This window comes from Pituophis catenifer, unplaced genomic scaffold, assembly GCF_029215685.1.
Source record: "Pituophis catenifer annectens isolate HBS135680 unplaced genomic scaffold, rPitCat1.0.hap2 SCAF_12, whole genome shotgun sequence".
In the NCBI taxonomy this organism is placed as follows: domain Eukaryota; kingdom Metazoa; phylum Chordata; class Lepidosauria; order Squamata; family Colubridae; genus Pituophis; species Pituophis catenifer.
The window spans coordinates 9,581,606-9,653,694 of NW_027256892.1; positions in this window are offsets into that span (position 1 = coordinate 9,581,606).

Consider the following 72,089-nt stretch of genomic DNA (forward strand, 5'->3'; position numbering starts at 1 on the left):
ATAATCTTGAGGAATACCTCTGGTTCTTAACTTTTGATCCATTATCTTGAAGAGACTGAGTTTTGTAAAAGTAAAGTTATGATTAGTTGTGTTTGTTTTAATTTTAAGATCAAATCCAAGGGAGGGAGGGAGGGAGGGAGGGAGGGAGGGAGGGAGGGATGGAGGAAGGAAGGAAGGAAGGAAGGAAGGAAGGAAGGAAGGAAGGAAGGAAGGAAGGAAGGAAGGAAGGAAGGATCATTTTATTTTGTCCCAGTTACTGCTTAGTTTCCATTTTCTTCCATTTTCAACAACTGCACCTGCCTGAGTACAATGTCACACCCACCCATTGCAAAAATAATAGGTTATTTTATCTTATGCTGAAGAAATAATAATATTAATACTGATATTTGATAACGTATAATATAAATGCTCAATTATTATACTAAACTGGCCACATTGCTCTTTCTTAGCAAGCAAGTATTTGCATGTCAAAGTATATTATTATGAATTATAGCTTTCCTCAAGAATTCATTCCAACTAGTCTCTGATATGCATTTTCTCTCTGTGATGATAAGTATTGTGTCAAGGTTCTGAGTAATGAACACAACCAATCCAACAACTGTGAGACTTTTGGCTTTCTCAAATACCTGCTTTATTGAGTATATCATTTTGGCACATTTGAAATGTAAAACCAGATCTGGCTATTTCCAGCACTTTTAATGACAAGGAGCTCCCTCCCTCTTTGTCACAAGTCACATTGTCCAATTAGGTGTTCTGGCATCTCCTTGGTAACCTCTCCCAGCCTTCAGCCAGCACCTGTTGGGATGACCTTGGTTCCAATGGGATAGTAGGTTGTTGATGTCTGGTCTGATATTCCAGAGCTCCCTCCCCCTCCCCCCCCCAAAAGTGTGTCAAGCTGAGAAATGGAGAAAATGGCTGCGACCGGCACGATCCACTTTGAAGTTGACAGTCAGATCCCCCTAAAAAGTGGGAAGTATCTGGAAAACATCAAGTACACGCACACACATTAATAAGAACCCAGAGCCTTCTCCTGGGAAGGCTCCTTAGGCTTCTGAGGGTATTTCTCATGGAATTTTCTAATCAACTGGTCTGCCTTCATGTCTTTCACTTTCATCCATCTAGCCTCTTTGGGTATCAGTTCCATTGGACTAGGTCCGTGATGGCGAACCTATGGCACGCGTGCCACAGGTGGCACGCGGAGCCTTATCAGTGGGCACGCGAGCGTTGCCCTAGTTCAGCTCTAGCGTGTGCATTTTTGGGCCTTCCGGGCCCACCGGAAGTCAGGAAACAAGCTGTCTCCGGCCTCCAGAGGGCCTCCGGGGGATGGGGAAGGGCCGCTTTTCGCTCTTCCCAGGCTCCAGAGGCTTTCTAGGAGCCTGGGGAGGGTGAAAACAGCCTTCACCACCACCCAGAGGCCCTTTGGAGGCTGGAAACAGCAACGGCCTTTCCCGCCCCCTCCACTGGAGGCCCTCCAAAGGCCAGAAATGGACTGGAAGTCGGCAAACGGGCCACTCCAGAGGGCCTCCGGGAGGGTGGGGAAGGCCGTTTTCGCCCTCCCTAGGCTCCTAGAAAGGAGCCTGGGGAGGGTGAAAAACATGCCTACCGGGCCCACCGGGCCATCATCTGCCAAAAGCAGAGGGAACGCAGGGGGGTTGCTTGTCTGCACAGGGGCATATTGAATTATGGGTGTGGGCACGTGTGTGCGACCCCCCCCTGCGCTCCCACATTTGGCACACAATGGCAAAAAGGTTCACCATCAGTGGTGTAGGAGCTTATCAGTCATATAGATTCATGGACTAAAAATAAAAAACAATTTGTGGTTGTATATATGGTACAATCCATATATACAAACAACAAAGCTTTCAGGTTTTCAATCAATCAATCAATCAGAATAAAGCTGGAAGGGAGTTTGGAGTCCATCCCCCTCCTCAAGCAGGAGACCCTATACCAGGGAAGGCAAACTGGCGGCCCACGGGCCGGATGTGTCATGCGCAGGCCACGCCTATCCCAGCTCCGTGAAGGGGGAAAATATTGCAAGTTTTGACACCCGTGTCCTATACCCGTGATGGTGAACCTATGGCACACGTGCCTGAAGTGCATTCGGGGGTGCACCAGAAGCCAGAAGAGCAGCTACCCAGCGTGCATGCGTGGGAGTGCTGGAAACCGGAAGAGCAGTTTCCCAGTGCGCACGCACAAGAGCACCAGAAATGGGAAGAGCAGTTCCCCGGCGTGCATGCGCCCACCGGGAAGCTGGTCTTCCGGTTTCTGGTGCGCATGCACGCGCTGGAACCCAAAAGAGCAATGGGCGACGGCTGGCGTGCCTGGAGAGATGGCTCTGCATGCCAATTCTGGCATGCGTGCCATAGGTTCACCATCATGGGTATAGGGTTTCCTGCCTGTGCAGAGGGTTGGACTAGAAGGTCTCTAAGGTCCCTTCCAACTCTGTTATTCTATTCCTATTCCTATTCAATTTCAATTTTCAATTTAATTCAATTTATATGCCGCCCCTCTCCGAAGACTCATTCCTATTTCTATTCCTATTCCTATTCCTATTCCTATTCCTATTCCTATTCCTATTCCATTCCATTCCATTCCATTCCATTCCATTCCATTCCATTCCATTCCATTCCATTCCATTCTATTGTATTTATTCTGTTCTGTTCTCTTCTGTTCTCTTCTGTTCTCTTCTGTTCTCTTCTATTCTATTCTATTCTATTCTATTCTATTCTATTCTATTCTATTCTATTCTATTCTACCCTGCCCTGCCCTACCCTACCCTACCCTACCCTACCCTATTCTAGTTGGTAGGCTCAGAAAGGACAGTACTATTTGTTGCGGTGCTTATAGATGCCATGTGTTGGTATTTCCTGCAGCTAACCATTAAAACGAGGAAGTAATAAACCTTGAAAAATCTGCACGCAAATATGGTCAAATGTCTAAAATTAAAATTATGCTCTTATTCTATTCCATTCCATTCCATTCCATTCCTATTCCTATTCCTATTCCTATTCCTATTCCTATTCCTATTCCTATTCCTATTCCTATTCCTATTCCCGTGATGGCGAACCTATGGCACGTGTGCCACAGGTGGCACACAGAGCCATATTAGTGGGCACGCCAGCTCAGATCTGGGGCGCATGCGCGCACCGGCCAGCTGATTTTCGGGCCTTCTGGGCCCACCAGAAGTAGGGAAACAGGCTGTTTCCTGCCTCTGGAGGGCCTGGGGGTGGGGTGGGGAAGGCCTGTTTTTCTTTCTTACCTGGTTCCAGATCCTCTCTGTGTATCTGGGAAGGGCAAAAACAGCCTTTCCCACTCCATTGGAGGCCCTATGGAGGCTGAAAGGGCCCATTTTCTGACTCCCAGTGGGACAGGAAGTGACATTTTTTCCTATCCCCAGCCTCCAGAGACTCCTAGAGAGTCTCCTAGAGACTCCTAAAGAGGCTTCTAGAGACTCCTAGAGAGGTTCTGGAGGCTGGGGACAGCAAAAAATGTCACTTCCTATCTCACTGAGAGTTGGGAAATGGGCCCTTTCAGCCTCCATAGGGCCTCCAAGGGAGTGGGAAAGGCTGTTTTCGCCCTTCCCAGATACACAGAGAGGATCTGGTACCAGGTAAGAAAGAAAAACGGGCCTACCAGGCCATCATGTGCCAGGAGCAGGGGGGAGGGGGTTGCGCATGCATGCGCGTGGGCACGTGCGTGCGCGACCCTCCCCCACCCCCCCTTCTCCTGGCACGCGATGGCAAAAAGGTTAGCCATCACTGGACTAGATACTGCAGTTTGCCCTTGTACAACCTGGAATCCAGAATCCTTTTAACCTCATAATGTGTTTCCCCCTCCCCCGCCACTATTGGTTTGGGGGCTATTTGGGCTATTGGTCTCAATTCCGATTCTACTACTGGCTTGAGAAAACTGCTGTGAAACACTGGGTGTACTTTCCCCAATAGCTGTGGCAATTTTAACTCCACAGTCACCGTGGTGATTATCTTCACTATTGGGAAAGGTCCTATGAACTCTGGATCCAGTTTCCAGCAGGGAAGTTTTAGCTTCAAGTATTTTGTGGAGAAGTACACCTTTTTCCCACATGGAATGGTGTCTGGAGTGATTGCCTCTTGTCTGCTTGTGCTTTCTGTGTCTCAGCAGCCTGAGCTAACACCTGTTTTACGGTTCCCCATGCATTTTGCAGGAAGCCCACCCACTCTGTCAAACTCACTGAGGATGGGGGGTCCCAAGGGTACTCAGGCATGGGGACAAACTGTACGCCTGTGGCTACTTTGAAGGGGGTAAGCCCCATGCTGCTATGTATGGCATTATTATAGGCAACTTCAGGAGGTCTGCCCAATTAGACATAGCATCTCAAGTATTGCTCTATTATTGCATTAGCTCATTCCACAGTGTCATTAGTATTTGGATGAAATGCCAAACTAAGCCCTTGGGGGGGGGGACCCAATCAGTTTTATAAACTTCCAAAACTTAGCACTGAACTGGATTCCCCAGTCTGAGAATATTCTCCTCGGCACTGTAATCAGTAGACTTGCTTCAGGAACAGCTTAGCCAGCTTCTGGGCAGATGGGAGGCCCAGGTAGGCAATGAAGTGAGCCTGCTTGGAAAACAGGTCTATCACTGTCCAGATGACTGTGTTTCCCCCTGTTTTCAGGGAGTTCAACTATAAAGTTGATTGATATTTCTTCCCAGGGTTGGGTTGAATCTTTCACCTGCTGCAACAGACCAGGGCTCTTCCCTGGTCTTCATTGCTAAACACATGGCACAACTTTTTACACAGCTTTCTATGTCCTTTTTCATCCCTGGCCACCAGAATTGCCACTTCACTAAGTGCAGAGTTTTTAGAAACCTGAAGTGGCCAGCTTGCTTGGTATCGTGGCTCTGCTGTAGGACCTGGACCTGCAGGGTTTTAGGAACTGACAATTTGTCCCCTTTCCAAGCTAGTTCCTCTCTCAACATCAGCTCCCCCCACCCCCATGGTCTTTGAACCACGGATCTAACTGCAGCTCCCTCTTTAACTGCTGGCTTAGCTTGCCCCCCCCCCCCCCTAGGTCTGACAGTTTCCTCCTGGCCTGTTGCTTCGTAGTCACTTCTGCTGCCTTCTGGGTTATGGGAATAATGGCATTTTTTTAAAAAAAAAATTGATTTATATGCCGCCCTTCTCCGGAGACTCAGGGCGGCTTACAATGCGTTAAACAATAGCCTTCATTCTTTTGTATATTTTTATACAAAGTCAGCTTATTGCCCCCACAAACTGGGTCCTCATTCCACCTACCTTAGAAAGGATGGAAGGCTGAGTCAACCTTGAGCCTTGGAGAGATTCGAACCAGCAGAAATTGCAGGCAGCTGTGTTAATAACAGGGTGCACTAAACCACTGTACTATCAAGGCTCTTTATTTACTACTTCCTCCCGACTGCTACTGTACTTCAGCATGTGGAATAAGGCATCGGCCAAAAATTTCTTCCCTTCTGGTATGTACTTAAAGTTGAATTGATCAAAGTACTGTGCCCACCAAATCTGCTTCAGGGAGAGCTTCTGAGAAGTCCTAAGTAGCTCCAGATTCTTATGGTAAGTCCATAAGACAACTTCACCTTCTCTGGGTCCATTTCTACCCCCTTGCTTGATACTCAGTAGCCCAGGTAGTCCAAGCAAGATTTTTGGAATTCACATTTGGATACTTTGGCAAACAGATTGGCCATCAAAAGTTTTTTGAGCACCTGTCATACTAGTTTCACATGTTCTTCCATCATCTCGGTAAAGTTGAGAATGTCATTCAGGTACACTAGGACTCCCTTATACAGGTGATCATGCAGTACTTCATTGATCAGCTGCATGAACACTGCAGGAGCTCCCTGAAGGCTGAATGGCATTACTTTGAACTGGAAGCTCCCTAATGTGCAATTAAAGGCAGTCTTCCACTCATCACCATGTAGTATGCCTCCCTCAAGTCCAGCTTAGTGAAAATCTTCCCTTTGGCTTAGTGCCCTAACATGTCCTTCATAAGGGGGAGGGGGTACATGTTCTCCATGCACACTTTGTTTATTTCCCTGAAATCCACACATAACCTCATCGACTCATCCTTCTTCTCCTTGAACAGCACGGGGCCACCATGTGGGGCTTGGTTGAATGGATGGTTTTTGTCAATATAATTCCTAAACTCCTCCATCTCCCTTGGGGTCATGGAGTACATTTCAGCTTGGGGAGTTTTGCTCCGGGCAGGATCTCAATCAAAACTATAACAAACTCTTATTTAGGACTCTCTTAATCCATTCCCATAATAATAGTGAATTTAAACAAATTACAGTCCAAACATGAAGTCAACAGATCAAAACATAAAAGATTTCCATTAAAATCTTCACCTGCTGGGGACTTCGGCGGTGACGTCATTGCGAACGGGCAAGGAAACGGAGGCGTCATTTCTGAAGCCCAAAAATTCTCCATTAATTGCTCTTTAAGGGCATTCTCGAACTTGGAGGGATTGGGAAAAGAAAGAGGAATTCATGAAGACCCCTGGCGTTGCGCTAGCATCAGGGAGGACGAGCGATTAACCTCTTAAATTGGTGGAGAAGAAGTCAGCCTTTCCGGCAGACAGGAGGGATGGCGCCCACCTAGATTGAAGCAAAGAGTGGAAAGCAATTTAAAGTGATGGTCAAAAGATCCCCTACAACAAAGGCGGTAAGCAGAAGACGCGCAACTGAAGCGGCGGAGGAAAATTGGGAATACGACAGCGGCGGTACAAAGGAGAAAGGAAAGCAGATGAAATAAATACAGTGCAGAAGAGAGGGACCCATAGAATGACTAAGCAAATATAATGTGATGGAGAGGGAGCGCTTGAAGAAGGCGAAGGCAGATGAACTTGAGTGGAAGGAACAGGCTGGGGAATACGTGAGCATAGAAGCTCTGTTTGAACTTTGGATTTATAATGATATAACTTTAAACTTAAAAGGACCTGAAATCTGAATGCAGAGACTGAAATACTGGAACTTGAGCGGAAGGAATAAGCTGTGGAATTTGTGAGCATAGAAGATTTGCTTAGACTTTGGATTTATAAACCTAAAAAAAAATCCTGAAAATTGAATGCAGTGATTTTTTATATATATATATACCGCCCTACTCCCGAAGGACTCAGGGTGGTGAACAGCCAAGATAAAATACAGATAATACAAATATTAAAAATCCCTTAAAATTATTAAATATTTTGGCCGAAACACAGATTAAAACACCCAATTTATAAAGCCACAAATTAAAAAATTTAAAAAAATTAAAAGAGGGGAGTTAGGCCAGGCCAGCTTGCTGAAATAGAAAAGTTTTGGGAGCACGGCAAAACGTGTGCAGGTCCGGGATCTTCCGTATCTCTGGGGGGAGCTCGTTCCAGATGGTAGGTGCCCCCACAGAGAAGGCTCTCCCCCTGGGGGCCGCCAGTCGACACTGTTTGGCCGATGGCACCCTGAGGAGCCCCTCTCTATGGGAGCGTACTGGTCGGTGAGAGGCTGTTGGTTGATTGAAAGACCGGGACTACAGACAGACATAGATCATGACCTGACTTAAGAGGAAAGTGAATACTAGTCTTGGGGAAAAAAAGTTAATATTTAAAAGCTAATACGTTTAATATCTATAGAATTAGAATCATATATAAGCAATAATTTATATATAAATGCAAATTATATTGTGAAATTATAAAAGGTGATAAAAGAAAGATAAGGAACTGCTGTTAGAGAGATTGATTGGAATTTTGATATGAAATAGTGAATGAGCTGACTATACTCTTGAGATAGATAAATTGAGCGATTGAATAGATTGATAATTAGAAAATTAAGAAAACTAAAAACTGTGATTGATGAATTAAGTATAAGTAAACTGATTTGTATTGTGAATAGGAATTAACTGATTAAGTGGGGTAACTGGGAAATAATAGAAATAAGGCGTGTGAGGAATAGGTGATTGTGTGGGGGAAAAGGAAATTATTATTATTAAGAAATAATTTATTTATTTATTTATTTTTATTGAAAAAGTTTTACAAATACAAATTTTTCCCCCATTTCCCTCCCCCTTTCCCTCCCTAACCCTCCCCAGCCCTCCTCTCCTCCCATGACTTCCCCAAGGTGAAATCCGCCCACATTGTATTATGTCATACTTTACCACCCTTCTATACTCCCTCTGTGTACTGTACATTTTATTGATAATATTAAGCTATTGTACCCCCTACGTACTATACATTTCTACACAACATTCAGCTAAAAGCTATCTGGTACTTCCTGGTTTGGTATTTATTCTGCACATAATCTATCCATTTCTTCCACTCCCATGCATAGGTCTCTTGAGTCCGGTCTTTTAAGTATGCTGATATCTTCGCCATTTCTGCAAAACTGGCCACCTTCAAAGTCCTTTCTTGAATTGCAGGCATAACATCCCTTTTCCAATATTGACCAATCAATAACCTAGCTGCTGTCACCATATACAATATCAATTTTGTTTCACCCACTGAAAAGCCCTTAACTATACCCAGTAAAAACAATTGAGGAGAAAGTTGGATTTTTTTCTTCAGAACATTTTGCATAACCCACCAAATTTTTATCCAGAAAGCCTTTACTTTCTTGCAGGTCCACCATATATGATAATATGTAGCATCCAAACAATCACATCTCCAACATTTTGGTTGAACATTAGGATACATGCACGACAATTTCTTAGGATCTAAATGCCACTTATAAAACATTTTATAGAAATTTTCCCTCAAATTCTGTGACTGTATAAATTTAACATTCTGAACCCATATTTTTTCCATAACTGGTTCTGCAAAATTTTGCGCCCATTTTATCATACAGTCTTTAACCAATTCATTTTCTGAATTTCTTTCTAACAAAACATTATAAACCCTCTTAATATGCATTGGGCCTTTCTCTTTTATTTGTCTAGCCAATTCTTCTTCATGCAACATTAATCCAATTTTTTGATCTTCTCTCCATCTCAGTTGAAGTTGATTATACTGTAACCAAGTTAAATTAATCCCTTCTTCCAACAGTAAGTTTAATGTCTTTAATTGCCATCTGCCCCCATCACAAAGAAGTACTTCTTTATATAACCCCCCCCCCCCCGAGTGACTTTATATTTATATTCCGTATGATGTGATCAAGATCCAACCATAATGGTATTTTATAATCCCATTTGAACCGGTGCTTCTTCCATACTCTCATCAAGGAGTTTCTAAGCATATGGCTGTTAAATACTTTATCCACCTTATTCTCCTAAAATAGGTATGCATGCCAGCCAAATTCAAGGTCATGACTCTCTATATTCAATATTCCAGTCTTTGTTCTTCCAAACCAGTCACTTGCTTGTGTCAACGCTGCTGCTTCATAATACAGTCACAGGTTTGGAAGTTTAAGACCACCCCTTTCACGAACATCTTGCATAATGTTCAGTTTCACTCTTGGCTTTTTCTTGTTCCAAACAAACTTATTCACTCCTTTTTGCCATTCCGTCAACTGTTTATCACTTTTAAACACTGGAATCATTTGAAACAAAAATAAAAATCTAGATAGAACATTCATTTTAACTGCTGCTATTCTTCCAAGTAAAGACAGCTGCAGTTTTTTCCAAGTTTCCATATCCTTTTGTACCTTTCGCCACAACACCTCATAATTGTTTTGGAACAGTTTTATATTTGAATCTTCAACTTGGACTCCTAGATATCTCACCTTTGGTACTATTTCAAAGCCTGCCTTCCTTTCCAATGCCTTCTTTTGATCAATTGTCATATTTTTAACTATCATCTTAGTTTTTTTCTGATTCAGTCTGAATCCTGATACCATACCATATTCTTCTATAATGTCTTTCATCTGAATTATTGATTCCATTGGCCGTGTTAGGGTAACAACTAGATCATCTGCAAATGCCCTTGTTCTGTAATCCTCTTGCCTTATCACTATTCCCTTCAACGTGCTCGAGTCCCGTATTGTATTCAGCAAGACTTCTAGAGTTAAAATAAACAACAACGGGGTTGTTTATTAAGAAATAATTTAAAACTTTATGTTAAGGTGGGAAAATTTTACACGATTACTGAAAATGTCTACAACATCCACCATAACAAAAACAGAGAAAAAAACCTATAACAAGCATGACAAAAGCATGACTGCCTCCCCACTACAACAAAAAACAATAGATAGCATGGTAGGAAAAGAAAAAGAAAAATTGGAAATGTCACCAAATGTAATACAGAATATGTTTCAAATGATTCAGGAATCACTACTCAAAACGCAAGAAAAAATAGCGGAAAATCAGGAAGAAATGAGAACGTTCCATGCAGAGATTAGAAATGAAATAGGAGAAGTTAAGGAGGACATTAAGACCATGAATGATAAAATTGGGGGTATCCAACAATCTATAGTAGAGAATGAACAGAAAATTAGAAAAGCGGAAAAGAAAATAGATCATAGAATTAAAAGTAGAAGCAATGGAATAAAAATTTTTACAACCAAATAAAGAAATGTCAAATTCATTAGCCATGCTTGAAATGGAAAAGGCCTCATATTTTTTGCGCTTTCAGAACATACCAGAGGAAAAAGATGAGGATCTAGAAGGAAAAATGGTGGAGATCATCTCAGGAATGACCCAAAAAGACCAAAAGGAAATAAAAGGACAACTGGAGGAAACATATTGTGTACAAACAAATTATATAAGGAGGCATAGATTAGCGAGAGAAGTCCATGTTAAATTTTCAAAGAGATCTATTCGGGAGGAAGTCTACAGGAAATCCAGAGAAAAAAACAGTGACTTATAATGATAAAGAAATCATAATTTTAAAACAGATACCCCAAAGAATAAGAAACATACGGCAGCAATATCAGTTCTTAACATCATTATTGATTAAGTATAAAATAATGTATAGATGGTTGCCAATAGAGGGAATCTTAATTACGTGGGAAGATAAAAAATATAAAATAGACAATCTAGAGAAGGCAAGGGAATTTCATAGCACACATTTTAGGCTGGAAGGAGAGCAGGAAAGTAGGGAAGAAAGTGATAGTAGAAGTCAAGAAGAAGAGCAAACTGAAACAAGCCGAGAAAAAGAAACAAGAAAGAGGCAAGAAAAAGAAAGGGAGGAGAGAGAAGGTGCAAAGGCAAAGTCACGGATGGAAACAAGACACACAAAAAAACAGATACAGTAGGCAATGGATGAACCAATTAAACACTTTTCGGTAAACATTAATGGATTAAATGCTCCAAAAAAAAAAAAAAGAAAGAAATCAAACATTTACAAAACTACGAAAATTAGAAGCAGATGTGATATGTCTGCAAGAAGTACATATCCAAAAAGAGCATCAGAAAATTCTAGAAAACCCCAAACTAGGAAGACTATATACATCCCTGTCCCGAAAAAAGAAAAAAGGAGTGGCAATTTACATAAAAGAAAAAATTCAATCCAAATTAGTTTATGCCGATGATGAAGGTAGAGTGGTGATAGGAGAATTAGGAACAGGAAAGGAAAAAATGTTAATAGCAGTGATATATGCACCCAACCAAAAACAACAGGAATTTTTAAAAGATCTACATACAAAATTAGCAGAACTAGAATGTGAAAATATCTGTTTAATAGGGGACTACAATGGAATAGTAAATGTAAACAAAGATTACAAAACTGATAAAAAAAAAAAACAAAGGAAAAAGGATATACTTCCAAAAGAATTTTTTAATATGGCTGAAGAATTAAACTTGAGAGATGTCTGGAGGGAAATACATGAAGATGAGGCCCAGTACACTTTTTACTCCCACCCACACAACTCGTGGTCAAGACTGGACATGGCCTGGATGACCCCAAATATCCAAACAATGGTAGAATCAATGGAGATAGGCATAAACCAATGGGCAGATCATAGTCCACTACTCATAAATTGGAAAGGGGAAAAGAGATTCAGGAGATGGACGATGAATCAAAGAATATGTAAAGAAAAAGAATTTAATCTGAAGTTAGAAAAGGAAATTAAAATATTCTTTCAGATAAATAAAAAAGAGGAAACTTCCTTACAAAATACATGGGATACTTTAAAAGCATACATAAGGGGCCTGGTAATTGCATATACGGGGAAGAAAAATAAAGAAAAGAAACAACAATTAGACAAATTAGAGAAAGACCTAAAACAAATAGAACAAAAACTGCAGAAAAAATCCCAAAATAAAACAATAAAAGAAGAATGGAAAATAATTAAACATCAACTGAATCTGATAAACCAAAAGGAACTAGCCCAAAAAATAAAAATGGTGAAACAAAATTATTTTGAATATGCAAACAAGACAGGCAGGTGGTTAGCCTATAAACTGAAGAAAGAAAGGAATAAAAGAATGATACATCAATTGAGAGATGATAAAGGGGAAATCCAACATAAAAGAGAGGCCAAAAAAGAAATTATTAAGAAATTCTATGCAAATTTATATAAACAAAAAGAAGTAGAAGAAGAAAAGATAAAACAATATATAGGAAAATCCGACATGCCAAAAATTACAGAAGATCAAAGAGAAATGCTCAATAGGCCAATAACTAAATCAGAATTAGGCGATGTACTGAAAAAGCAAAAAAATAACAAAACACCGGGACTCGACGCGCTACCGGTGGAAATGTATAAAACAATGCAAGAAGTACTGGGAGAAAATATGTTGATGTTATACAATGAAGCCATGGAGAAAGCTAAAATTCCAAAGACATGGACAGAAGCAATAATCACAATCATACCAAAAGAAGATACAGATCTCCAGCAAATTCAAAACTATAGACCTATCTCATTACTGAACACCAATTACAAAATATTTGCAGCAATTCTGGCCGAGCGAATTAAATTAATACTAAATACATACATACATGCAGACCAAAATGGATTTTTGCCGGGACGCCAAATAAAAAACAACATGAGAATAATACTTAACACTCTAGAATATTATGAATCACATCCGGAAAAACAGGCTTCGTTGGTTTTCCTTGACGCCCAAAAAGCTTTCGATAACCAAAACTGGAAATTTATGATTAGACAACTACAAAATATGCAAATTGGGGAAAAATTTGGGAAAATTATAGAAGAAATTTATACTAACCAAACAGCAAGGATAATTATGAATGATGACATAACAGATAAATTTAATATAACAAAAGGAATCAGACAAGGCTGCCCACTCTCACCTTTACTGTACATACTATCATTGGAAATACTTCTGAAAAAAATTAGAGAAGATCAAGGAATTGAAGGTTTAAAAATTAATAAAGAAGAATACAAAGTCCAGGCCTTTGCTGATGACCTAGCGTTTATAACAGAAAACCCCATGGAATCTATACCAAATCTGTTTCAAAAAATAGAAGAATTTGGAGAAGTGGCCGGACTGAAAATTAATAAAAGCAAATCGAAATTAATTGTAAAAAACCTTACAAAAAACCAAGAAAAAGAATTAACAGATAGTATACAAATCCAAACAACGAAAACAATAAAATACTTAGGAATCTGGCTATCCACAAGAACTTCAGCAATAAAAGAAAATCATTATGACAAGCTAATAGAACAAACAAAGAAGGATTTAGAAAAATGGAAAAATTTACATGTCTCATTTTTAGGAAGAATTTCGGCCATTAAAATGACTATACTGCCTAAATTTCTATATCTGTTTCAGGTTACCCCAATAAAAATAGATAAAGTGTTCTTTGAAAATTTGAATAAAATGAAATTTCTCTCCACAGTTCATTAGTTCAAGTTGTTTTATGAAAAAAGACCAATTTAAATTGTCGAAGGCCTTCTGGGCATCAAGGGAGATTATGGCCATTTCTCTGTCTATCTTCTGATCATAGTATTCCAGAATATTTATAATCATTCTCAAATTATTCTTAATTTGTCCTTTAGGTATGAAACCGTTTTTGTCTGGGTGTATATAGTTATGTATTATTGTTTTGAGTCTCTGAGCTAGTATTGACATGAATAGCTTATAGTCCACGTTGAGTAATGAAATTGGTCTGTAATTTTTAATTTGCGTCGGATCTGATTCTTCTTTATGTATTAATGTAATAATAGTTTCTGTCCAAGATTTTGGGATTTCTGCTATCAATAATGCTTCGTTAAAAACTTCATAACCTGAAGTTATGAACCTGATTAAAAAAATTTACTCCCAACAAACAGCAAAAATCTCAGTAAACAGTGACATGACACAAATTTTTGATATTCAGAAAGGAGTACGACACGGATGTTCCATGTCACCGCTAATATTTATAATAGCATTGGAGGTATTATTAAACGAAATAAGGAATGAGGAAGAAATCAAAGGACTCAAGATCCGGGGAGAGGAGTACAAATTGCTCGCCTTTGCAGACGATGTAATTTTCAACCTGGAAAACCCAAGACGATCTGGACCCAGACTGATGTCGATGATAGAACAATACGGGGAAGTCGCGGGCCTCAAAATAAACAAACAAAAAACAAAAATAATGACGAAAAATATGACCCAGACTCAGAGATCGGAATTAGAAGAAGAATTAGGAATCCAATTAGTAAAGAAGATAAAATATTTAGGTATTTGGCTGATGGCAAAAGCAACCACGCTCAAAGAAGACAATTACACGAAATTACTAAAAGAAATTAAAAAAGACCTGGAAATCTGGAACAGGCTACAATTGTCATTGATGGGCAGAATCAGTTCAATTAAAATGAATATATTACCGAGAGTACTATATCTATACCAGGTAATACCATTACATCCAGGAAGGGACTTCTTCAAAAATCTAATAAAAAATCTAATAAATAAATAAAATAAAAATCTCAACAAAATTACAATGACCTACATAAGGCAGGGAAAGAAGGCTAGAATTAAGATTAAAGCGCTACAAGACACACGAGACAGAGGAGGCCTCGCAGTACCAGACTGGGAGCTATATTATAAAGCAGCCCGATTGACCTGGATCAAAGAATGGATGAGATTAGATGACAAAAGAACTTTATATCTAGAAGGCTTTGATCTCACACGAGGATGGCACGCATTCCTATGGAATGGACCAGACAAACAACACATGTACTTCCAAAGACACATAATTCGGGCCTCACTCTTCAAGATTTGGCAGGGAATTAAGAAAACTTATTATACTAAAATACCAAAATGGTGGTCCCCGATGGAGGCATTGATATTTCCAAATACTCTTGAAATCGAAAAAATGATGAGATACCAAGATTTACTGAATCATGAAGGAGAACTTACTCCAAGACATCAACTCCAAAATGGCGATATAAATATTGATTGGTGGCACTACACTCAAATAAAGTCAAGATACAATGCGGATAAAATCAAATATGGAATTGCAAAAGATCTCAACGAACTGGACAGAATTTTATTAGGAGCAGACCAGAAAATGATTACTAAAACATATAACTACCTTTTGAGAGACAAATTAATAGAAGAAATAGTTAAACATAACATGACAATGTGGGCCAGGGACATAGGACATAACATTCAATTGGCAGATTGGGAGAAATTATGGAAGCAGAACATTAAAATGACACGAGCCACATCTTACAAGGAGAACCTTATTAAAATGTTTTATAGATGGCACTTACCACCAGCCCGACTTGCCAAAATACACCCAAACACTTCGGCATTGTGTTGGAAATGTAAATCAAAAAAGGGGACATATTACCACACTTGGTGGAAATGTAGGAAAGCTCAACACTACTGGCAAGATATAAAAAATATTATTGAAGAAATAACGAACATTCAAATAGAAAATAGCCCAGAATTCTTTTTATTTGGCATGATAACGGCACAACATCTTAAGGAAACAAAATATCTTATCATACAAATCTTGACAGCAGCAAGACTACTGTTCGCTCAAAACTGGAAATTAGACCAACTCCCATCCAAAGACAAAATCGTTGCAAAGATAACAGAGTGTGCTGAAATGGACAGATTGACACTGGAACTCCAGGAAAAGGAAGAAAGCGAATACTATCTTGTATGGCACCAATGATATCAATGGCTGGAAAGGAAAATCAGCAAAAATGTAGAGGACAGAAATTAGGGTAAAGACTTGCATAAGGAGATGAACTCATAAGAAATGTAAATTTGTAGTGTAAAGTTATAACATTGGAATTAGACATTTATTTAGTTTATTAAACTATATAAGCTCAATGACATATATTCTGTTGATGACAAAAACGTATATGTAAAATGTTAGGTGGGTTTGTAGGTGGTGGGTTTTTTGTTTGTTTTTGTATTGTATTGTATTGTATTGTCTTTATATCTGTGTTTATATTTTAATAATAAAAAAAATTAAAAAAAAAGAAAATTTGAATAAAATGACATCTAAATTTATATGGCAAGGGAAAAAGCCATGAATAAAATTTAAGCTGCTTCAAGACACAACAGATAGAGGAGGAGCTGCACTCCCAGATTGGGAGACATATTATCAAGCAGCAGTACTGTCCTGGGTCAAAGACTGGATAGAATTAAAAAATCTTAGAACCTTAACAATTGAGGAACACGAACTTCAAATTGGCTGGCACTCCTTTATGTGGGACGAAAGATACAAAACACAATCATACTTCAAAGACACACAATAAGAAACTCATTATTACAAATTTGGCTCAAAATCAAAAAACAACACTATATGAAAATACAAAATTGGCTATCACCAGTAGAATCAATTAGACACTCAAATTTAACAGATAAGACAAAAATAATTAGATATAAAGATTTAATTGACTATCAAGGTAAACTGAAGACAAAACAACAAGTGGCGACACATAGAAAGGGAAATGGATTGGTGGACATACACCCAAATACAGTTTAAATATAGAGAACATATAAAAATATATGAAATTCATAAACAAAAACAAGAAATAGATAAAATTATACTAGATTCAGAAAATTAGCAGAATTTACAAATTTCTTTTATACTACAAAATGGAAGAAGAGACAGTCAAGGAAACGATGATTAAATGGGCTCAAAACATCAAACATACAATAAACTTGGATAAATGAGAAAAGTTTTGGCAAGTAAACATAAAATTAACAAGAGCAGTGGCGTACAAGGAAAACCAACTGAAAATGTTTTATAGGTGGCACATGTCTCCAACTAGACTGGCAAAAATACAACCTAAAAATAGTCCGATCTGCTGGAAGTGTAAGAAGACACAAGGAATCTTCTATCATTTATGGTGGACATGCCCGGCAGCAAAGAAATTTTGGTCTAATATTAAAAAATGGTTGGAACAAATAACAGAAACACAGATAGACAAAGAATCAGAAACGTTTTTATTAGGAATCTTTAATAAATCATATCCTAAAGATATTAAATATCTCACAATTCACATACTAACAGCTGGAAGAATAATATACGCAAAAAATTGGAAACAAGAAAAAACGCCAAACGAAACAGAATTAATAGAAAAAATTTTAGAATGCGCTGAAATGGATAGGTTAACCAAAGAGATACAAGAAAGAGAAGAAACAAATTACTATAAAATATGGAATAAATGGTATAATTGGTTAAAAACTAGAAATAAACAAAAAACCTAGAGGGAAAATATTACCGAAATAGAAAATGTTATTATATTAAGGAGAGGTGAAGAAATATATAACAAGCAGAATGTCACTTTGAAATAATGCTTAAGAAGGAAACAAAATTTCTTTTGTTTATATGTTGCATAAATGTTTGTTGTGTGTATGTTATGTTATGTTTTTTTTAATATTTATACTCTAATAAAAATTTATTTAAAAAAAAAATCTTCACCTGCTGGTGTGCTTGGAAATACTGCTAGTTTTTCCACACCCTCATTAAATGGAAAGTATTTGAATAAAATATAATAAAATCATTGATCTACAGTGAGGTAATATTAATATTAACACACAATTTTATAATTAATTTGCTGTCAGATGAAAGGGAAGTAAAAAAAAATTGGTGATTAAAGTAAGACTAACCCTTTGAAAACTACATTTGACATATATAACAGGAATCCTAGGATTTGACAGATGACTTTATGGCACATAGCACTGTCACGATGAAACATTTTAAACAGAGAAGATTTGATTTTAGAGAAGTTTAATGAATTAAAAACCACAGGGATGCAATTTTGAAGGGTTAGGCATATCTGGATGTTAGTGACATGGGAATTATTTCATAGGTGAAAGAGTGTACTTGAAAACTCTCAATTTACATGTGTTCTAGTTAAAGATTATCATCTTGATTTTATCTAAAGAGGTAGATGGACTCATGACTTATCCTCATCACTGGTTATCATGATCATTATCACTGCTAAGGACTTCTATCAAACACTTTTGAAAAACACAGAATACAAAATCTCTTCTGCCTCCTGACATTTTCCCAGAAGAAACATGTCTTGGAATCTACATTCCAATGAATTAGAAGTCTGTTTCATTTATCAAATAGGGGAACCAAAGTATATAAGAGTTCTGTGGGTTCATCTGGACCTATCTGGATCTTTGAATCAGGATCCATTTTGCCCTATAGTTTTTTACGGACAGTCATCAACAATTACAATCAGTGATGTTTCTGTCCTGTGTCCTGTCCTGAAATCTAACTGCAAACAGTCAAATTTCTTCTTTTGCAAAATTCTGAAAAGTAGCCCATCTTGAAGATTCAATTTCTCCATGGTAGAAGGTTGCTGTCTTCTCAATGCTTCTTGATTACATATCATCCAACTCCAGCCATGCATCAATCTCCAACTCTCAGTGTGTTTTTCAGCACTAAAATTGTTGATTATAGAGCCATGGTGGCACAGTGGTTAGAATGCAGTATTGCAAACTAACTCTGCATTCCGATTACCAGGAGTTCGATCCTGAACAGCTCAAGATTGACTCAGCCTTCCATCCTTCCAAAGTTGGTAAAATGAGGACCCAGATTGTTGGGGGCAATATGCTGACTCTGTAAATAACTTAGAGAGGGCTGTAAAGCACTATGAAGTGGTATATAAGTTTAAATACTATTGCTATATGATAGAAAAAATCCAGAACTGGCCCAGATTTTTAAAGCTAGGAGAAGCCATTCTGTCTCCTGAATTCAACCTCTGGCAGTGTAGGAATTAAAATTAAATCATTTACAGCAGATGATTGCCCAGCCTCTCCTGGAAGACACACAGTGAATGAGAGTCCTCTGCCTCTCTTGGTAATTGGTTCAAACGTTCATCTGCTTTTACTGCTATTAAGCTTTTTTCTAATATTCAGTTAAAATTTGTTTTCTCTTTGGATGAGTGGCTGGGTGAATGACAGTAGGTCATAATAACATCACTGCTTTCTTCATTCCTCAGTCTAACTCAGATGTTATATTCAATATAACTTCATTCATTCATTTAAATTTCTAAGAAAAAGTGTATTCATACAACATGCAGTGTAACTACTACCTTTCTATTGTTTATGTTACTTTTGAATGAATTCTTTTCTTCGGTACCTATATTTCAGTCATGAAAGTACCACCAGGTCTTGATTATATATTAAATCTGTTTGACTTTCTATAATAAAAATTCAGATTCATCTTCTTTGTTCTCCATTTCCTGACTGTTAATGTATAAATAACAAAAGCCATGCATTTTATGAGTCAGTGTTCCTTCTGATTTTTCAGTGTTTGTTTAACAGGCCCCATTACAGCCACACTGGCATTTCTTTCTACAGGGCACAACTTTTTATCTGAAGTCTTTACTTTTCCTCTCTTAGAGCCCACACAATTCATCATAAAACCCTCCAAATCAAGTTTGGGTCCAAAAATATTTTTATCAGCCTTTATAAGTGGCAAACTCTTTCTGTAGCAGATGTCCCTTATTTACATAATTGAGATCTCAGTCCCCAAAGCCAAATTTTTCTTTCTTTTTTTTTTTTATTGCAAAAGTTTTACAATTACATTTTCACCCCATTTCCCCCCCAACCCGCCCCTACCTCCCCAACTCCCCTAACCCTCCCAAACCCCCCTAACCCTCCCCAACCCCCCCTAACCCACCTCTCCCCCCCAGACTTCCACAGAGTATAATCCAATCAAAACCCCCTTTTTATAAAACTTGAACCCCTCCATCCCCCATATAATTTATCATCTTCACAAACTTCAAATATTTCTATCTTTATATAGTACTTTCAGTGAAAAGCTATTTGATACTTCCTAGTTTGATATTTGTTCTGCACATAATCTATCCACTTTTTCCACTCCCATTCCTAAGTCTCTTGTGAGCGATCTTTTAAATATGCTGAAATCTTCGCCATCTCTGCAAAACTGGCCATCTTCAAAGTCCATTCCTCAATAGTGGGCAAAGCTTCATTTTTCCAATATTTACCTATCAATAATCTCGCTGCTGTTATCATATACAATATCAACTTTGTTTCACCCAATGTAAAACCCTTAACTATACCCAACATTAGGGTACATGCACGACAATTTCTTAGGATCTAAATGCCATCTATAAAACATTTTATAAAAATTTTCCCTCAAATTCTGTAACTGTGTAAATTTAACATTCTGAACCCAAATTTTTTCCCATGTTTCCAACATCACTGGTTCTGCAAAATTTTGTGCCCACTTAATCATACAATCTTTAACCAATTCAGTTTCTGAATCCCTTTCTAACAAAACATTATAAAGCCTTTTAATATGCATTGGACCTTTCTCTTTTATATGTCTAACCAATTCTTCCTCATACAACATTATACCAATTTTTTGGTCCTCTTTCCATCTCAGTTGAAGTTGATTATACTGTAACCAAGTTAGATTAATCCCTTCATCCAACAGTGTCTCTAATGTCTTCAGTTGCCATCTGCCCGCATCTGCAAAAAGAACTTCTTTATATAAAAACCCCCCAAGTGACATTATATTTGTATTCCACATGATATGACCAAGATCCAGCCATAGCGGTATTTTGTAATCCCATTTGAATCGGTGCTTCTTCCAAACTCTCATCAGAGTCTCTAAGTATATGGCTTTTAAATACTTTATCCACTTTGTTTTCATAAAATAAGTAAGCATGCCATCCAAATTCAAGATCAAAACTTTCTATATTCAATATTCCAGTCTTTTTCCTTCTAAACCAATCACTTGCTTGAGTCAAAGCTGCTGCTTCATAATATAAGTGTAGGTTTGGAAGTTTAAGACCTCCCCTTTCTGGAACATCTTGCATAATTTTCAATTTCACTCTCGGTTTTTTCACTCTCACTTTCAGCCTGTAATGCTGAAGCCGAGCGCCATTTTTGAAGCCGCTTCCGCTCAATCACGTTTGCACTTTGAGTCAGAAAGTCACAGAAATAACAATACTTGCAGCTTAGAAGTTTAGAGGTTCAAGTTATTATCTTCCGATGATTATTGAAGTTAATTTCATTTAAATTGAAGGTTGCTGCAGCCGACTTGCTCTGCGCTGGGCAGAGTCATCCCACGCCGTCCGGAGTCTCAGCAAGTTGAAAGGGAGCCGCGCCTGTTTCCCCCCCCCAAGTAGCGATTTTCTGGGGGCTCACAGGGGCTCAACCTGCTCCTTGCCCACTCTCCTCCTCAAATCCTAAGGATTTGGGAGTTTTCAATCCGCTTCTTCAAATCGAAGCGGCTCTACAGGCGGCGGGGCTGGCGGTCCAAGGCAGGGACCGTCTTTCGTCAGAGACAGACAAACCGGAAGTCTGACAAACCGGAAGTCCCAAAGCCAAATTTTTCTTGTTGACACAATTTACATAGCCTGCCATTCAGTTATGATATTCCTTTTTTCGTCCTTTCAGTTTATTTATTTTTTCCTGTGGACTGTAGTGATAGATTAGAACATTGCTGGAGCCTTCAGTCTTTTTTTAAAAAAAAAAAAATCAATATCAATACATGAACAGTGAGGGATCTGGGTATCATTCATTTGAATACAAGTAGTAATGATAGTATTAATATTATTTGTTATTTAAATCATATTTTTGTAATTGTAATCATATTCTTATACATATTTGTATTAAGATATAAACCTTCATTATTTAATTGTTCAACATTTATTTATTTATTTTATTTATTTGTTCAACTTGTATGCCACCTTTCTCTGAAGACTCAAGGTGGCTTACAATGCATTTAAAAACCATATATAAAAACATTAAGAATTAAAACATTAAAAACAATTAAAACCCATTCACACCATTCATGGCTGGATCTCGCCAGATCGCAACAGTGAGATCAATGGCCCCAGCCTGCCGGAAAAGCCAGGTCTTCACCGCTTTTCAGAAGGCCAATAGGGTAGGAATGGTCCGGATCTCAGGAGGTAACTGGTTCTAGAGATCTGGGGCATCCACAGAGAAGGCCCTCCCCTGCGGGCCTGCCAGCCAGCATTGTTTAGTTGACGGGACCCAGATGAGACCAATTCTGTGGGATCTTACCGGTCGCTGGGAGCTATGTGGTAGAAGGCGGTCTCGAAGATAGCCTGGCCCTGAGTCGTGTAGGGCTTTAAAGGTAATAACCGACACCTTGAATTATGACCGGAGACCAATAGGGAGCAAGTGCAGCTTGCGGAGAATTGGTGTAATGTGGGTGTACCTAGGTGCACCCAGAACAGTTCGTGTGGCTGCGTTCTGGATCAACTGTCATCTCCAAACACTTTTCAAGGGTAGCCCCATGTAGAGCGCATTGCAATAATCTAACCATGAGGTGACAAGGGCATGAGTGACTGTGAGGAGAGCCTCCTGATCCAAGTAGGGTCGCAATTGGTGCGCTAGGCGAACCTGTGCAAAGGTCCCTCTAGCCACAGCTGTCAGATGTTGCTCTAATCTTAGCTGTGAGTCTAGGAGGACACCCAAATTGCGAGCCCATTCTGAGGGGGACAATTTCTCTCCCCCCAGAACCAAGGATGGACAATGAACATAGTTTTTAGGAGGCAATACCCACAGCCACTCGGTCTTGTCTGGGTTAAGTCTGAACCTGTTGACTCCCATCCAGACCCTCACAGCCTCCAGGCACATCACATCCACCACATCACTGAATTGACGTGGGGTAGAGATATACAGCTGGGTATCATCTGCATATTGCTGATACCTCACCCCGTGCCATCGGATGATCTCACCAGCGGCTTCATGTAGATGTTAAATAGGAGGGGAGAGAGGACCAAGCCCTGAGGCACCCCACAAACGAGGGGCCTAGGGGTTGACCTCTGTCCTCCTATCAACACTGACTGTGACTGACCAGAGAGATAGGAGGAGAACCACCGTAACATGGTGCATCCCACTCCCAGCTCTCTTAGTTGTCCCAGAAGGATACCATGGTCAATGGTATTGAAAGCCGCTGAGAGGTCAAGTAGCACCAAGATGGAGGAATGACCCCCATCTCGGGCTTGCCAGAGATCATCCATCAGTGTGACCAAAGGAGTTTGGGCTCCCTCCCTCTCCCTCCAACCCTCCTTCTTCGCCTGCCGGACTGCCTCCTCCGTTGTGATGTTGCCTCTCCCTCTCAGCCTGTCTCTTCACCTCCCAGCCTGCCTTCTCACCGGGAAACAACTGAGAGGCGCACTGGCCACAGGGGAGCAGGTTGGTGTCAGAGGTGTACTCCAGAGACTGGAGGCACCATCTGATGACATCACCAGAGCCACAGTGATCTCCTCTGGACTTTTGTGAGGCACCCTTGCTGGACTGGACAGGTGGCAGGGTGTCTCTGGGTGGCCTGGGCAGTAGTTGTCCCTCCTGGCTGCTCCAGCATGTGTTGCTGGGCAGGAAACCTGGAGCCATGCAGAGGTGACTTCGTAACTGTCTTGCTTGCCATGCCTGGGGCATGGCCACTGGCTGGGAGCGCAGGGGGGAGTGGGAAGTACTCAATTGCATAATGACTAATGAGTGGGGTGAGGCTTCATTAAGGGTCACCTGGGTGGTAGGTTTTATAAGGTGGTGGGCAGCAAGGAGCATTAGCTTCAACAATACCTTCCTGTAGTTGTTTATGGATGTCAGTTTGTTCCAGTAAACAGGATTCAAACCATCATTTGTGTGTGGAGTTTTCATTGTGTATTGGAACTAGCTCTTAGTAAAGCCAATCTTGTGTTACAAAACATTTCCTCTATTCGACATCTCTTGCCTGTTTTAATATTTCAATTCTTATTCGTTTTTTAACTTGCCTCCCACATTCCTCCCTTGGGTCTTCTTCTTTATCTATATCTTTCCTGTTTAATTTAAGTATGTCTTCCATCTCTACTATCTTTTGCTGCCAAACCTCCAGAGGACTGGATCTGCCCAACTCTCCATTTTCTTTTCAAAGATATCTTTCTGTTTATCTACTATCATTTTTTGGTCTTTTAGCATGTACTTTCCCTTAATTGCTTCATAAGTTTTATTACCTTCTCCCTCTCATCTTCTTGTTTTGTTAGTTTATCTAGTTCTGTCTTTTCCCCTGGTCTCTCCATTATCTCTTCTATTTCCTGGGCTTTTTTGTCATTATTCATTATCCCTTGTGGAGTACTTTCTAACTTCCTATTTATGTTATTCATTAGAATAGATAGAATAGAATAGAATTTTTTATTGGCCAAGTGTGATTGGACACACAAGGAATTTGTCTTGGTGCATACGCTCTCAGTGTACAAGTCCATTATCTCCCTGTGATTCCTTGTCATAGTATCATGAATGCTTTGAAACATCACCACCAATTCTTTTTGCAACCCACTTATTTCCCCCTGCTGAAACATCTTGCCTTCTTTTTTGATAAGTCCAAATATCACTCAGTAGTCTGTCAATGTTCTATCACTGCTCCAGAGTCTCAATTATTTTTGTCCTCAGGAAGTTGATTTGGAAACCATTTACCCAGTCCTGATGTTGCTCCTCCGGTAAGAACCATTATATTTTTAAGCCCTGGGAAGCAAGTTAGTATTCATAAATGACTTAGATAGCTTCCTCAATTTCTGGAGTTTAAGATGGAGAGGTGGTAAAATATGTTTCTGTTACAACAACCCATCTCAAGAAAGATAGTTCTGGTCTTCCTGTGGAGTTGATTTTTCTGATCCATACTAGCTAGTGGAGCTCACAATGTGTTTTCATAAACAAATTATTTTCTTTATACCTGGAAGTTACCAATATCCTCCAACTGCAATTGAAACCAACAACATGGCTAAACATATTGCTAAACAACATGGCCATAAAGTGAAGCATCATATGACTGCACCTGACTTATAAGATCACTTTCAGCTGTGGTCATGAAATGAATCATCTGTATTAATTAAGTGTGATATCACCTGACCATGTCTTGCAACTTCCTACTGACCTTTGCCTTGACTTTGCTTGTCAGAATCCAGTTGTGAAGGTCACCAATGATGATCACCTAACAGCGGGCTGCTGTAACATTTGTAAATATGTACTGATTGCCAAGTGCCTAAATTGTGATTGCATGACAATGGGGATGCTAAGCAGCCATTGGTTTGTGGGAGTATAAGCACTTTTTTGAGCTGTAGGAGTTAAAGTTCATATAGTGGGGTTAAAGATTAGGGAAATGTAGAATTCTTAGAAAAAGATTGGGCTCCAAATCTTTGAAAGTGAGGGTTCAAGACTGTCCAACACTTTGATGATGAGATCCTGGTGTTGACGTTCCAGAAAAACCCCAACTCCAAGTAAAGACTCTGAAGCAAACATTTTTCAAAGTTCTATTTACTAGAATAGGTAAACTGGCACTTTCTGGGAAAACCCAAATCTGAGAGATCCGGGTTTTCCCTCAGTAAATCAAAACCCCCAAAACCATCCCCTCACTCCTCAGTCGATCACATGCTCCAATCAACCGCCATCCCATCTCGAGACATCACTCCGACCACTCCTTCTCCAGATGCAGAATCGTTCTGACCTTGACTGACAGGAAGAATGCTATTATGTCTACAAATAACCCCTCTACTAAATTCCCCCTCCTACTTTCTCACACATGAGAAGGTGGCAGCATGGAAGCTTCCGGCTTAATATGGCTTCCAAAGCTGACACCTGGATTATTGGAGACTTAACTGGTGGAAATTTTTGAAATCCCTGGAAATATTAGCCTCTGTCACAGTTGTCTGAACAGAATGTGAATGTCTTCCTCACTCCCTATGATAGAGGACATAGGAATAAATGATTTGGGAAGAAAAAAATATTGCATTAGTTTTCAGAAATTTTAGCAGTTTAAAAAAGTAGCAGATGGTTGGTTTCATTGGTATATGAAATTCCTTTGTAATATTTTCATTAGAGGGAAATATATTTCTCTGGACAGCACGCATATCATAAACAAGTCAGGATAAGTAGGTGGTGCTTCATAAAGTGTAAAGTGGAACAACAGATATGACTCAGTGGTTAAAAGAACTCCACTAAAGAGCAGCTCCCCCTCTAAGAAGTAAACAACAATTTTTGCTAATACAAAGAGCACCAAATAAATTCGGCTGAAAGGTGCTGACAGATTGAAGGTCAGCCAGGAAATTTTATGGCTAAATGGAGATTTAGATCTGTTTCTCACATTTTAATTTTTTTTTCACTGTTACATGCTAGTTTTTAGTAGCCTACATCTTTCCAGTTTTTCCCGTTCTTCTTCCTACTACTAAGATTCAAAGTTTTGGATACAGCCATGACTGGACAAGTTTTAATTTCTACATTACTTAGAACCCTGTTGTAGGTGCTGATTGTTATCTCATTTACTGCCTGTTTCAACTTTTCAGGATGTATATTTTTGCATTTCAGATAGTGAACCTTAGAAATAAATTAATGCTCTTTGTATTAATGTTTAACATGGGCATAGGGGTGGGAAAGGTATGGATTCACCCTGAACATTTTTAAAAGTCAGAAAACTTGGCAACATGGATGACTGCATGACAAATGTGGAAGAAGAATAAAAGGTCAAGCCATTTGCAAAATCTCATCATGGCCTGAGAGAATAATCCTTGGGAAATGTGCTGAGCTGCCAGAATGAGGCAAAGAAAACAGCCCATTAAGCCCCTAATACCAGCTTTTAAACAAAGTATAATTGAATTTCTGTTGACATCAAATGATATCTGCACTAGAGTAATGCAGGATAAGGGTGGAAGTGGAAAAGGGTCTCTAGTTAGAAATAAATAATGGATGAGAGGACAGAACTTATTAGAATCAATTGGCAAGTACTATTATGTGAAATTTTAATTGCTCAATGAGAAAAATCCATAAGAATGAAACTGAAACACATGGTACTATAGAATTATATGGGACAGTAGTGCAGTTGTGACCTCCTAGGACAGGGAAAATGTATATCAAATGGACTTCCAATAACTGCATGGATTTAAGATAATACCCATCTGATTTCCTTTATGAAGAGCTGGTTCCTATAGGCAATCCCTATATAGTTTAGCAACTAACTATGATTATTAGTATGACTGACAGGTGGGAAAAATCCACATTAATCATTGATCTGTTCTAGAGAGGATAGGGCTGAATTACTAATCACATCCATTCATTAAAGAAAACTTTGCCTTGTGAATAAGGATAGGGCTGCCCTTTTTTTTGATACCACATATGTCACCTGCTTGACGTTTAGACAAGAGGAAACCTTTTTGCTGCTATGGCTATGCATACAGGTGGGAGGACTGGACTGTTGGAGTTGTGAGATCTGTTTAAGGGTCTGGAGTATGTACATGTATAATTTGTGTATTAAGGTAAATCTGTCTACAACTGCTAATGCTGTTCTTGGGTGTTCAGAAAAAGTTGGTCTCATGTGTATAACACAGGTGTGGTCCTATCAATTTATATAGTAATGAAAGTAGTAAATACTTCCAAAAAGTTGGGGAAAAGAAAAAATACCATTGTAAGTTTTTCAACTTCGTTGGGCTTGTCAAGAAGTCTGCAGCTTAGCATAACCTTGACTGAATGTTGAAGTTCAGCCAGAGAACCATGCCGACTGTAGGAAAATATGATGACTTTTATATTATATTAACTTTGCATGTATGACCAAAATAGATCCAGTCAGTGTGTGATTAAAAAGAGTGCATTTTAACCTCCTTATCTAGTCTGGTTTTCAAAGTAGATCTGAGGCATACTGTCATTCTTCTGTTTTCATTACTAGAGTTTGGGCAAAACACGATACATAGAGGTTCATGGATTTACTCAGCATGTCTTTCCTTTTGCTTGATTTTTGGCTTGAGGAAGAGAATTAGTTCCAAAAGTGAATTAATGAGCTGTTTGCTTAAGCTTTCAGCTTCTTCATTTCCTGCAGTTTGGGTAAACATCATTGAAATGTTATATTGACACATTTTCTATCTTCTAACAAGATTGATGTATGAAATGGGATTAATGCCAGGTTTCATAAACAAATGATTGAGACATAAATTGACTGGATAGATGCAATGTGGGAGTCATAGTGGATATGTTGTATAATTACATCCTTATATGCTTAAGTAGTCATAACACAGCTGGAATCTGACAAATCAAACCAAGACCAACTCAGCCTTGTAGTTTTGCTGGATCTCAAATTAGCAGGTGTATGGATGAAAGTACAATGAGTTTCAATTTATTTTCTCTTTAGGCCATTATTGGCTCAAAAATCTAAATCTTATTAGGATTTAAACATTTTTAAACATTGCGGCTCAGCTCCATTCAGTCACCCTGACTCCACCCTGATAAAAGGGATTAGAGGGGCGTAAAAAGAAAAACAAAACATTGGAGCTATGAATTCCAGTCAACATTCATTGTATAATTAAGTTTATTTAAATCCACCATGCTTAACTCTATGTTGGGTTGATTCTTTTCAGTCTAGCATTCTCAAGGAGCTGAGATACCTCTTATTTGTTTTTTCTGTCCTTGCATATAGTTCTGACGTACATTTTGACTGGATTCAGGTGTGCTTAGTTTGATTAGTGATTTAACACGCTTTCAGTATTGATTACTCATATGGCTGAAGGCATTGTGCAAATAGACTGGGCACAGCATGTTAAGAGTGTTATGAGTGTTATGAGTGCTCATGAGTGTTCATACCCAAAGGTTAAAACTCATCAAATTACCTTAAGATAAGGTGGGTAATCTATAAATTAAATAAATAAATAAGTAAACAAACAAACAAATAAATAAATAATATACCAGGTACAATGGTGCCTCAGCATTTGACTGCTTTAGAACTCATCAAATTTAGTACAGGTACATCTTGACTTACAATAGTTTGTTTAGTGACTGTTCAAACTTTCAAAATGTCACTGAAAAAAGTGACTTATGACATGGTCACATGATTTCATACTCATGACTATTGCAGCATCCCCATGATCACATGATTTACATTTGGATGCTTGACAACAAGTTCATATTTAGGCCTGTTACAATGCCCTGGGGTCATATGACCATCTTTTGCGACTTTGTGACAAGCAAAGTCAATGGGGAAGTCAGATTTTTTTTTTATTAAAAAGTTTTACAAAGAAAATTTTCCCCCAATATTCCCCCCACCCTTTTCCCCTCCCCCCCACCCCCCACCCCTTCCCCCATCCCATCCCACCCTCCCCCCCAGACTTCCCAGAGCAAAATACAGGGTATTTCAATTAGCAATCATAAGCTAAATTAACCTATCTATCCTCAGACTACTAAACCCACCCCTGAAACCTTAACTCCACTATGGATAATGTAATACTTCTAAAATTTAACATTCATTCATAAGCTATTTGATATTTTCTTGTCTGATACTTATTTTGAATATAATCAATCCATCTTCTCCATTCCGATATATATCTTTCTTGTGTATAGTCCTTCAAATACGCTGAAATTTTCACCATTTCCGCTAGATTCACTACTTTCAATGTCCATTCTTCAATAGTAGGCAAAGAGTCCTTCTTCCAGTATTGCGCTACCAACAGCCTAGCTGCTGATATTAAATTTAAAATCAGTTTAGTCTCTAATGCTGTACAATCCGTCGTTATACCCAATAAAAACAATTGAGGAGTAAATTTCAACCTTTTTTTCAGAATGTTCTGCATCACCCACCAAATTTTTATCCAAAATGCCTTGATTTTCTTACAAGTCCACCATATATGATAATAAGTTGCATTATCACATTCACATCTCCAACATTTAGCTTGCAAATTCGGGTTCATACATGATAATTTTTTAGGATCTAAGTGCCATCTATAAAACATTTTATAAAAATTCTCTCTCAAGTTTTGTGCTTGTGTAAATTTAACATTTCTAACCCAAATCTTTTCCCATGTTTCCATCATCACTGGTTCCTGAAAGTTTTGTGCCCATTTTATCATACAATCCTTAACCAATTCCGTTTCTGAATCTATTTCCAGTAAAGCGTTATACAAGCTTTTAATATGCATCTGACTTTGATCTCTAATCTGTTTTACCAAGTTTTCCTCATTTTGCATAACACCAATTTTTTGATCTTCCCTCCATCTAGCTTGAAGCTGACCATACTGGAACCAAGTATAAATTATCTCTTCTTCTTTCAATACATTTAAAGGTTTCAATTGCAATTTACCCCTTTCCATAAAAAGAAGCTCTTTATAAGTAATCCTTATTATTATTATTATTATTATTATTATTATTATTATTATTATTATTATTATTATTATTGAGTCCTACTGGTATAGAAATATAATAAATAAATAAATAAATAAATAAATAAATAAATAAATAAATAAATAAATAAATAAATAAATAAATCACCTCCTGTTTTTGTTCTATACTTATATTTTCTATTGCATGTCTGGGGTTTGCCCATATAGGTATCTTGTAGTTTAGCTTATATTGATACTTTTTCCAAACCCTCAACAAAGCATTTCTAAGTATGTGACCCTTAAACACCTTATCCACTTTTTTTCATATAACAAGTAAGCATGCCATCCATATAACAAATCATAACCTTCTATGTTTAACATTCTCTCTTCAGTTAAATTAAACCAGTCACTAATTTGTGATAAGACAGCTGCTTCATAGTACAATCTTAAATTAGGCATTTTAAGACCTCCTCTCTCATGTACGTCCTGTATAATTTTCAATTTCACTCTTGGTTTCTTCCCACCCCAAATAAAAATATTAACCCCTTTCTGTCACTCCCTCAAATTTCCATCTTTCTTAAGCACTGATATCATTTGAAACAAAAATAGGAACCTGGGTAATACATTTATTTTTATTACTGCTATCCTTCCCAGTAGAGATAGTTGTAACTTTTTCCAATTTTCCATTTCTTTCTGCACTTTTTGCCATAGAACTTCATAATTGTTTTTAAATAATTTCGTATTTGAGGCTGCAATATATACTCCTAGATATTTAACCTTTTTAACTATTTCAAACCCCGTTATTCCTTTTAAGTCTTCTCTTTGAGATATAGACATATTTTTAGTTATCATCTTTGTTTTATGTTGATTTACTTTAAATCCAGATACTTTACCATATTGACCTATTATGTCCAACATATGTGTAACCAATTCTATAGGTTGAGATAAAGTAACAACCAAGTCATCTGCAAACGCTCTTAATCTGTAATCTTACTGTCTAATTACAATTCCTTTTATTTTATCAGAGTCACGTATCTTATTCAACAAAACTTCTAAAGTTAAAATAAACAACAATGAAGACAAAGGGCAACCCTGCCTTGTTCCTTTCTCAATTTTAAAAGCATCTGTTAAACCTCCATTAATTATTATTTGTGCTGTTTGTTCCTGATATATTGCTCTAATCACAATTAGACCGGTTGGAATATCCCATCTGTACTGCACTTGCTGATTTCTCAGTTCATTTACCAGGAAGCCAAAGTCCTTTCTACTTCTTAACATTTTTGGAGGGATCTCTTTCAGAACCACCACTTCTTGTCCAGCCACTATTATTCTTATAGGAAGCTTGTAAAATGTCATTTCTGATCCTCCTGGTTGTAAAATATATCACCACATCTCTTGGTAACTGTTTTTGTCTTGCCACCCAAGAGTTAACCTGTAAATTTTATCAATTCGGATTGCCACATCTTCTGGTCTTTCTTTGATTATCTCTGCCATAGCTTCAGCACAAATGTCCTTTAGATTTTCCCAGCTATTTTCTTTCAGCCCTCTCGATCTCAAGGCAAATTCCATAGATCTATATTGTAACATAACCAATTCATCATCCACCTTCTCTGTTTTAGTCATAATGTCTCCTACTTTATTTTCCAAGTTCAGATTGGCTTCATTGATTTCTTCTACTCTCTCATCCAGCTGAACAAGGTGTTTTGCCAATCCTGAGACTGCTAGAACAATGTCATCTCTTATTTCATTATGCTTTTCTTCAACAACATCTGTAATTGCCTTTATATCCTCCGCAAATTTTTTTAGTTTCCCTTCCATAATTACTGTTTGGTTATTCATAGCTGTAGTTTGATTATTCATGGCTTCTTTTATAAATTCTTTAAGTTCATTAAAGGAAGCCTCCTGGCTCTGTGAGTCAGCCGGAAGTTGTGCTTTCTGTGTCACTACTGACACTACTGGAGAACCTCCTCCACTTTTAGAAACTCCTAGCTTAGCTTGCTTAGAAGCCATCTTTATTTTAAAAGTCTTTTTCCCTTTCACAGCCACAAAATCCCTTGAACAATTTTCAAAAGTTTATAGTTTGTAGTTTGTCAAACAAAATAGTCTTTTCTCCACCAAGCTCTCAATTCCCAGCAGCTTTAATCCACTCTCAGAGTGCAAAGTTCTCAATAAGCACTTTCACTTCTAACTTTCACTTTCATGCTCACAACAAAGGTGCCATCTTCCAGCCTCCAGCTCAAAGAGATTCAATTAGAAACAATGTAAACTCGGAGTTACGCACTGTTATTTGCAAATGCTTGTTCTCCTGTTTCTGCTCTGTCTGCGCTTGTATTCAATCAAACTCACTTTTGCCTGCAGAGTTGGTCGCAACGCCTGGCTCTGTTTAAAACAGAGTCGTCCCGGATCTGGAGCTTCAGTGGGCTGACTGGGGAGCTCTCGCCCTCCAAGCCTCTGGAATTATTCCAGGAGTCTTACGGGGAGCTCTACCCACACCCATCGGCTCTCCTCTCCTTCTTCTCCCGATGGAGAGGTTTTCAAGCTGCCAGACAGCTGCTTAACGCTTTCAAAGTGGCTTTTACGGAATCACGGGGCCGGCGGTCCAGAGAGACTGTCCACAACACCGGTGGTGCCAACTGGAAGTCCAGATTCACTTAACAATCAGATAATTTAACAACTGCAGTGATTCACTTAACAAATGTGGCAAGAAAAGTTGTAAAATGGGACAAAACTTACTTAACAAATTTCTCACTAGCAGTATAAATTCTGGGCTTAGTTGTGGTCTAAGTCAAGGCTAACTAAGTCAAGGATTACCTGAACTTGATCTGTTTTGGCTTGCAAATGTTGTCCTGATACTCATTGATTGCTACTCAATGTGCTGCAAAAGGAAGTGGGGGACAGCTGCAGAGAGTAGACAGGAAGTTGGTCATGCTGGGAAGGTTGCTGACATAAGAAAAGGGACAAATAGGAAGTGTTTCCCACCAAAACAAAGGATCATGTGGTAGGTCATATGATTTATTTGGTACTTATCTTTTTTAGTACTTAGAACCCACTAAGGATGAGTATTGAAGTAATACTGTAGTTATTAAACTAAAATCAGTGGTGGGATTCTACTGGTTCGCACCGGTTTGGTAGAACCGGTTGTTAAGTAGTTAAGTAGAACTACAGTTCAGAGAACCAGTTCAGAGAACTGCAGTTCAGAGAACCGGTTGTTAAAAGAAATCTCTTTTTGTTTTTTTCCACTTTACAGGATTAATCCTGTAAGGAATTACAACATTCTGCTTTGTTTCCTAGCCTAATCTTTATTTATTTATCCAGAATGCGGCCGTGCGAGTAATTATGGGAGCAACATGGTGATCACATGTAACACCTCTTCTACGCGAACTGCACTGGCTTCCGGTGGCCTTCCGAGTGCGCTTCAAGGTGTTAGTTCTTACCTTTAAAGTGCTCCATGGCTTAGGACCTGAGTACTTATGAGACCACCTGCTGCAACCGATAACCTCCCACCAACCGATACGCTCTCACAAAGTAGGCCTACTCATAGTACCATCATTAAAACAATGTTGTCTAGTAGTTCCAAGGGAGAGAGCCTTCTCTGTGGAGGCACCTACTCTTTGGAACAAAATACCCCCTGGAATACGAATAATCCCAGATCTTCGCACTTTCTTACGTGCCCTGAAGACCTTTCTGTTTCAACAAGCAGGGCTAGCATAATCATCTAAATTCTATGCCAAGGTCTTAGCAGATACACTAAGTTGACTCAATTTATTATTTACGGTTTATAAAAAAAAATATTATATGTATATGAAATCTTATTCTGTTCACCGCTCTGAGTCCTTCGGAAGAAGGGTGGTATAGAAATTCAATAAATAAATAAATAAACAAACAAACAAACAAACAAATAAATAAATAAATAAATAAATAAATAAATAAATAAAATTGCCTTGCTTAAGAAAGTATTTCTAATCTAATGATTAATATTTAGGGCAGCTTTTTGCAAGCAAAGAAACTTTTTGTATTTTTATACAGATAATCCTCAACTTACAACAGTTACAATGGCACTGGAAAAAGTGATTTATGACCGTTTTTCACACTTATGACCATTGCAGCAAACTGTCATTAGGGCAAAGAAGCGATGCCACATGACCACCTGGCCATGCCCACCCGGTCACATGAAGCACTGCAGTTGTGAAATGAATGACACGGCTGTTAAGAATGCTGCAACGGGCATAAATGATGACCAGTCATAAGTGCGAGGACCAGTCAAAAGTGGAGGACCTGTCAGAAATCACTTTTTTCAGCCCTCTGGGTAGCCCCTATACACATAGCCACGCCCACCCAGTCACATGACCTCCAAGCCATGCCCACCCAAATAAGCCACGCCCACAGAACCGGTTGTTAAAAGAATTGAATCCCACCACTGACTAAAATGTATCAGAGGTCATTTTCAGGTATTCCTATCATAATCACTAGTTAAAAAACAAATGTATTCAATGGATTTTAGAAGCCAAAATATTCTCATATCATCCAAGAATTGACTATAATTAAATTTGGCAAATAAATTGTAGAGATAGCATGCACTTTGTTTGGGGAAGAAATAGAATGAATATTACCGTCCAATAACATTGTAGTGAAATCAAGGCAATAGAATTAATAAATGGGAAAAGGAGGAAAGTTTCAGCAATAAAGTCATGGGTAGTTTAGCTTAGAAAATAGTGTAACAAAAATAAGACTCAAACAATTTAAAAAAGTTTTCCCCACTTTTGAAAATTATTAAAATAGAGCAGAGAAAAACTCTATGTAACAAAATGGAAGGAAAAAGTACAACTGGGAAGAAAGCTGAAACAGGAAACTAAAAACTGAATATGTTCTAAGAATACAGCAGATGAAGAGGCTTGGGTCAGCAGGGAGAAAAGAAGAGAGTGAATATGTATTTCTAATTAAAATGCTATGGAAAATATCATGCAAGGAAATGCAGATTTTATTATTTTAATTAAAGAACTGATCATTTAAAACCTTTTAATCATGATTTAACTAAGCTTGATGAGAATATTTAAATGAATTAATGAATGAACTAATAAATAATATACGCTGTGCAGCAGAATTAAAGAAGCAAGTGCTGTTAGATGTTTTATATGTAGATGCACCCAGCATGCCTAATGGCAAGAGATTCTGGAAAGTGAAACCCAAAATATCTGAAGGTTACCAGATTGCCAAGTTTTGCTGCATAGTAAGGAGAGGAAGCTCCTGGTTTCTAACATTCTCCAACCTCATTATGAAACTATACTCCTAGGATTTATTAGAAACAGTGTTTATTTTCTCAGATCCTTCCTGATAGTTCATAGCAGACAGCAACATCACTTTATGCTGGAAAAACAAAAGTAAACAATATCAATCCTGCTTAATGTTTTTATGGGAGACCCCCATGAAATTGTAGGTTAGATTTGGAGGTTGAAAAACATCATCAAACTTAAACTCAACTCAAAGAAATCTTGACGTTTTATTTTTTATAAATTATGCAGTTTTTTCTTTGGAAAATTTTAAAGATGCCTAGTTTTGCTCTGATGTTTAGATTATTTTTAGGGACATTGCTGGCAAAGTGCATCTGTTTGGCCACCCTTTTCCCAGCTTAGAATTCCAAGGCTTCCTTCTCAAAACTATGGTGTGATCCAACTTTACATTTAAAGTAGCCTCCATGTTTATAGGGTAATCCCAGTGGTGGGATTCAATTTTTTTAACAACCGGTTCTGTGGGTGTGGCTTATTTGGGTGGACATGGCTAGCTGATCATGTGACCAGGTGGCCATGGCTATGTGTATAGGGACTACTCAGAGGGCTGAAAAAAGTCATTTCTGACCGGTCCTCGCACTTTTGACTGGTCCTCACACTTATGACCATCCTCACATTTATGCCTGTTGCAGCATTCTTAACAACCATGTCACTCATTTCACAACTGCTTCTCTTCACCATGGTGACAAGATAGGGCAAAAAACGTAAAATGTGAGGATAGTCGTAAGTGCGAAGACTGGTCAAAAGTGTGAGGACCAGTCAAAAATAACTTTTTCAGCCCTCTGAGTAGTCCATATGCAGATAGGGACTACCCAGAGGGCTGAAAAAAGTTATTTCTGACAGGTCCTCCACTTTTGACTGGTCCTCGCACTTATGACTGGTCATCATTTATGCCCGTTGCAGCATTCTTAACAACCATGTCATTCATTTCACAACTGCGGTGCTTCATGTGACTGGGTGGGCATGGCCAGGTGGTCATGTGGCATCGCTTCTTTGCCCTAATAACAGTTTGCTGCAATGGTCATAAGTGTGAAAAACGGCCATAAATCACTTTTTCCAGTGCCATTGTAACTGTTGTAAGTTGAGGATTATCTGTATAAAAATACAAAAAGTTTCTTTGCTTGCAAAAAGCTGCCCTAAATATCAATCATTAGATTAGAAATACTTGCAAACTGGAGTTACAAATCAGGGAGGGTGCCAGAGCATCTTGAGGAATTAAAATAGTTAAAATGCAATGATAACTATCAGCAGCCAACTCTTACAATGGTGTAAAAAGCTTAAAATAACCCTTCCCCTTTAAGACAGTCAATCAAAAAAAACCCTCTGAGAACCTCCGGAACCGGAAGTGACAGTAAGTCTAGGCATACTGCCGGAGAGGCAGTTTCCTAAGCAGGGCTATAAAGATTAGGTTAGGAAACAAAACAGAATGTTGTAATTCCTTACAGGATTAACCCTTTAAAGTGGAAAAAAGCAAAAGGAGATTTCTTTTAGCAACCGATTCTCCGAACTGCTGAACTACTTAACTACTTAACTACTTAACAACCGGTTCTACCAAACCGGTGTGAACCGGTAGAATCCCACCACTGTGTAATCCCATTCACATGGTTAGGTCCTGAACCAAAGTATGGTTTGGTACTTGTTATGCTGGAATGGATCAATGCTTTTCATTCCAAACAGTTGAATTACTCACTTAAAATATAAAATGTAACCTTGAGAATTATTTCAATATTCTGGATTTATTTGTATGCTTTTCTTCATTAGATGTTGGACCTCAATGGACAAAAAACAGTAGCATGGATTGAGAAGAGAAGGAAGGAGGACAATAAGCATTCTGTCTATTAGGTTATTGTTATTATTTGAACAAGCATGTGGATGATCTTGTAATTTTACCTGTAGGGTATAATTCTTATAGAATCACAAGTTCATTCTGGAAGCATCAACAGAAAAAAAAATCTATTCCTGACTCTAATCTCTTTTCTCTGACCAGTAGAAAAGAGATAGCACGGCCTCTGGTTGCTTAGCATTAAAAAGACTGACCTTTTGATGATCTTTCTGTGCAACTTCAAGTTCCTAAATATTATCCAGTTCTGTCCTAGGGTGTTTTTCTAACATGCAACTGGTCTTTCTTGTTGTTGTTTTTTTCCTTGAAAACATTTTGCTTGTCACCCAAGAAACTTCTTTGGTTCTAAAGATTAGGAAAACTTTATACGGCACTAACAGAACAAAAAAAGAGAGGTATAGCAATGTACATCCGGAATCATATACAATCAAAGCAATTATTTGCAGATGAGGAGGGTAGGATGCTGATGGTTGAAATTGAAACAGAAAAGAAGAAGATATTACTAGTATCACTTTATGCACCAAATGGAACCCAAATTGATTATTTTAAAAAGATGCACAACAAAATTAAGGAATTGGAATACCAAAACATATGCATAATTGGAGATTTTAATGCAATTGTAAACATAGAGAAGGACTATAGGAGTTGTAAACATAATAAATCCAGGAAAAAAACACTTCCAGAAACATTTTATGATATAGTAGAAGAATTTCAATTACAAGATGCTTGGAGGGAACTCAATTATGATAAACAACAATACACATTCTATTCAAATCCACATCAATCGTGGTCCAGAATTGACATGGCTTGGATGACAGCAGAGCTTATAGCAGACATTAAACAAATAGAAATTACAACAAACACATGGGCTGATCATAGCCCCATTGAAATAACATGGAAGGGACACCAAAAGCATAAAAGGTGGATGATGGATAGAGATATTATAAATGACAAACAATATGTGGATATGATCCAAAAAGAATTGAAAATATTTCTACAAATTAATGTGAAAGAGCACACCAGTCTACAAAATCTATGGGACACAACCAAGGCATATATCAGAGGCTTAACAATTGCCTATACTGCACAAAAAAATAAAAACAAACAACAAATAAAACAAAATTTACAGACAATATTACATCAATATGAATTAGATCTACAGAAACAGCCATATAATCAAGAAATTAAGGAGAAAATAAATTTAACAAGGCATAAATTAAATTTGATCACAACAACAGAAATAGCAAGAAAAATAAAAATCGCTAAACAAAACCAATTTGAACATGCAAACAAAACTGGACGGTGGCTAGCATATAAATTGAAAATAGAAAAACAGAGGAATATTATAATACAGTTAAAAGATGTAGATGGTTGTTTATACCAGAATATTGAAGACAAAAAACGAATTGCAAAGGAATTTTTCAAAAACTTATACGCAAAGGAAGAGATTAGAGAAGAAAATATCATAGAATATTTAAATAAAATAAAGATTCAAGAATTAGAAGAAGAACATATAGAATTATTGAACAGACCAATCTCAATGTTAGAATTAATAGAAGCGAGAAAGAAACAAAAAAATAACAAGACACCGGGAACAGACGGTATACCGGCAGAGTTTTATAAGACATTCCAACAACCATTAGATGATATATTAATACAAGTTTTCAATGATGCATTAATGGAAGCTGAAATTCCGAAGTCATGGAATGAAACAATAATCACATTAATACCAAAACAAGATTCGGATCCCACGGAAATTAAAAATTATAGACCAATTTCTCTTCTCAATGTAGATTATAAACTATTCACATCAATTATAACACAGAGATTGAAAAACCTAGTCAAATACTATATACATCCTGATCAAAATAGTTTTATTCCTGGAAGACAAATTCATAACAATACAAGAACAATTATTGACACTCTGGAATTCTATGAGCAAAGATCGGAAAACCAGTTAGCTCTAATTTTCCTAGATGCACAAAAAGCGTTTGATAATCTCAACTGGACATTTCTATTAGCACAATTAGAAAAAATGAAATTTGGAGAAAGATTTATAAAAATGATTAAAAAGATATACAACACCCAAACAGCAAAAATACAAATTAATGGAGATACAACTGAACAATTTGATATAAAGAAAGGAGTGAGACAAGGATGCCCATTATCTCCTATATTGTTTATATTAACATTGGAAATATTACTAGAAGAAATCAGGAAAGATACAGAAATAACTGGACTAAAAATAAAAAATCAAGAATATAAACTGCAAGCCTTTGCAGATGATATAGTATTCATTTTAGATAAACCCATACAATCTGGACCAAAATTAATGATAAAAGTACAACAATATGGAGAAGTAGCGGGATTGAAAATTAATAAACAAAAAACTAAAATTATAACAAAGAATCTTAACAAGTATCAAAAAGAAGAATTGGAAAATATATTAGGGATACAAATAGCAAAGAAAGTTAAATACTTAGGAATATGGATTACAAACAAAATATCAACTTTGAAGGAAGACAATTATATTAAATTGGCTAAACAAATAGAAAAGGATTTGGAAAAATGGGCAAAACTCCAATTGTCTCTTTTAGGCAAAATTGCTACCATTAAAATGAATATTCTGCCAAGAGTGTTATACTTATTTAGGGTAATACCAGTAAACCCAGGAAGAACATATTTTAAAGATTTAGACAGAATGATATTAAAATTTATTTGGCAGGGAAAAAAAGCAAGAATCAAATTAAAACATCTACAAGACAAAAGAGAGAGAGGGGGAATGGGACTCCCTGATTGGCAGAGTTATTACAAAGCCTCAGCGTTAATATGGATAAAAGATTGGATCGAACTCAAAAACATAAGAACATTAATATTGGAAGGTTTTGACTTAACAAGAGGTTGGCATGCATATCTTTGGGGAGAGAAAATTACAAAACAAGAACAATTTCGCAAACATATTGTAAGAGATAATTTGCTTAAAATATGGAATGAAATCAGAAAATATCACTATGATAGGATTCCTACGTGGACTTCCATAATGGAAGCACATATTTATCCAAATACAATAAATACAAATAAATTAAAAACATATAAGGACATCTTAAATGAAGAAGGAAAACTAAAAACAAGAGAAGAATTGAGAATGCAAAATGTGGAAATAGAGTGGTGGTCATATTTGCAATTAAAATCCAGATATAAATCTGATATGGAAAAAACTGGAATTCAAATGGAACCAAATCAGTTGGATAAAATTTTATTAGGCCCCAATGAGAAATTAATAACCAAAATTTATAATTTTCTATTGGAATATAAACTAGCAGAGGAAGTAGTTAAAGAGAATATGATCACATGGGCGACAAATTTTGGGTATGCAATAGGATTAAACAAGTGGGAAAATTTGTGGAAAAATATTAATAAATTAACATTATCTGTACCATACAAAGAAAATGCTTATAAATTGTTCTATAGGTGGCATCTACCACCGGCGCGAATTTCTAAAATGTTTCCCGGCACATCTCCACTCTGTTGGAAATGTAAAGCGCATAAAGGGACATATTATCATATATGGTGGTCATGTCCCAAAGCTAAAAAATTCTGGAACAATATAAAAATGCAACTGGAACAAATAATATCTCAAAAGGTGCCATTAAAGCCAGAAACTTATTTATTAGGAATACCTACAAGCAAATATGAAAAAGAAATAATATATTTAATAACACACATTTTGACTGCAGCAAGAATTATATACGCACAAAATTGGAAACAAGAAGAGGTCCCGACTCAAGAGAAATTAATATCCAAAATTATGGAATGCGCTGAGATGGATAAACTTACCAAGGAGATCCAAGGAAAAGAAGAATCTGAATATTATCTGGTCTGGCAAAAATGGTATAAATGGTTAGAGGGAAATGAAAAAAGAAGAGAAGAAGAAAGAAAGAAAAATTGAATAAAAGAAAAGATATCAATAGAGTAAAATAAAGTTTTAAATCAAATGAAATTTAAGAAAGAGACACGAGATATCAATAAAATAATTTCATTATATAAGGTGAGAGAAATATTGTATATTGAAGAATATAGGATATTGATATTGTAACAATTCAGATATTATAGGTAGATGTTATAAAGATGATGTTTGTTGTAAATTGTTTTACTTGCATTTATAAATGTATTATGTGGTTTCTTAAATTAATAAAAATTTTAAAAAATTAAAAAAAAAAAAAGAAACTTCTTTGGTTCTGAAGAAGCTTCTTGGATGAGAAGCAAAACATTTTCAAAGAAAAAAAAACAAGAAAGTCCAGTTGCATGTTGGAAAAGCACCTTTGGGACAACCATGACCTGGATGAAGGAGAATCTCCATAGACATTATCCAGTTCTGATTACAATAGGGAATGCAAGCTAGGTTGAAAGTCCTGAAGAGTAGACAGTGTCAAAGAATTATCTATCTATCTATCTATCTATCTATCTATCTATCTATCTATCTATCTATCTATCTATTATTTATTTATTTTATTAAATTTATATCCCGCCCTTCTCAGGGCGGTGAACAGCCGAGAATTAAAATAACATGCAATATAAAAGTTAAAATAATTAAAAATAAATTAAATTAAATGGCCGCCCCAATTTAAAACCCCTAGCAATACAATTAAAAACCCCTAAAACCTATTCAGGCCAGGCCGGCTTGCTGAAATAAAAACGTCTTCAGGCCTTACTTATCATCTATCTATCTATCTACTGTATCTATCTATCTCTATTATTTATTAAATTTGTTTGCCACCCAACTCACAATGAAGTGACTCTGGGCAGCTACAAGATAACTCATAAACAATTTTATAAATTTAAACAAATTTATATGATTTAATACTACTTTCTACTTAGAGAAATGAACTCTCTTTCCTGCAAAAAGAATGGAAGGAATTTAATGGCAGAGATAACTTATCTGAAGAAGTGAAGAATCAAATCTCTCTGGTTCACATTTTCTCTGGTCTTTGGACTACTCCCCCCCCCCAAAAAAAAGTGATAGTTCAGTTTGGGTCCATAGTGCTCACTCAGAATTTCAGGGATAGGGTGGAATTACCAGGGGTGAAATGCTCCCAGTTCGGACCGGCTTGGGCGAGTAGGTAGCGATGGTGGCGGGCAGTTCGGAGAACCAGTAGCAAAAATCCCTCCCCCCCCCAGCCTCCAGCTTGCTTACCTTAGCTCCTGGTCGCAACGCCTGCCTTGCTTCGCTTGCTGTAATCCCTGCAATACATTACATCAGCAAGCAACTGAATCTCCCTGCCTGCAATCAAGCTCATCGGTGAGCAGCTCTATCTGCCTGCCTGCCTGCCTGTAAGTTTTTTTCCCCTTTGGGAGCTTTAAAAAAATAGTTAATTGGGGTTGTTTTTAGTTGTTCTTTTTTTAGACCTAGCCATTTAAAGTTTAGGAAGTTTTAAATTTAGCTGCTTTTATATAAAAATAAAATAAAATAAAATAATATTTGTGCAGCTTTCTGAGATTTTGTGTGTTTTTGTAGTGTTTCACTCTAACTACACAAACACACAAAATCTCACAAAGCTGTATGTGGAATTTTGTGTGTGTAAAGTGTGAAAGTTGGTTTTTTGGACTTTTTGTGGCTGTGTGAGGTTCCTGCTTGTTGCAGGGGCCATTTTGGGTCTAGCATAGCTGCTTTTACCTTGTGGGTGAGCCAGTTGTGTTGTGTTGTGTTTTGAAGGTTAAAAAAGGGCAACAAAGTGACTGGAAAGTTTGGAAATTCATTTATTTTGAGATAGCATCAAAACCTGACAGAGACATCGACTTGGCCACGCCCACCTGACCAACAAGCCCCACCCACTAATTAAGCCACGCCCACAGAACCGGTAGCGAAAAAATTTAGATTTCACCCCTGGGAATTACCTACTCTGTTCTATCATCCTCCAGTTAGCCTCTGGCTTTTCAGATGACAATTTGGCTTGTGTATCAAAGGTGATCATTCTGGCACCTTGCCCTGTCTGATCGATTGATTCTTGGCTTATTAGAAAAGTTCATTTAGTGTGATCAATATCACTTTGCCTCATGCCTCAATCAAAAACTACTTCATGAAGTCAATAGCAATTAGACAAAGAGGCACAAAAGTATTGACACATGTAGAGCCAAAAGATTTATATCTGGGCACCTTTTTGCTACATATTTGGAAGGATGGCTGTTAATTGCTAGATATTGGATTAGTGAAGGATCATTGAGAAAAACAGTGAGACAGTCTCCTATGACTCCCTCCATGTCTACTAGAAGGAAGGAAATTTCAAGTGTTTACCTTTGTACCATGATTTGCAGCATCCAGTGGACTATCCTTGTGCTTTTTCTGAATTAACTCAAAGTGCCTTTAAAACAAATGGAGGAAGCTGATATGTAAGGCTTCTTAAAGACTGACTAAAGATTTATTGAGCTAGATTTAGCCTTAGTCTTCAGACACTTGAGCCAACACATATGAATTAGTTAAGTATTTAAAGATGCCATGTTGCTTTGTAGGGTTGCTTGTATGTCTCTGATGCAGAGGCTGGTGGTTTGTAAGTGGAATGAAGTGTACATTTTAGCACTGTGTCTGGCCAAGGCTGAAACAGATAGGGAGGGGGGAGGGAGAGGGGAAGGAAGGAAGGAAGGAAGGAAGGAAGGAAGGAAGGAAGGAAGGAAGGAAGAAAGGAAGGAAGGAAGGAAGGAAGGAAGAAGGAAGGAAGGAAGGAAGAAGGAAAAGTGTGTGTGTGGGGGGGGTCTGTATAGAGCAGGGGTCTGCAACCTTAAACATTCAAAGAGCCATTTGGACCCATTTCCCACAGAAAAGAAAACACCGGGACTCACAAAACCTGGGTGGGCATGGCCAACTCAACATCACTCATTCCCACTCAGTCACATGACACCCCCTCAGCCATGCCTACCCAGATTTTGTGGCTCCCGGTATTTTCTTCTCTCTCTCTCTCTCTCTCTCTCTCTCTCTCTCTCTCTCTCTCTCTCTCTCTTTCTTCCTCTCTGACTCACTTTCTCTCTCTCTCTCACTCATCTCTCTCTCTTTCTCCCTCTGTCTCTCTCTCTCCCTCTCATCTCTCTCCCTCTCATCTCTCTCTCTCTCTTTCTCATCTCTAGCTCTTTCTCTCCCTCTCATCTCTCTCTCATCTCTCTCTCTCTCTTTCTTTCTCTCCTATATCTCTCTCATGTCTCTCTCTCATATAATTCCCCCCTCCCATGTGTGTGTGCGTGTTCCCTCTTGAACCATTTCCAAAAACAGGCAAGGGTTGGGGAGGATTTTTGCTGATGTTGTTCTTTCTTCTTCTTTGGGTGCTTTTTACCATATGATTTAAATCAAGAATCATTTCAGGTTCCCAGATAAATGAAGCTCTTTTGTCCCTCTGCTGTGGCTTCCTACTGGCTGAACCCACCACTGGCTGGTCCCACCCCTCACCCTCCCCTCCCAATCACTCCTTACCTGAGAAAGTAAGGGTGACGGCAGCAGATGGAAACTTGCTCCATATTCAGGAGTGGGAGAGAAGCACACCATACCTGCCTCTTCTTCCAGACCTTGTTGGTGCTGTGGTCACCTCGGTCGCTCAGGGAGATGCACAACTTTCTCTCCACCCCAAGACACTGTCCTGGCCCAGCTGCAGCCAATGCTTCATGGGCTCCAGGAGGAGAAGGAGGGGACGCCATCTTCCCCATTGTGAAGCGTGGTAAATTTAAGCATGCTGTGCAAGGTGCTGCAAAAGCAGCGAGCAGGCCATGGAGGCGGTGAGAGAAGTGGTGTCAGACACAGCTGGGATGGGCCAGTATCTCTGTGCAGAGAGCAAGTTGGGTGTCTCCCCAAGCGACTGAGGTATGTGCAGCACCAACAAGAGCTGGAAGAAGTACAGAGGTGCTTTGCTCTCGCTCTGGAATATGGAATGAGTCTCTATCCACCGCCATCGCCCTTACCTTCTCAGGCGAGGAGTGACTGGGAGGGGAGGGTGAGGGGTGGGGCCAGCCAGTGGTGGATTCAGCCAGTAGGAAGCCACAGCAGAGGGACGAAAGAGCTTCATTTATCTGGGAACCTGAAATGATTCTTGATTTAAATCATATGGTAAAAAGCACCCAAAGCAGAAGAAAGAACATCATCAGCAAAAAGAAAACCCAACCCTTGCCTGTTTTTGGAAATGGTTCAAAAGGGAACACACACACACACACACACACACACACGGGGGGGGAGAGATATGAGAGAGATATGGAAGATAGAGAAAGAGAGAAAGAGAGAGATGAGAGAGAGAGAAAGTGAGTCAGAGAGGAAGAAAGAGAGAGAGAGAGAGATAAGAAATATGAGAGAGAGAGATGTGGAACTCTGGAATTCACTTCCATTGTGTGCCATACTTTTGCAACTTTCCCAAAGAATTGAATATTCATCCAGATGTTAAATTTGTGAGGTAATACCTTCATTTTATGGCCGATGAATATCAGTTGTACTGGTTTTTAAAAAACTTCTTAATGGATTTTTAAGTTGAATGAATTTCAGGGGTTTATTTTTAGATAGATATGTTTTTAGATGTATATCCTTTCTTTTGAAGATTAAGGAGGCATATACAGGACTTCCTCCTCCTATTTTCCCCTCACAAGGTAAGGCTTGTGAGGGGTAGGCCACTAAGGGATAGATTAACAGATTAACAGAGTTGGAAGGGACCTTGTACTGTAGGTCATTCTAGTCCAATCCTCACCCAAGCAGGAGATCCTACACTATTTCTGTCAAATGGCAGTCCAATCTCTTCTTAAAAGCCTCCAGTAATGAAGCTCCCACAACTTCTGAAGGCAAGCTGTTCCATTGGTTGATTGTTCTCACTGTTTTTCTCAATAAGGAAAATTTCTCCTTATTTCTAGGTTGAATCTCTCCTTGATCAGTTTCCATCCATTGTTCCTTGTCTGGCCTTCTGGTGCTTTGGAAAATAGCTTGACCTCTTCCTCCCTGTGGCAGCCCCTGAAATATTGGAACACTGCTATCATGTCTCCCCTGGTCCTTTTCTTCACTAAACTAGCCATGCCCAGTTCCTGTAACCGTTCTTCATATGTTTTAGTCTCCAGTCCCCTAATCATCTTGGGTGCTCTTCTCTGCACTTTTCTAGAGTCTCAACATGTTTTTATAGTGTGTTGACCAAAACTTGATGTAGTGTTCTAGGTGTGGTCTTACTAAGGCTTTATAGAGTTGTATTAATACCTCCCTTGATCTTGATTGTATCCCTCTGTTAATGCAATTTAGGATTGCATTGGCTTTTTTGGCTACTGCCACACACTGCTGGCTCATATTTAATTTGGTTGTCCACTAAGACTCCAAGATCCCTCTCACAATTACTGCTATTAAGCCTAGTTTTACCCAGTCTATATGTATACTTTTGGTTTTTCTTGCCTACATGTAAGACTTTTCTCTACATTGAATTTCATTTTGTTAGATAGGGCCCAGTGATCTTGAGCCTCTCATCTAGGGCGTTAGCTATTCTTGATAGCTTAGTATCATCCACACATTTGATAAATTCCCCTTCTATTCCCTCCTCTAAGTTGTTTATGAAAATATTGAAGAGTACTGGGGCTAAGACAGAACCTTGTGATAACCCACTGCTTACTTCCCTCCATGTAGATGTGAGTCTACATCTACTCGTTGAGTACGGTTTGTCAGCCAGTTACAAACCCATCTGGACAGGATTTGCTTCAAGTCACCCTATGAGGTTTTATGGCTGAGACTGGAACTGAACATGAACTGGTCCTAGTCCAAACCTTAACAAGCCATGCTATGCTGTTGTGTGGAAAAGAGCAAATTATTTTAATCAATTATAATCTCACTTAGTGTTTGCAATATTAATTAAGAGATTATAAATGCTGTAAATGAAATAAAGCAACTGAGGATGCACAAAAGGCCTTCGACAATTTAAATTGGAAATTCCTTATTGTACAATTAGAAAACATGAAATTTGGCGATAAATTTGTAAAAATGATAAAGAAAATATACTCAACTCAAACAGCAAAAATAACAATAAATGGAGATATGACTGAACAATTTATAATAACAAAAAGAGTGAGACAGGGATGTTCTTTATCCCCTTTATTGTTCATACTATCTCTAGAGATATTGTTAAATAAAATTAGAAGAGACAAGAAAATAAAAGGACTGAAAATTAAAAAAAGAGGAATACAAACTTCAAGCCTTCGCTGATGGTTTGGTCTTCATCATAGAGCATCCAATATCGACAGGACCCAAACTGTTATCATGAATAGAAGAATATGGAAAGGTAGCAGGACTCAAAATTAATAGGCAAAAAACAAGGGCACTAATGAAAAACCTCACAAAACAACAAGAGAAAGAATTAGAAGACAGAATGGGTATACAAATGACAAAAAAAATAAAATATCTAGGAATATGGCTAACAAATAAAGGATCATCGATTAGAGAAGACAATTAAAATAAATTAACAAGACAGATAAAGAAAGACTTAGAAATTTGGAGCAAATTACAGTTATCTTTTCTAGGGAAGATAGCCTCAATCAAAATGAATGTGTTACCAAGAATGTTATTCTTATTCCAAGTGATACCTATAAAATTGGGGAAGAATTTTTTCAAATATTTTAATAAACTTATAGCTAATTATATTTGGCAGGGGAAGAAAGCAAGGATCAAAATAAAATATTTACAAGACACTAGGGAAAGAGGAGAACTAGCACTCCCAGACTGGGAAACCTATTATAAAGTAACTTCACTGATATGGATTAAGGATTGGATGGAACTGAAAAATAAAAGAATATTATCATTAGAGGGGTACAATCTACAAAGAGGGTGGCATGCTTTCCTGTGGGAGGGAAAAAGTAGGCCGCATGGATATTTTCAAAGACATTTAATTAGGTAATTAAATTTAATTAGGGAAGCACTGCTAGAGACATGTCAGGGGATAAAAAAGAACCATTAAGATAAAATTCCAGAATGGCTATCCTTTGCCATATATATTTCCATATCATTTTATTCAGACTCTCAAAGTATTTTTTTCTCCAACTTTATTCAAATTGTTTGAAAGAAATGTCACTGCGTTGTGTTTGTCAGCTGAGCTTCCATCCTAAGACTTACGGTAGCCTGCCAGAGAACTTTATCACATCTCTGTAGCAACAGAGATAAGACTGTCTTGTGATTTCTGAGCTACTGCGCATGTCCAAGTTTAAGGATGCAACTTCCTGATCTTTTTCTTTGTCCGTCTGTGTGATAAAACTGCCGGTAACAATGTAGTTAGTAAGTTTGTTTTATTTCTTTATAATAAAATGTTTCTTAGAATATATTTTGGGTTTTCTTTTGTTAAAGTATACAGCATGGAAAACAAGATCCTTTTTTTAATTTTTTTTATTGGATTTTAAACAAAGATATAAAGACAATACAAAAAATATAAAGACATTACAAAGATAAACAGGTTCCCACCACCTACATACCCACGCCACATTTTACATATATGTTTTGGTCATCCTCAGAATATATATTGCTTTGTAAGTTAATGAATGAATGATATATTCTCAATTCAAGTGTTTTAAATTAAAAATAATCTTGCATCTCCTCTTTATTCATTTCCAATTTTTAATTTTCTACCCTATTTTCTGTCATCTATATTTGTACTGATTTTCTTTTCCAGCCATTGATACCACTGGTGCCACACAAGATAGAATTCACTTTCTTCTTTATCTTGGAGTTCCAGCGTCAATCTATCCATTTCAGCACACTCTGTTATCTTTGAGATTAATTTGTCTTTGGTTGGGAGTTGATCTGATTTCCAATTTTGTGCGAACAGTAGCCGTGCTGCTGTCAGAATGTGTATGATGAGATATTTTGTCTCTTTGTTGTACTGTGTTATTATCATTCCAAATAAAAAGAATTCTGGAGTGTTTTCTACTTGTTGATTTATTATTTCTTCAATAATTTCCTTTATGTCCTTCCAATATTGTTGGGCCTTTGTATATTTCCACCAGGCATGGTAGTATGTCCCCTTTTTTGTTTTGCACTTCCAACAGTGTGGGGAGGCGTTCGGGTATATTTTGGCTAATCTGGCTGGTGCTAGGTGCCATCTGTAAAACATTTTTATGAGATTTTCTTTATAGGATGTGGCTCTTGTCATTTTAATGTTCTGTTTCCACAATTTCTCCCAGTTTGCCAATTGAATGTTGTGCCCTATGTCCCTGGCCCACCTTATCATGTTTTCTTTTACTGTTTCTTCCAATAATTTATATCTAAGAAGATAGTTATATATTTTGGTTATCATCTTTTGTTCTGGCCCTTGTAAAATCTTGTCCAATTCGTTCAAATTATTCGAGATTCCATATTGCTTTTTGTCTGCTGTGTGTCTTGAGTGTATTTGAGTATAGGGCCACCAATTGATGTTTATGCCAGAGTTTTGGAGTTGCTGTCTTGAGATGAGTTCGCCTTCCTGATTCAATAAGTCTTGATACCGCATCATCTTTTCTATTTCGAGAGTATTCGGGTATATCAATGCTTCCATCGGGGACCACCATTTTGGTATTCTAACCAACACCTTGAAGCACACCCGGAAGACCCCCGGGAGCCAGTGCAGCTCACGCAGGAGTGGTGTTACATGGGAGAGCCATGTTGCTCCCATCACTACCCGCGCTGCTGCGTTCTGGACCAGTTGGAGCCTCCAGGTGCTCTTTAAGGGGAGCCCCATGTCTTCCTCCTTCCTGATTTCCATTAATAAAACTTCCAATGCGATTATAAATAATAGAGGTGACATGGGGCAACCTTGTCGTACTCCTTTCTGAATGTCAAAAGTTTGTGTCATGTCATCATTTATTGTAATTTTGGCTGTTTGACAGGAGTAGATTTTTCTTATCAAGTTAAGGAATTTCTCTCCGCAATTCATCGACTCAAGTTGTATTGTAAGAAAGGACCAATTTAAGTTGTCAAAGGCTTTCTGGGCGTTGAGAGATATTAAGGCTATTTCCTTGTCTATCTTCTTATCGTAATATTCCAGAATATCTATAATCGTTCTCAAATTATTTTTAATCTGCCTCCTGGGTATAAAGCCGTTTTGGTCTGCATGTATATATTTATGAATTATTGTTTTGAGTCTCTGCGCTAGTATTGACATAAATAGTTTGTAGTCCACATTGAGTAATGAAATGGGTCTGTAATTTCTAACTTGGGTCGGATCTAAGTCTTCTTTGTGTATTAACGTAATAATGGTTTCTGTCCATGATTTTGGAATTTGAGCTGTCAATAATGCTGCATTGAAGACTTGTAGCAATATTTCATCTATTTCTTGTTGGGAGTGTTTATAAAATTCAGTAGGAATTCCATCTGGTCCTGGGATTTTATTGTTCTTTTGTTTTTTGCGAGCTTCGGTCAGTTCGGTCATTGTTATGGTCGGTCAGGGTCTCTCTATGCTCTTCTTCGAATTGTGTAATATTCACTTTACTAAGATATTTTCGAATTTGATCTTCCGGGACATCTTCCTGTCGATAGAGATTTTGAAAGAATGTTTTGACTATGTTTTTCTTATCTAGGTGTGTGTGGACTAAAGTTCCTGATTCGTCCTGGAGTTGGTGAATAATTCTTTTGTCTGTTTGTTTTTTTAATTTGTAAGCTAAATTTTGTTTGCATGTTCAAAGTTGATCTGTTTTGCCATTTTTATTTTTAGTGCCAATTCAATTTTTGTAGTCAGATTCAATTTGTGTTTAGCCAAATAAAGTTTTTGCTGTGCTATCTTGTTATTAGGGTACTGTTGTAATTTAGTTTCCTCTATCCTGATTTCTTCCAATATGTCGTTCCTGATTCTTTGTTTCTCTTTTTTTCTTTTTGCCACATATGCAATGGTTAAGCCCCTAATATAAGCTTTCGTCATGTCCCATAAATTTTGTAATGACGTTTGGTCCTTTGTGTTAATTTGAAAAAATATCTTAATCTCCTTTTCTATCATTTGTAGATATTCTTTTTCCTTTATAATACTTGTGTCCATTTTCCATCTTTTTTGTTTTCGGGAGCCTTTCCAAATTATTTTAATGGGATTGTGGTCGGCCCATATGCTAGGCATAATTTCTACGTCGTGTGTTTCTTTACTTAATTGGGGTGTCATCCAAGCCATATCCAATCTTGACCACGATTGATGTGGGCCAGAAAAGTATGTGTACTGTTTGGTTTTAGTATTTAATTCTCGCCAAGTGTCATGTAGACTCATTTCTTGTACCAAATCCTTGAATGTTTGTGGCAATATCTTCCTTTTGATTTTATTCTTCCTATTACTGTGGTAGTCTTCTCGTGTGTTAACAATTGCATTAAAATCTCCGACGATGCAAATATTTTCAGCTCCTTTAATTTATCGTGTAATTTTTTATAGAAATCTATTTGGTTTCCGTTTGGAGCGTAAATGGCTACTAACAGTATTATTTTTGTTTCCAATTTTACTTCTATTATTAAGACTCGACCCTCTTTGTCCGCATATATTGGCTTTGTTCTTATATGGTCTCTAACATATATTACCACTCCCCTTTTACAGTTGCCTAAGGATGTGTATATTACTCCTAGTTTTTTATTTTCGAGTAATTTTTTCTTATGTGTAAGAAAAACACATAACTCAATTACTCAATTATGAGTAATTTGTTCTTATTGTTTTTTTATGTGTACCTCTTGTAATGTGATTATATCTGCTCCTAATTTTTGCAGTTTAGTCAATGTCTGATGTCTTTTGCTTGGTGAGTTTAAACCATTTATATTTATAGAGATGAGTTTTAGTTCTTCTTCCATTCCTGCTGTTGTTTATTTGTCTGTTATTTTAAGTTTTGTTGTGTTTCTTGTAACTTTTTGTGTAATCCCCATCATTTCTTCCTTCCCCAACTTTCCCCTCTTCCGTTCCTTGTCCTCCTTGTTTGTTGGTTGCTCCTCTTGGTCACTGGGGTTTGAATCTTCTCTGCCTCCTCTGCTCTCCTGTTTTCCTTCATATCCTAAGTGTTGATCGGCAAAATCCTGGGCTTTTTCTATGGTGTCAATTCGAAATTTTCTTCCTTCCCATGAAATAAGTACTCCTTCTGGTATAAGCCATCTAAATTTTATCTTGAGCTTATTTAACTGTCGGGTTAAGAAGTTATATTCTCTTCTCCTATCCCTGGCCCTTCTCGGTACTTGTTTTAGTGTTAGAACTTCCCTCCCTTTGTACATAACTGTCTCCTCTCTCATCTTTCGGTATATTTCTTCTTTCATTGTTTTTTTCGTAAATCTGATGTGTACTTCTTTAGGGAGTTTGTTTCTTCTTGCATAATTTGTGAAGGCCCTGTAAATTTCATCGATACCACTTCTTATTTCATCTTTATCTTTGTGTGTCGCCTCTGCCAAAATTCCAACCATGATTTCGCCCAAGTCTTCGTCTCTCTGTTCTTCTATATTTTGGAATCTTAAGTAGAAAGATGCCTTTTCCATTTCAAGAAATGTCAATGCATCTTCGGTATCTTGACTCCTTATCACTTGTTGATTCTCCATCTGTTCCAACCTGGTAGCTGTGGCTTCCGCCTTTTCCTCAACTTTATGGATTCTCTGTTCATTTTCGGTAATATTTTGTTGAATTTTCTCTATTTTCCCATCTATATTTCTAATCTCATCTTTGATTTCCCCTACATCCAATCGCATTTGTTCATGATTCCTTTTAGTTTCATCATGATTGAGGGTCATCTTATCTTCCATCCTTTTCATTCCCTCCTGGATCATTGCAAGGGCAGCTTGGATGTTTTGCATACCTATGTTAGTCTTTTCTTTATCTGTTGTTTCCCCTGTCTTCTGCTGAGCTGGGGAAGCCACCAATAGTGTTTGAGTTGGAGATATTTTCTTGGTTAATTTAACAATAGTTGATGTGCTTGAGGTTGCCATATCTATTATGCTTATTATTTTTGCCCACAATTTCATAAAATTCTCACCTGTATAATGTTTATAACTTGGATGCAGGATTATTTTTACAATTTTTTTTCAGAATATTTCTAATCAATAATACGATATTGAGAAAAGAGCAAAAAGGAAAGCGGGGGGGGAAGCAAGAAAAGGGGGAAACAACAGGGAAAATGTAGGCTTCTAACAATTCATTAATTACCTTATTCTTCAATTACTTACAGAATAAAATGTATTTTATTATAATAATTCTAAACTAAAATCAATATCAGTTTAATTATTATAGCTCTATCTGATTATTTAAATTAATTAGCTGTATATGGATAAATTGATTAAATATAATTAAATATAATATGCTATAATTGTTTAATTAACTTCAAATAGACAAATTAGACAAACTTCTTAAGAGAAAAACTAATAAGTTATTAGAGGTTATTTTCCGGGTCTAGTATCTTATGATATATAGTATAATAAGCTTAAATCGAACCAAGCATATATATATTGTCCATTAACTCTCTGTTGTAGTTTGACTCTATAGTCTTTTATCTTTTTTGTTATTATGTAAACTTATCCTTCTTCCAACCAAATACGGTTCCAAAAGTCTGGATTACCCTGTTCACCTTGATTATTCCGCCATCCAATTTAATCTATAGTCCTCTGTGTTCCTATTAGTAGAATCCACGTCCGGCCCCAAGGGTGTAATGTTCAATATCTTATATCCTCTATTTAAGTCCTTATCATCTGGTTAATCAGCTATTAGTCAATATTTGAATTGTTCAATCCAAACAGTTCAGTCTCTAGTAGTCAAAAGTCAAGTAGTCAAAGTCTCTCACACTTTGTATCAGTTTTGTATCCTGATCTTCACAAGAAGTATCACTAAAAGGTAGTTTGTATAAATCCACTCCAATCGGTTTTACCGGAGTTTGTCCCAACTCTCTCCGCACTCTCCCACAAGCTATTTCTTTCTCAAATTATCTAGTTCAATCCACTCTGGCAACTCCACGTCAGTAAAATCCAATACGATCGGTTTGTAAAGGTCCGTCCAGTTCCTCTCCTCTCCTCCGATCTCCAGCACTCCATGCTGCACACACTCTCTCCGCTCACTCCGATGTTGCACGGTCCGTTCTTGTTTTGTTTTTTATCCAATTCTCTCCACTCAATCCAGTCCACACTTATAAGATCTAATAATAATATCCAAGTCTTTTTAAATTATTCACTATTCTCGTCGCAGTATTCATAAGAATTACTTTCTTCCGCTCTTCCACTCTCACTGTACACTCAGCTGTTCAGATTTTTGCGCTGTCACTTTACTTTCAAGATGGCTCCATTCCGATCTATCTTCCGTCACCGCTTATCCTCTTTCTTTTTTCGGATTTCTCTTCCACCAGCGCTACTTCTTACTATCAGGTAGTTTTTTGGGTTTTTCTAAATAATGGTCTTCTGTTGATGACCTCTTTTAGTTTTTGATCTTCGCTTCCCTCTTATACAGTTATCAGCGCCTCCGGCCAGCCCCGTAAGGCTGGTTTTTCCTCACTCTGGATTAAGGGCTTTATCTTGTACCTTCGGAGAAGTTGCGATCTCCTCCGAGGTCCTAAGATGTTCCCCTTTAAACTATTGATCACTACGAGATCAATAGCGCCAATTTCGGCTCCAGATGCAGGATTGTTAGGGACCCAGGAACAGAGCTTCGCCCCTTTTGTCCCTAACGTGCTGAGGTCGCCGCCGGAAGATCGCATGGAAAACAAGATCCATCCGTCTCTAATTAAGTGCAATTACCCCAGGGGAGTATCGAAGCTGATTTATGCTTTGTCATATGGTAGCAGAGGCTGGTTGATTTACAATGTTTTTCTTTGCTGTTGCTTCTTAGCCTATAAGCGTATAGGCTATTAAACAGTTAGTTAGTCCAGCGACTGAGGAACGCTGATTAATTACTGCAAATATGCCAAGAAAGAAAAAAACCAGATGCAGGGCACAGTCTGCTGAAGACTTAAATCTCTCTGATGAAGCAGTGGAAAGAGTCATAAAGAGGTTTTCAACTTTCCAAACCCCACTTGCTTCAGCAACCAGGCTCGAGGAAGATGCTGTTGGGGGAACTGTTAATGAAGATGATGTGCTACCGAGGTCAGTGATGCCCTCTTCTGATTCTACATGCCCTCAATTAATTACAAAAGAATGTACTAAAGAAGCCCAGGAATTTGAAAGGCTTGGTGCCAAACCTAAAATTCCACAAGCGGCTGGGCATTTCTTACCCACAGAGAGAGGTGAAATCCATTATTCTCCTCTAAGCCCTGAACAAATTCCGCATGACAAGGCTGTGCAAAGTTATTGTGATCAAATAGAGGTTCTAGAACATGAGCTATACAAGGCAAAAGCATTTGTTTCTATGCTCAAGCCAGATAAGAGGGACTTTTGTGTTTTTCAAATTCCTGAGTCCTCCATTTTGCCTTCTTCTTCGAAGCCAAAGCCACTCCCACAAGAGGGTGTCGCGTCAGGCAAATCAGAACAGAAAGCTGTGTCTACATCACAATTGCCTCGTGATGTTATGCCTTCTCAGATTACACATGACGCTGCTACAGCAGCAAAGTCTTCTGCGATGCCTGAAACTAGTGTTGCAGCACCATCTACTGGCCAAAGTAAATTACAAAATAAAACTGAATTGTTTTGTATGTTGCAAGAGCATTTACAACAATTACACCAAACTTTTTCAATGATGTCTCTAAATCAATCAGTTCTTCAGGCTGCACCACCACCTGTGCCTCCACAGGCTCAACTTTTAGCACCCCCTGGTGGTGCTGGTGACGGTTTTGTCCAAATTTCAATCCCAGATGGAGCACAGCAGCCACAGGTTCCAAGACAGCAGCCTCAGCCACAGCTGCATCTTCCAGTACAGCAGCCTCAGGTTCAACCACAAGTTTTTTTACCTGCACAACCAGCACCTCAAATGCATGTTCCTCAACAGGCATCTTCTACTGTTCCAGTGGCTGGTGATTTGAAATTAAAGCGCTCAGGACAAAACTATAAGGCATGGGTCAGTGAGGTTGAACTTTTGCTCCGTAGAGAAGGTACCCATTGCATGGTGTTTAATACTCCTGGCCAGCCATGAAATAAGAGACTTAGCTACTAAAGCATGCACAACATTATTGATGTCCATGGATACTGAACTGCAGGTTACTTTTCCACCTGATGCAACTGCCCAACAAATTTGGGCCCAATTAGAAACATGCTACCGGCCTTTTTTAATTGAAACTATATGTTTGCTCTTGTCTGAGTTCCACGGTTCGAGATTAAAACCTGGTGAATATATTGGAGACCATTTAACTAAAATGAAAGGAATGAGGAAGGATTTGGGCGAAAGAGGCTATCTTATTGATGATTTTCAAATGATCAGCATTATTATTAACTCATTGAATTATGAATGGAAAGATGCCATTACAAAGATTAATCAAGTGCCCATTGCTCAATGCACAGTGGATCATGTATGCAGAATTTTAACCGAAGAAGAGGCACTTATGCTAGCCATGCCACATTTGAGAGGACCACCTGCATCAAGAGCTCCAGCGAGGTGCCCCTTCCGAGGAAGAGCCTACATTCCAAGGATGCCACAATGCTACATCTGTAATCGTATGGGACACGCCACCCGGGATTGTCCCCAACGATTTCCAGCTCCCATCATGTACCAGCCCAGAGGAACAGACTTCAGAGAAGGCAGAGGCAGAGGTGGAAGACAAGGTTGTTGTGGTCCCATGTGTGATCCGCAAACTCCACTCACCACATTGGCTTTAACCAACAATCCACAATCTCATCCAGAATATGACAGACGACTTCTGTGGACTTTGGATAGTGGTGCAGCGTTGCACGTTACTTACAGAAAAGAACTTTTTACAGAGATGCACAAGCCTGAACCTGAACTACGTGAACTCTATTCTTTCTCAAATCATCCTTGTCAGGTCATAGGAAAAGGAACTGTTTATGTTGAAGAGCTCGATGCATTCATCCCTGATGTTTATTATATATCAACAGCAAATAGTAGTTTGCTTAGTCAGAGTTACTTGTCCAGAGTACTAGTGTTCCGTCTTCGCAAGTCACCGATGCTGACGCTACCGACGATGGTGACGACGAGGACGAAATGGAAGAAGAATGGATGGCTGTTCCGAGGCATTCCAAGAGGGCCACAAAGGGGATCCCTCCAGAGCGATATTCGTGGCAACTGACAAAAGAACCCTTGCCTTTGATTTGTAATGTTACACTTCCTCCTGATAAGTATACACAAATCAAGCATCTTCCTGACTCAGAGCAAGAGAAGTGATATGAGGCAAAGCAGGCTGAAATGGACAGTCTAAAGAAATTTAAGGTATTTACGCCTGCAAAACCTCCAGCAAATAAAAAAGTCATTGGCACTCAATGGGTCTACAGAATCAAAAAGAAGCCAAATGGTGAGTCATTGTACAAGGCCAGACTTGTAGCTCAGGGTTTTGCTCAACGTTATCCTGAGGACTACACAAATACCTACTCACTGACAGTCCAGACTGAGAATGTAAAAATTGCTTTAGCCACCGCCACTATTCTTGGTTTAGAAGCTTTCCAGTTCTATGTTGACATGGCTTATCTACATGCTGACCTGGATGAGGAGATCTACATAAAAGGTCCTCCAGGGCTCCGAAAGCAAGAAGGGGATTTTTTTTATTTATTTTTTATTTATTTATTTTTAATTTGATTTATATGCTGCCCTTCTCCGGAGACTCAGGGCGGCTTACAATGTGCTAAGCAATAGCCTTCATCCTTTTGTATATTTATACAAAGTCAATTTATTGCCCCCACAACTGGGTCCTCAATTTACCTACCTTAGAAAGGATGGAAGGCTGAGTCAACCTTGAGCCTGGCGAGATTCGAACCTGCAGTAATTGCAGGCAGCTGGTCTTAATAACAGGGTGCTTTAGACCACTGTACTATCAAGGCTCTTAGGGATACCTGGTTTCTACACAAAAGTCTTTATGGTCTGAAACAATCTGGTTTAATGTGGTACTTATGTCTTACTGACAAACTAAATTAAGAGCCTTGATAGTACAGGGGTTTAGTGCACCCTGTTATTAACACAGCTGCCTGCAATTTCTGCTGGTTCGAATCTCTCCAAGGCTCAAGGTTGACTCAGCCTTCCATCCTTTCTAAGGTAGGTGAAATGAGGACCCAGTTTGTGGGGGCAATAAGCTGACTTTGTATAAAATATACAAAAAGAATGAAGGCTATTGCTTAACGCATTGTAAGCCGCCCTGAGTCTCCGGAGAAGGGCGGCATATAAATCAAATTAAAAAAAAAATAAATAAAATTCAATGGGCTTTATTAAGTCTGAAACTGATGAATGCGTGTTTACAAAAAGATCTGATAATACATATGAGATAGTTCTTGTTTATGTTGATGATATTGTTTATATTGGTCCAAATAAGCAGATGAGTGAGAATTTTGCTAAAGCTTTGCAGAGATATTTCACATTGAAATCTTTAGGTTATGTTAACATTTATTTAGGTGTTCAGGTTGTCAAAACTTAGAAGGGGTTTAGTCTTTCACAAGAGGATAAAATTGAGCAATCTTGCATCATTGCAACATGAAAGATGCTAATACAGTACGCATACCCATGCAAACAGACTTTCACAACTTGGCACATGAACCGAGTCCTGAATTCGAGGATCAAACACTTTATCGTTCAGTTATTGAATCACTGTTGTATATTAGCAGTTGAACTAGACCCAACATTGCACTTAATGTTAATCTCTTGTCCCGACACGTAGGTAAGGCAAGACAGTTTCATTGGACATGTGTTAAGAAATTATTGAAATACCTAAAACACACTAAAAATATGAGGTTATTGTTAGAACCGATACATACTGATTATGCAGAATTATGTTGTTATACAGATTCTGATTGGGCGAGTGATAAGAAATCACGTAAAAGTACTTCAGCTTATATGATGTTCTTAAATGGATGTCCTGTTTACTGGCATGTGCGAAAATAGAATTTTGTTTCTCGTTCATCTGCAGAGGCTGAATATGCTTGTGTTTCAGATGCATGTAATTCTCTAACATGGTTTGATGCTTTGGTCACAGATATCTGGACACACCCGATCCAACCGATCACCATGATGGAAGACAATGAATCTGTGGTTTATATTTCTGAATCACGTTTCACGGGTTCTAGTCCAGACACATTGACATCCATCATAAAAATATAAAACAATTAGTAAAACAAGGTTTTGTTAAATTGCACTATTTGCCTACACATGATCAGATTGCTGATATGCTCAACAAACCACTTCCAGCAGCTCAGCACGAGTATCTGCATAAGAAGATGTGCCTTAACTGATGTCCGCTCAACTGACAAAGAAGGGGTTGTCACTGTGTTATGTGTTTGTCAGCTGAGCTTCCATCCTAAGACTTACGGTAGCCTGCCAGAGAACTTTATCACATCTCTGTAGCAACAGAGATAAGACTGTCTTGTGATTTCTGAGCTACTGCGCATGTCCAAGTTTAAGGATGCAACTTCCTGATCTTTTTCTTTGTCCGTCTGTGTGATAAAACTGCGGGTAACAATGTAGTTAGTAAGTTTGTTTTATTTCTTTATAATAAAGTGTTTCTTAGAATATATTTTGGGTTTTCTTTCGTTAAAGTATATAGCATGGAAAATAAGATCCATCCGTCTCTAATTAATTGCAATTACCCCAGGGGAGTATTGAAGCTGATTTACACTTTGTCAAGAAAAACAACAGTCTTGGCAAAATGTATGAATATATATTCATTTTGATTAATGCTATTCTTCCCATTAAAGATAATTGTAAATTTTTCCATTTTTCCAAATCTGTTTCAATTTGACTTCTCAGTTTGTAATAATTATCTTCCTTCACTGTAATACATCTTGAAGTTATTTGGATGCCCAAATATTTCACTTTCTTCACTATTTGAATATCTAACTTCACCATTAGTTGCTTCTTTTGTTTTTCTCTCATATTTTTAACTACAGTTTTTGTCTTGTCTTTATTTATTTTCAGTCCAGCTACTTCTTCATATTCCTCTATTTGCTCAATTAGTTTTGGGCCCATTTCTATTGGTTCTTCCATAATGAATACTAAGTCATCCGCAAATGCTTGTAATTTATATTCCATATATTAAATGGACCCACCATCGGAAATGATTCTGTGGGGGACTGTAGAAATATGCCTGATGAATAGGTTAGCCAGGTTCTTCACTGAGGGGAGTCCAGGGCAAGCTACAAAGTGGGCCTGTTTGGAAAACAAGTCTACAAGGGTTCAAATGACCATACCCTCCCCCCCATTCTCAAGGGGAATCTGTAGCTATCCCCTCCCAGGCCCGAGATGGGTCTGCCACTTGCTGAAGTAATCCAGGGGGGCTCCCCGGTCTTGTCTTCATCACTGTGCAAGTGGCACAGCTCTTTGCATAGTCCTCAACATCTCTTTTCATACTCAGACACCAGAATTGTCACCTGGCCATGTGCAGGGTCTTCAGGTAGCCGAAGTGACCTGCTTGTTAGAGTCGTGACTCTGTTGAAGGACTTGGAGCTGCAAGCTGCTGGGCACATACAACTTAGATCTCTTCCAGCCTAGTCCATCCTTATGGGGTTAGTTGTCAGAGTTCCAGAAAAAACTGACATTAGTATTCCTGGGTTGTCCTTGTGCCATGAGTCATCTGGTAGTTTGTCTTTGAGCCTTTGGGTCATGCCCCCTCCGTCCATGGCTCTCCTTCGGGTGGCTTGACCTAGGATCAGTGCCTGCAATGCCATCTGAGGAGAGGGTATCATCTTGTGAACTACCTCTTCCTGTTTGCTGTGATATTGTGGCTTTTGTGACAGAGCATTGGTTAGAAGGTTCTTCCCCCCTGGGATGTACTTCAGTTCAAAACTGAATCGCTTGAAGTATTGTGCCCATGTGACCTGTTTTGGGGAGAGAGAACAATCCTTTCAGTTGGTCAAAGGCATGTTGGCACTGCAGGGTCCACTTGAGGGGTTGTCTTGACCATGGCTGCTGCGGGCCCTTACCCATCTTCAGGAATTCAGTGATAGGCTGGGCAATTTCAGCAAAAGCGGGGATGAATTGCCGATAGAACTTTGCGAACCCCAGGAAACTTTGTAGTTCGTGTGTGCATGGGGGTTACCAATCCAGTACCACTCTCACTTTACCTGGATACCTCTATCCCCTTGCTTGAAATTCAATAGCCCAGATAGTCCAAGTGGATCTTGTGGAATTCGTACATTGCAGCTTTGCATATAGCTTGGCCACCAGGAGCTTCTGTAACACTTGGTGCACCAGCTTGATGTGTTCTTCTAGGGTTTTGGTAAAGATGAGGATGTCATTCAAGTACACAAGGACCTCTTTGTACAGGTGGTCATGCATTACCTTGTTTATCAGTTGCATGAAGACTGCGGGTGCTCCCTGCAACCCAAAGGGCATCACTCTGAACTGGAAGCTACCAAGGGGGCAGTTGAAGGCAGTCTTCCATTCATCTCCTTCTCTGATCTAAACCCTATAGTACGCTTCTCATAAGTCCGGTTTGGTGAATATCTGCCCCTTGGTTAGGTGGGCCAACATGTTTTTCATGAGGGGGAGTGGATAGGTGTTTTCCACACATACGTCATTGAATTCCCTAAAATCCATGCACAGTCTCATTGACTCATCTTTCTTTTCCTTGAAGAGGACAGGGGCAGCCACCTTAGATTTCACTAGCTGGATGAATCCACATGCTAGATTGGCATCGATGTATCTTCTTAACTCCTTCATCTCTTTTGGGGTCATGGAGTACATCTTTGGCTTAGGCAGTTCAGCCCCCAGCATGAGCTCAATGGCGCAGTCGGTGGGACAGTGAGGTGGCAGCATGCCTGCATCATCTTCGCTTAATGTGTCGGCAAGGTCCCAGTACACCTTAGGGATCTGAGGGATGCCGGGAGTGGTTGCGTGATGGCAGTGGCCCTCTCATCTCATTCAGTATTGTCTGGTGGCTGGGAGGTCTCTTCTCTGATAGTTGGACTGGGGGGTTGAGGCCCTGGCCCCATCCGTATCTCTCAGTAACCATCCTTCCATGTGATGATGGGTGCCCCGATGATGGGTGCCCCAGGTGATACTGGGGTTCAGTCATGTGAACCCCAGTATCACCGTTTCTCTCATTTTTGGCGCTACTATGAAATGGAGGTGTTCACTGTATCGACCCATTTCCATCCTCACGGGTTTGGTGAAGAGCATGGCCAGGGCCCCACCAATTAACGACCCATTGACTTGCTCAAAACATATGGGTCAGGTCAATTTTTTCATCCTGATCCCCAGTCTCAGGATGGTGGGCAGGTTGAGTAGGTAATGAGTGCACCCTGTGTCTATTATTGCCTTTAGCTCCTTGTGGGCCCCAGTTTTTGGCGCTATTATCTTTGCCTTTATGGCAAAGGTGTGGATTGGTTTGCTCATCATTGGGTCATCTTCACCCTCATTGTCACTGTCATAGGTCTCCAGTGTCCTTTCAGTTTTAGTTGGCGGGGGGGAGGAGGCTTCTGTGACCTGCCAAGTGGATTTCCCTCTCTCTCTCCTCCTGTTTGGATCCCTCCTCTGTGTCAGGGGTTCAGGAGTCTCTGACTTGGAACCATCTACAGGGTGCTCAGGCTGCTCTGTGGATCCCTCAGCTAGCTGTGGGGGTGTCTCTTGCCACCCACCTGGCTTCTGGGTTTGCCCAGGGGGCTTTCCTTTCAGCACCTGCTCCAACGAGGAATCGCTGGTCCCGTCAGACTGCTCCAGTGCTGTCCCTGCTTTGCTCAGCAGGGTGAGGTGAAACCCACCGAGTCACCACTCCGGAGACTACTGCTTGGCTCACTGTCAGTGGGGGGGGAGTGACAAGAGAAGTGGGGGGTGACAGGAGAAGGGGGAGGTGACTCACCCTCAGTCTTCGGCTCCTCAAGCTCCATCTTGCTCAAGCTCGGTGGATTGGCAATAGCCATCTGTGGGTTTCCCGCTGATCCCTGGGACAAGCCATGGAGTCAGACTCCTCTTGGCCTGGGATCTCCCCAGCTGAGCTTGGGGTGCAGGACGCCAACTGTGCACGTCTCAGCAAGGCACCCTCTGTCGCTGATCCAGCCCACTGCCAGGCATTTGCAGGGTCCTACCACTCATTCAGGGAGCCCCCATAGCAGCTGTCCGACCCTTTCCCATGTTCTGTCTTCCCTGAGTCTTCCTGCTTCCTGGGCTGGCCAGCAGCTGGGGCTCAGGACCCAGGAAAGTAGCCCCAGTTGAAGTGAGGTGTTTTGGAGTACTGGCTTAGTGTCAGGTTCCAAGTAATGCATCCATCATAAGTTGAACTCTGAGGCATTCAATTTTCTCAAAGTACAAATTTATTTAGACACATCATATTGGCACTAACTGGTGAAAAGCCATTACTAACATTCCTGGGCTTTTCACTTCAATATATATTTCAGTTTCTCAAAACATTGTTTCCAAAACATTGTTACATTGTCCAACCAAGATGGGAGCTGGTTGCTTAGCGACATCTCTCCTCCTCCTCCGGTCAGCCAGGCAGTGGAATGTAGTTGACTCATCAGCTAGGAATGGTGTTTTGACTGAAGGCTCCATCCCCTTCCAGTTCCAAGCTGTGTCAAGCTGAATTCATGCTAGGATGTCCAAGGATACAAACAATCCCACACCACAATCAACTTCAGGCTTGACATCACCTTAAACTGGTGCAGTTGAGGTGGCAGTTGAAGGCCATTTTCCACTCATCCCCATCCCTTATTTGAACCCTGAGTATGCCTCCCATAGGTCCAACTTAGTGAAGATGTTACCTCTAGCCAGGTGGGCCAATATGTCCTTCATCAGGGGTAGTGGTGTTTATGCCCCAAAAGTCCACGCCAAGCGCATCGACCCATCTTTTTTCTCCTTACAGATCTGCTCGTGCAGTGGAGGGAAGGGGCCCCAGGCTATCCTCAGCCTCCTGTAACCATCTTACCACCATATAGTTGGGCCCCATTTGTCCAGCCAGGCCAAGCCCAGGATCACCGCTTCAGTCATTTTTGATACAACCATGAAGCAGATCATCTCCCAGTGCATAGCCATCTCCAACCTTATGGGCTCCATGATGTGGGTGGCAGGGGCTCCCACTAGCAGGGATCCATCCACCTGCTCTAATCGCAATGGTTTGGCCAACCCCAGCTCGTTGACTGCTGACAAGCTAATCAGGCATCTGGTGCACCCAGAGTCAATCAATGCTTGAAACACTACATGAGCCAGAGGCCATGAGACACACTGGGGCCACAAAAGGTCAGAAGGGGGCACTCATCATAGGATCTTGGTCCCCCTCATCGTCGCTGTCATTTGGGACCTGCAGATGCTCTACCTCGGTGAGTGTCTCTCCCTTGTCTGGTAGCATTGTCAGGGCCCCACCCATCTGGTGGGCTGCCCTGGACTTCTTGGGAGTCTTCCTGGGGGTCTTCCTGGGTTTCCCTGGTCCAGAATCTCTGCTCCGCCCCTTTGGCATGGTGGCCAGGCACTTAGCTGCCTGGTGGCTGGGCTGATCGCATCTAAAGCACAACATAGGCAGGTGAGCAGGCTGTTCTGGGGCTCCAGTTGGGGGTTCCCCCATGAGCGGAGCTGTGCATTTGATAGTCAACTGCTACTCAGGGAACCTGCGTCGGCTAGATCCCAGGTCCCTCTTGGGGCAGCACTACCTCACCATGGCAACTCTGTGGCCACTCGTTTAACCTAGGGGGCAGAGCACAGTATGCACAGGCCTGTCGCAGGCCTTGATCAAGCCCCACTTTGAATTGATGGACCAGAAGCTCTTCCAGCCAATCTCATAATTTGCTAGCAAGCTGGCAGAACTCCCATATATAGTCCGTCACCTGGCAAGGGCCCTGCTTTAATGCCATTAGCTCCCCTTCAGCCCTCTGGGTCTGGGTCATGTCCTCAAAATGGCATTTTAAAGCTTCCAGCAGCAGGTTGACATCTCCCAACTCCTGAGCATTGTCACTGTACAGGTCCACTACCCAGTCTGCTGCTTCCCTGTCCAGGGCCATTGCCACCGCATCCACCATGGCTCACTGACTGGGGTATAGATGTGCATAGCAGTTCATGAGACTAATCACCTGGCTTATGAATAAAGACATTCTAGTGGGGTCCCTGCCATATGTGGACCTCAGGTGTGGTGGTTCCACAGCCCACGGCTACAGCTGCCAATAGTCTAGAGGAGCTTCTTGCACCGAGGAGGCCATACCAGACTGCCGATGGTCAGGGCTGCCTCCTGGTAGTTGAGCCCCAGTCCCAGCAGCAGCTGTGAACCTCTCCCCCCCATACTCTCCAGCAGCCTGCATATATTCAATGACAAATTCTAAGAATAAAATATGATTCTATTTTCTTTTACATATTTTTCTATCTTGTTTTTAAACAAATAAGAGCTAAATATTGGTGCACAGCTAATATATACTCTATTTTTATTTACACATTGAGATAATTATGAACAGGAATATGTAATGCAAGAGATCATTTTATAATCTAATATTGTACTAGTATGTGTGTGAATGAGAGAGAGAGAGAGAGAGAGAGAGAGAGAGAGAGAGAGAGAGAGAGAGAGAACTGATTGGATGCTCAAGGGGCATAGCTTCATTTAAACATGAGAAAACAATTAGAGTTCTCTCCCTTTCTTTTACTTGTTTATTCATGTTTAAATGAAGCTATCCACCTGAAATCTTCTGGAGGCAGAGGGAGTTAAAATTCAGATGAATGAATGGAGAGATTGGTAATTTTCTCTATTGAGTTTTCTGTCCTTCAATTTGCAAAATGTGCCCAAGATCCTGATAAAATGAGCTGTGATGAATGAGTCCTACAGAGAATACAGAGAAAATTTTTTTAAAAAAACACCTGTAGACAAGAGGACCTTAATCATACTTGAATTCCTCCTGAAAAAATCATTTGAACACAGTCCAGAATGACTTCTTACATTTTGACAATCCACCTCTTTACTCCTGTTCAAACTCTCAAATCTGCTCTGCAATCAGATAAACAAACAGGCCATTTGAACCCACCAGCCTCTTAATAGAAGAATAACTTAAAGATGTGTTGGATGTCAGACAGAAGCATTAAGCTTTCATCATGCTGTTGATCAGAGAGGATTTAATTAACCAACTCTATCTGTCTCCCTTTGCACAGAGATAAATAGAACAATACTTCAAAAGAATAATTAATGTGATGTGAGCATGCCTTGTAGTGGACAGGCTTCCCATTATGAAGAGGCTGGTTGCATAATAGGTGTGTAGCTAATGGAGAAAAAGAGAAGACAGGAATATAGGTTTGAAAAATACTATAGTTTTTAATACTATAGTTCAGAGAAGATACACTGTTGTTCAGTGCATCTGTGAACAGATCCCTAAAAGTGATACTGTCATTGAATCGGAGGAGGGGGGACACTTGGATTCGATTTATTAGCATTGCCTGTGTCAACAGATATTTTACAACCTATATCCTGGTGCCAAAGAATCCTGAGATCCCCTTTATCTGCAGGAATTTTTATGATAGCCATGTGGGTTGTTTCACTTTAAAGGATAATGGTGGGAATGCATGTTTGTTCGGCTTCTCAGAGAAACTACTAAAGAAAATATCTTCACACTTGTATATTGGCTAAAATCTGCATTCTGACTTAAAGGGAGGGGTCTCTACCACTTTAATCCTACTGCCTTGCCTAAGGGTATTCAGATCTTGCTTTATCTGGATGGCTGTCACTTCTGCTTAATAAAAGAAATTCTTTTGAACAACCATGTTTCAAGAGTTCTCACTTTCTTAAGTTAGAAGTAGAGGCTATCCTTATAAGGTGGCTCTGCAGTCCCAAACTGGAAGCACAGAATCTAGCACAATGGGGACACAGAAAGTTCATTGTTACAATAAAAGTAAAGGTAAAGGTTTCCCTGCCCAGTTGAGTCCAACTCTAGGATGCGGTCTTCATCTCCTTTTCCCAGCCAAGGGAGCCAAGTGTAATGCCCCTGTTGAAGCCTGATTCTATCGAGGAGGATGAGCCAGAGCTAGAGCTGACAGAGACTGAAGGGCTTTGTTGGCTTTGGAGGAATGTGGGGAGGATCATGCCAAATCATGCCCAGGGCCCCTCATGATTGGGATGGCTTGTTAGCAGGGAGGAACAGGGGCAGGATTACCAAGAGAGGGCAAGCAGTGGACATGAGGAACAACAGAGCTCAGGCAATGAGCAAGGACTGCCTCCTCCTGATCCCCAAGCATGGAGAGTGGAAAGAAGGTGGGAACAGTGCAGGCTTGGCCCCTTTTCACAAGGCACACCTGGGGACTGAGATTTAAGGAGGCACTGTGGGGAGGGGCATTTGTCAGGAATGAATACTGAATTGGTACTATTTGGTGTGCTGGTACAGACATTTGGAATTTTTTTTATATATTAAATTTATATACCGCCCTACTCCTGAAGGACTCAGGGCGGTGAACAGGCACAGAATAAAATACATAAATACAAACATTAGAAACAATTTAAAACCAAATTAAATAATTTAGCCCAAGACAATTGAAAATCCCAATAATTTAAAACAAATTAAAATTTCAGTTTAAAAAATTAAAAGAAAGGGGAGAAAATTAGGCCAGGCCGTCTTGCTAGAATAGGAGGGTTTTAAGAACACGGCAGAAAGTGCGCAGATCCGGGATCCTCTGTATCTCCAGGGGGAGCTCATTCCAGATAGTGGGTGCCCCCACAGAGAAGGCCCTCCCCCTGGGGGCCATCAGTCGACACTGCTTGGCTGACAGCACCCGGAGGAGCCCATCTCTGTGAGAGCGTACCGGCTGGTGGGAGGCTGTTTGTGGTAGTAGGCAGTCCCGTAAATAACCAGGTCCTAAGCCATGGAGCACTCTAAAGGTGGTAACCAAAACCTTGAAGTGCACCTGGAAGACCACCGGGAGCCAGTGCAGCTCGCGCAGGAGAGATGTTACACGGGAGCACCATGTTGCTCCCATAACCACCTGAGCGGCCGCACTCTGCACCAGTTGGAGCCTCCGGGTGCTCCTCAAAGGGAGCCCCATGTAGAGAGCAGTATAATAGTCCAGGCGGGAGGTGACAAGGGCATGAGTGACTGTGTGTAGGGAGTCCCAATACAGAAAGGGACGCAACTGGCGAATCAGGTGAACCTGATGAAAAATCCTCCCGGTCATGGCCGCCAAGTGCTCTTCTAAAGACAGCCATGAATCCAGGAGGATGCCCAAGTTGTGAGCCCTCTCTGTGGGGGCCAGAGATTTGCCCCCAATAGTCAGCGATGGCATCAACTGACTATATCAGGACATCGGAAACCACAGCCACTCGGTCTTGGATGGGTTGAGCCTGAGCCTGTTCCTCCCCATCCAGATCTGCATGGGCTCCAGACACCGGGACTTCAAGGGCATCGTTGGGGTGATCCAGGGTGGAGAAGTACAACTGGGTGTCATCAGTGTACTGGTGGTACTTCACCCCGAAACCACGGATGATCTCGCCCAGTGGCTTTACATAAATGTTAAACAGAAGGGGCGAGAGGACTGACCCTTGTGGCACCCCACAATGAGGGGCCTCGGGGTCGACCTTTGCCCCCCTGCCAACACAGACTGCAACCGGTCGGAGAGAAAGGAGGAGAACCACTGTAGTACAGTGCCCCCCACCCCTAACTCTTCCAACCGGTGCAGCATGATACCATGGTCAATGGTATCAAAAGCCGCTGAGAGATCTAATAGGACCAGGACAGAGGGGCAACCCCTTCCTGAGCCCTCCAGAGATCATCGACCAATGCGACCAATGCCATTTCCATGCTGTACCCAGGCCTGAAGCCTGACTGGAAAGGATCCAGATACATCGTTTCATCCAGGTACTGGGGGAGTTGTCGTGCAACCACACTCTCAACAACCTTCACCACAAAATGAAGGTTGGAGACCGGACAATAATTAGCCAACACTGCTGGGTCCAGGGAAGCCTTTTTGAGGAGAGGCCTCACCACCGCCTCTTTCAAGGCGGCGGGGAAGTCACCCTCACCCAACTAAGCATTTATAATCCCCTGGAGTCAGCCTCGCGTCACCTCCCGGGAAGCCAGCACTAACCAGGAGGGACACAGGTCCAATAAACAAGTGGTCACGTTCAGTCTGCCTAGAATCCTGTCCACGTCCTCAGGGATCACAGAATCAAACTCATCCCAGATAACATTCCCAAGACCTGCCCCGGTCCCTCCCCCTGAGACTACCCAGTCGGAGTCCAAATCTTCCCAGATCTGAGTGATTTTGTCATGCAATTACTGAACAAACTCCTTGGCTCTACCCTCCAAGCGGTCCTCCCGCACTTCCTGCTGGAGCAGGGAGTGGGTCACCCTAAACAGGGCAGCCGGGCGGTTATCTGATGACACAATAAGAGCAGCAAAATAGCTACATTTCGCTGCTTTTATCGCCACTAGATAATTCCTAATATGAGATCTTATCAGTGTCTGGTCCGATTCTGAAAGACTGGCCCTCCAACTACTCTCTAGGCATCTTTTCCAGCACTTCAACTCCCTCAGCTCCTCAGTGAACCAAGGAGCCAAATGAGATCAGCGCCGGGTCAGAGGCCACAAAGGCACGACCCGATCCAGAGTTCCAGTGGCCGCCCTATCCCAGGCGGCCACTAGATCTCCAGCCGAGGCGTGTGCCAGAGCCTCAGGAAATGGCCCAAGCTCCATCTGGAACCTGTCAGGTTCCATCAGGTGTCTGGGGTGGAACCATCTTACCAGCTCTGCCTCCCTGCGGTGGGGTGCAGCGGTTTGAAGGTCAAGACGAAGGAGAGAGTGATCTGACCATGATAAGGGCTCAGTGACTATATCCCCTATCTCAAGATCACTCAACCACTGTCCAGAGACAAACACCAGATCCAGCGTGTTTCCCCCCGTGTGGGTAGGGCCATGAATTAACTGGGTCAGGTCCATAGCTGTCATGGAAGCCATGAACTCCCGAGCCACATCAGACGCCTCACCCACGGACGGCAAGTTGAAATCCCCCATGACCATAAGCCTAGGGGTATCAACCGCCACCGCAGCGATGACGTTGAGTAGCTCAGGCAGGGCTGCTGCCATGTGGAAGGGAGCCAGGTACGTGATCAGCAAACCCATTTGAACCCCGTGAACCCATTTCACAAGGAGGGATTCACAGCCGGCCGTCTGAGGAACAGTGGCCTCCCTCGGTCTCAGACCATCTTTAATGATAACTGCTACCCCCCCCACCCCTACCCTGCAACCTCGGCCAATTGAATGCGTGGAAACCTGGTGGGCATATTTCAACAAGAGGGACGCCCCCCTCTTGGCCCAACCAGGTTTCCGTAATACCTGCCAGGTCCACTCCCCCCTCCTGGACAAGATCACAAATGAGGAGGGCTTTATTTACTACAGACCTGGCATTGCACAACATCAGCCGAAGGCCAGGGCCCTGAGGGTCTGCACAACCTGGAGAACAAGTGGAGCTTTGGAGGCCGGAGCACGCCACCACTCGAAGACAGCAGGAGCGCACTCCACTAACACGATATGGCCCCCTACTCCCTGTCACGAGTGTTTCCAGGATTGCTGTGGCTACTTGCCTACTCACAAACAGTATGGTTTCAATCAAGCCATCTCCTGTTTGTAATTACCTGCAAGCCTTCCCCGCCCTAGTTAATTGCAGGTTAACTCCCTATATAAGCAAGGACCTTTTCGCTTGCTACTTGGGCCTAGACTCCTGGTTTAGGCCTAAATGCACAGCTCCTGCAAGAAGCTCAGTGCAACGCCGCAGATGGGAGAAGAATGCAGATAAGGACTCCAGACACCGTTGCAGAGAAACTCCCACGGATGCTTGGCTTTTGCTGTTTTGAAGCACGCAAGCTATCATCGGGACTGCTGCTGGACCTTTTTCCTCCCACAAGCTTCAAGCAATGTTTGCTGTTTGAACTGTTTTTACTTCAGGTGACTTTTATCTGTGAAGTTTGTGCTGCCCCCACTTGGATTGTCTTGATGATGTATCGACGCTGAAGCTGCTTACCTTCATGCTAGCTTTATTCTCTTGTGAACTGTTTTGGTATTGTGGAGAGGGATCTAGGGAGATAGCCTTGCTTCGCATACCCAGATAAGACTCTGTTTTAATGTGCTTTCTTAAAGACATAGTGCTTTTTAAATGTTTTAAAGTAAATTATATTTTTACACAAGACGCCTCTGTCAGAATTATTTCAGTCTCAGTGTGTTTACTCATGAGCTGGTTCACGGTCCGGGGTACCCCTCAACCCCATTTCATAACACTCCCACCATATCTACCCCTCCCACCCACAGTACTAATAGTAAAAACTTTATCTGGATGAGCTTTAACGCCCCCCCCTTGTCCCCGGGCCCCCCACCCTCCATGCTGTGCTTCACAGCCGTACCTGGCCCTCCCCTTAGTGGGTTATCCCCCATACCCATGGCTCTACTTCTAATCCAACCCTCCCCCCCCGGAACCCCTTAAGAAATTAGCTAAAACATTATATAAAAAACCCCTCAACCCCCTCTTCACGGCATGCCACCTCTCTGGGTTCCAAAACCCTTCATCGAGGTAGGCCTTTGATAACGTAGAAGGCCAGGCTTGCGAGAGGGGGGAGTCTCTCAAGGCAAAGAGCTCAGTGAGTACATCCCTCAAAGTCTGCCTGGGGAAGATGGAGTGAGGCTA